Source organism: Telmatherina bonti, assembly GCF_933228915.1.
Source record: "Telmatherina bonti genome assembly, chromosome: 3".
Lineage (NCBI taxonomy): Eukaryota > Metazoa > Chordata > Actinopteri > Atheriniformes > Telmatherinidae > Telmatherina > Telmatherina bonti.
Window position 1 is genome coordinate 42,244,114 of NC_136621.1, and position 72,089 is coordinate 42,316,202.

The 72,089-nt window shown below is 49.3% G+C and overlaps 4 protein-coding genes across 4 annotated transcripts; 2 read left to right on the forward strand and 2 right to left on the reverse strand.

The window, feature by feature from the left end:
* The first annotated feature begins 7,272 nt into the window (after positions 1-7,272).
* On the forward strand, positions 7,273-39,057 carry psen2 (presenilin 2). Its single transcript, XM_079264397.1, has 10 exons — positions 7,273-7,973; positions 8,041-8,246; positions 14,944-15,085; positions 15,195-15,262; positions 17,763-17,983; positions 18,062-18,160; positions 38,102-38,161; positions 38,237-38,326; positions 38,433-38,548; positions 38,620-39,057. Exons 1-10 carry the CDS (start codon positions 7,842-7,844, stop codon positions 38,773-38,775), a joined length of 1,290 nt encoding a protein of 429 aa, XP_079120523.1. The 5' UTR covers positions 7,273-7,841; the 3' UTR covers positions 38,776-39,057.
* A 14,449-nt stretch (positions 39,058-53,506) lies between these two features.
* On the reverse strand, positions 53,507-58,686 carry dpy30 (dpy-30 histone methyltransferase complex regulatory subunit). The gene is made up of 5 exons (XM_079261176.1): positions 58,652-58,686; positions 57,963-58,003; positions 57,848-57,895; positions 57,642-57,781; positions 53,507-53,695 (listed from the first exon to the last, which is right to left on the reverse strand). The coding sequence occupies exons 1-5, from the start codon at positions 58,659-58,661 to the stop codon at positions 53,623-53,625; spliced, it is 312 nt and encodes a 103-aa protein (XP_079117302.1). The 5' UTR covers positions 58,662-58,686; the 3' UTR covers positions 53,507-53,622.
* A 2,564-nt stretch (positions 58,687-61,250) lies between these two features.
* Positions 61,251-69,122, reverse strand: srd5a2a (steroid-5-alpha-reductase, alpha polypeptide 2a). The gene is made up of 5 exons (XM_079238187.1): positions 68,818-69,122; positions 68,316-68,479; positions 66,426-66,527; positions 66,211-66,361; positions 61,251-61,601 (listed from the first exon to the last, which is right to left on the reverse strand). Exons 1-5 carry the CDS (start codon positions 69,090-69,092, stop codon positions 61,535-61,537), a joined length of 759 nt encoding a protein of 252 aa, XP_079094313.1. The 5' UTR covers positions 69,093-69,122; the 3' UTR covers positions 61,251-61,534.
* On the forward strand, positions 67,390-68,272 carry LOC306774804 (uncharacterized protein; the record flags this gene model as incomplete). The annotated part of the gene is made up of 3 exons (XM_079264977.1): positions 67,390-67,624; positions 67,829-67,996; positions 68,268-68,272. Coding segments are annotated over 3 exons (408 nt in total), but the record flags the coding sequence as incomplete, so codon positions are not given.
* Positions 69,123-72,089: the final 2,967 nt, after the last annotated feature.

Below are 72,089 nucleotides of genomic sequence, written 5' to 3' on the forward strand. Positions count from 1 at the left end.
TCACACCTGACTGGCAGGTGGAAGAAAAAGTAGTTCCTGCCATCTGGGTTTAATTTAGACCAGATCCAGACATTAGTTACATTCTGATGTTTTCCAGTTTGTGATAAACGACGTATTTATCCTCAAATAACCAAAATTTCTTTCTTGTAGGAGGAAAATCCAGTCCAGAACTTAAAGAGGTGGTATCAGAGGTATCACTGTCAGCATCTGTCCCTTTCTGCCACATGTGGCGTCATTTAAATCACATTTCAAGTTTTTATCCACACCATTTCCAGACGTCTGAAGGAATTAAACGTCACATCAGATCCGCAGATCAGAAACCAGAACACAGAACAGGGACAAGCACTGGAAACCAGTAAAATCACTTTATTTTACCAATCCTGAGCCAACAAACAGGGAAACTTACTGTCTGCTAGTTAACCTGCGTCTGACCGGGTGATTACCGTCTCCATCCAGAGACAGAATTAATCGTCCATCCTTCAGGTTTAATCCCCGAACTATTCCGGTGTGGTCACGCGCACATCTTCAGGTGCGGCAGCCCTCCCCACGCAGCATGCAGACACAATCCTGCTGTTTGCTTTTCAAGGATTTAAAGCATATTTTTAATGTCATTTCTTAGAGTCGGGATGCTGTGCACGTACACGGCAATGTTCAATACTGGAGGTCACCACCAGGGTGCAGCATTCAGCAGTAGGACTCTGAATGAGTAAAAAGCTCAGTAAGGATACGTTTCTGTGGCATTTCGGTAAACAACCAATCTGTTGCTGACGAGGCATGAGTGTTTTCTGCAACAGGGAGGAACAATCATAAAGCGTTGGTAGTTAAAAACAAGGTCAGATTCCTGCCTCTGATCTGGTGTCCATGCGCTCGTCCACATAAGCGCCTCTAGTGGACACGTTACCTCACGTCAAGGTGTGCAGTGAACACGCCAACTTTACACACGTACTTACATAAAACGTTGTTTTTAACGCACTTTAAATTCTTCTGACTCACTGACATGCATCAAACTCTCGAAAATGCTTCTTTTTTTTTTCTTTTTCTTTTAACCTGTCCTGTCCAGCATCTCAGCATACAGAACAATCTGCGTGCCATATTTTTGCCAGACAGATTTGCTCTGTCAAGGGAGACATCTCATGTAAATAGCTGCCCTTGATAATCTGAATATTTTTATTATTATGATAATTATTTATTTATTTATTTATTTATTTTCCTTTTATCATTTTGCAATCATCATCAGTCTTGATATGGCCGAGCTGGACCTGGCAGGGGAAGAGGAAAAAAGAGGAAATGAAAGGAGGAAAAAGAGAGAGAGAAAAGAAAGGCGTGTCTAAGCTGCTAAAGTTACAGTATTTGCAAAACAATATAAAGTACTGAAAAAATACAACAAGACATCAGTAGGATAGTGACAATATTCAAAAACAGACAAAAAAATGAAAGATAAAAGTAAAAAAAAGTAAATGAATGAATAAAATAACAATTCCAATCCCAACCGTTATTAAACATACCTACAGAGAGTCATCAGCAACATTTAGCAGGAAGCAGATGGGAAGATGAGTGCATGTGGGCGTGCACGTGTGAGTGTTCAAGCTGTGATCATGCAATCAAAGATCAGCTGAGTGCTTGTAGGGGAGCACGACCACGACCCGAGGTGTAGGGGAGGAAGCCAAGGCCCCCAGGGCCCGGCAAGCCCACCGCGCACAGAGCCCGGGCAGGCAAAGCAGAGAGAGCCTCCGTCCCCCGAGCCCAGAGCAGTGGAAGCCTCCAGGCAGGCGCCACCCGGCGCCACGAGGCAGGGGCACCGGGTAGCACAGGGCGACGGCAAGCCGGCCCGGCGGGTGCTGAAGCGCGGGCCGCACAGAGAGCCAGCAGCCCACAGGCCCCAGGACCACCCGTACCCCCCACCTCCTTCGCGCCCCCCTCCCCCTCCCTCTACCAACCCGCACCAAACCCCATCCCTCTACGGACACATCACAATCCCCAGGGAACCCGCCAGGTACCATAGCAGCGCGACCCCGAGGGCATGCCCCAGGCGACCAAGGCCCCCCAGGTCCAGGCCAGGCCCCCCCATCCCGGAGGGAGGCAGCCCCGAAACCCGGGGGCCCCGGCCCCCCACGCAGCCCGCACAACAGCAACCCGGCCACCCAGCCCAGGCCAGGCCCCTGACCGCTCCGAACTCCCGGCCGCCCCCCGGCCCGCCCCCAAGCGACCCCAGCCTCCGGGCCACCAGAGCTCCAAGCCGGCCAGGCGAGCAGCGCCCAAAGCAATGACCCGCCCAGACCCCCGGCCCGAGAGCCGCCCCGCCCCAAGGACCCCAAGCCCCCCCAATCCACCCCCCAGGGCTGCCAAGGTCCCAGCCCCCAGTCCTACTAAGTGATGTGATTAATTAGCAGGGTCCAGGGAGAGCGAGCATTGGCCGATTCATTTTTGATGGAAGCAGATGTGATCCGGAGACTTATGTGTTCCACCAGGAGATTTTTGTAGTGATTAATACTTAGACTTCTTTTGGACTTCCAGTTTAACAGGACAGTTTTTTTGCTATACATCGGGCCACAAGGATAGTGTGTGTGTTGTTGGGGTCCATGTTGATGTCACTAAGGTCTCCCAGTAAGCAAAGCTTGGGGCATGCAGGAATGCTGCATCTGAACCATGTTGATAATTCCCCACAAACCTTATTCCAGACATTTTGAACAGGTGGACAGAGCCATAGAGCATGTAAATAATTATCTACTGCGTTACATGTGCACTGTGTGCAGATCTCTGAGTGATTTAGACCCATCTTGAACATTCTTTGTCCTGTGTAATGTGTTCTATGAAGGATTTTGTATTGGATGAGTTGTAGATTTGAACTGTCTGTCATATTAAAAGCATTTAGACATATTTGCAGCCAAGAAGGTTGACTGAGACTGATAGATAGGTCTGCCTCCCATTTGGAAGTTGGCAAGGAATTTCAATCATCTATTTTTGACATCGACCTGTATATTTTTGAAAGTAACTTTGGGCTACAAAGTTCCATAAATTCTGCTACTGTGGGAGGAAGTTCCAAGTCTATTTGATGAAGGGGGAATTTCCTAAGTATAATGGATTTGAGTTGCTGATATTCTAGAAATCTGCTACTATTAATTCCATATTGTGATGATAGAGTGTCAAAAGATAAAATTCTTCTGTTATGGATAATGTGCTCTAAATAATTAATTCCTTTATTAATCCATTGTTTAAAGTTGATCATATTTTTGTTTAGAAGAATGTCAGGGTTGTTCCAGATAGGTGTGAGTTTACATGGGATTATTGATGAATTGTTTCCTTTAAGAAATTCCCACCAAGCTGTCAGAGAGGTGCTGATGTTGACGCTTTTGAAGCACTTTAACTTTTTTACACTGAAGCTGAAGAATGGAAGATTAGAGATTTCCACATTGTCACAGAATGTTTGTTCTAAGTCTATCCATGGTTCATCTAATGGACTCGGTTTAAGCCATTTTAAGATATATTGCAGCCTATTTGCTAAGAAATAATGTTGAAAGTTAGGCAAGTCTAAGCCTCCCTGATCTTTAGGTTTTTGTAATGTTTTTAAACTAATCCGGGGTGGTTTATTCTTCCAGAGAAATTGGGAAGTGTATGATTCTAGTGATTTGAACCAGGTGGAGGGAGGTTTCATAGGAATCATGGAGAACAGGTAGTTGATTTTGGGTAGAACCATCATTTTTATCGTAGCAACTCTCCCCAAAAGTGAAATGGGGAGTGACTTCCAGCGAGTGAGATCATCTTCTATTGTCTTCAGAAGGTTAGTGTAATTACATTTTATCAGTTCTGAGAGCCTGGGGGGAATATTTATGCCTAAGTATCCAATGTTACCTGATTGTAAATTAGTGTTGGATGGATTTCAAAACCTACAGTTAATTGGTAGGACTGTGCTCTTAGACCAATTAATAGAGTCGTCAGATAGTGATGAGAATTTATTAATTAGTGAGATTGTTTCAGATAATGATGTTTGTGAGTTTTGGAGGAATAGTAAAATATCATCGGCATAAAGGCTTATTTTATGAATTATATTTTTGGACTGGATGCCCTTTATAATTTGATTCTGTCGAATTGCAGCAGCTAGTGGTTCAATAAATACAGCAAAAAGTGAGGGAGAGAGTGGACAACCTTGTCTGGTGCCCCTTTGAAGATTAAAACTTGGAGAGGTTTGATCGTTCGTCCTGACTCTCGCATTAGGGGAGCTGTAGAAGATTTTGATCCAGTCAAGAAAGGAAGGTCCAAAGCCAAATCTATTTAAAGTAGCTAGTAAGAATTTCCAATTCACTCTATCAAAACTCTCAAAAATGCTTCTAAAGCGCGGAGAATGAACGATGTTGGTGTTTGGAGCGATGTTCAGCTTCATGAACCATATGGCTTCCTCTCTCCATCCTGTCTAGAGACGCCTACGGGAGTGTCTCATCGCAGAACTCTGGTACATCCCCAGTCTAACCCCAACACCCCTCCCCGACACACACACACACGCAAACACACACAGCTTGTCCAAACTGAAGGCAGATGAATTCAAGCGGCCACTAGGTGGCACTACTGCAGCTCCGACTTCAGGACTTGCATGATAACGTTTCCCTGACCGAGTTACCATCCAGTCTTCTGTCTTATTCCGCTTTGAGTCAACATGGATCCTGGTGTGTTTTGTTGTTTGGATGTAGCGGTTTGGGACGTTTCTGGGACCTCAGGAGCTTTTCATCATGCTGCAGACTCTGGACAGACGTCCTGCTGTCAGGAAAAATCTATGATGAAGCTTCATGGTTTTCTATTCTCATCATAACCTTGGACACCCATGAACATCATTACCTGCAACAATGAGTTTGTTCCCAACTTTATATAAACCACCTGGAAGATCTACATGGTGAGTCTCTGTGAACGGGTCCTGCTCTAACTCTGATCCAAGTCAGCAGGAATGTTCTGAAGAATTATTACTCATTGTGGGATGAATCCATTTTCAGTATATCTCCATATAATTCCACAATGAATGGTGACATTCCCAACAGGTTTTCCAAAATAATAGAGATAAACGTGGATTCCAGCAACATTCTGGATACTACCATCCAGAACAGAAACAACGTTCTGGATACTACCATTCAGAACAGGAACAACATTCTGGATACTACCATTCAGAACAGGAATAACATTCTGGATACTACCATCCAGAACAGGAACAACATTCTGGATACTACCATTCAGAACAGGAATAACATTCTGGATACTACCATCCAGAACAGGAACAACATTCTGGATACTACCATTCAGAACAGGAATAACATTCTGGATACTACCATCCAGAACGGGAACAACATTCTGGATACTACCATTCAGAACAGGAATAACATTCTGGATACCACCATCCAGAACAGAAACAACGTTCTGGATACTACCATTCAGAACAGGAATAACATTCTGGATACTACCATCCAGAACAGGAACAACATCCTGGATACTACCATTCAGAACAGGAATAACATTCTGGATACTACCATCCAGAACGGGAACAACATTCTGGATACTACCATCCAGAACAGGAACAACATCCTGGATACTACCATTCAGAACAGGAATAACATTCTGGATTCTACCATCCAGAACGGGAACAACATTCTGGATACTACCATTCAGAACAGGAATAACATTCTGGATACTACCATCCAGAACGGGAACAACATTCTGGATACTACCATTCAGAACAGGAATAACATTCTGGATACTACCATCCAGAACAGGAATAACATTCTGGATACTACCATCCAGAACAGGAACAACATTCTGGATACTACCATCCAGAACAGGAACAACATTCTGGATACTACCATCCAGAACAGGAACAACATTCTGGATACTACCATTCAGAACAGGAACAACATTCTGGATACTACCATCCAGAACAGGAACAACATTCTGGATACTACCATTCAGAACAGGAATAACATTCTGGATACTACCATCCAGAACGGGAACAACATTCTGGATACTACCATTCAGAACAGGAATAACATTCTGGATACTACCATCCAGAACAGGAATAACATTCTGGATACTACCATCCAGAACAGGAACAACACTCTGGATACTACCATTCAGAACAGGAATAACATTCTGGATACTACCATCCAGAACAGGAACAACATTCTGGATACTACCATTCAGAACAGGAATAACATTCTGGATACTACCATCCAGAACGGGAACAACATTCTGGATACTACCATTCAGAACAGGAATAACATTCTGGATACTACCATCCAGAACAGGAATAACATTCTGGATACTACCATCCAGAACAGGAACAACACTCTGGATACTACCATTCAGAACAGGAATAACATTCTGGATACTACCATCCAGAACAGGAACAACATTCTGGATGCTACCATCCAGAACAGGAACAATATTTTGGATACTACCATCCAGAACAAGAACAAGATTCTGGATACTACCATCCAGAACGGGGACAACATTCTGGATACTACCATCCAGAACAGGAATAACATTCTGGATACTACCATTCAGAACAGGAATAACATTCTGGATACTACCATCCAGAACAGGAACAACATTCTGGATACTACCATCCAGAACAGGAACAATATTTTGGATACTACCATCCAGAACAAGAACAAGATTCTGGATACTACCATCCAGAACGGGAACAACTTTCTGGATACTACCATCCAGAACAGGAACAATATTTTGGATACTACCATCCAGAACAAGAACAAGATTCTGGATACTACCATCCAGAACGGGAACAACTTTCCGGACAATACCATCCAGAAAAGGAACAAGATTCTGGATACTACCATCCAGAACAGGAAAAACATTTTAGATATTACCATCCGGAATAGGAACAACATATCATCATTGCAGGAGAACAAACATGCAACACTATAATGTCTCCAAGACACTGTGGATTCGTTCTTAATGGGTCTGGAATCTGATGGTGGATCCATATAAGATGGATGTCGGACCAGAACATCAGCTGCTGGATGGATGGTCTGAGCTTAACAAAGAGAATTCAATCTGAAATGACCAGAAACATGAAACTTTAAATTTCTCTGAGATTTGATTGAAACTAACTAACGAACGAACGAACGAACTAACTAACTGTGACTAAAAGTGCTTTTGTTTCTGTCACTGAGCGCGCGCTCACGCGTAAAGCGTTCACGCGTCCTGTCGGGGATGTCGTCATCGCAGGTCACGTGTGCGCCGGTCAGCTGATTGTAAACTTCCGGGTGTTTACTCTGATCTGAAGCTTTCCTCGAGGTGAACTCTTTATTTTTCTGCTTTCTGAAAATAAAGCATTCTAGATCCGGTTCTATTTCCGGTTCTACTGAACTCTTCCCGAACTTCAAACCAGTTGGATCCGAAAACAGGTCGCCATAAATAGAGACCGGGAGGTCTGGTGGATTCTGTCAGCCGGTGAAGAAGAGGAGGAAGAGGAGGAGGTGGAGGCGGTAGAAGGAGGTGGTGGGGGGAGAAGGAGGTCAAGAAAAGAAGGTTCAGTTGAGAAGAGCTGCGTTTTGAGTTTTGTCTTCAGGGTTTTTGTTTTCAGTCCAGTCCGGTCAGGTCCAGTCCGGTCCACCACAGTCTGGTCAGGTCCAGTCTGGTCCACCACAGTCCGGTCCAGTCCAGTCCAGTCCGGTCCACCACAGTCTGGTCCAGTCCAGTCCAGCCAAGTCCACCACAGGCCGGTCCAGTCCAGCCCAGTCCAGTCCAGTCCAGCCAAGTCCACCACAGGCCGGTCCAGTCCAGCCCAGTCCAGTCCAGTCCAGCCAAGTCCACCACAGTCCAGTTCAGTCCGGTTCAGTCCAGCCATGAACATGTCTGACAGCGATGAAGACAGCTACAATGAAAGGACAGCGTTGGTCCCGTCTGAGAATCCTCCGGTTCCGTCCTACAGACCGGACTCGGACCTCAGTCCACCTGAAGACACGCCCACTAAGACGGTAACCACCCAGTGTCCCGGTGTCAGCAGGTTCTGATGCCGCTCTGATGTCACTGATGTTTTTCCAGGCGGGCCGAAGCAGGAGGTCTCTTCCCGGTGGCGTGGATGACAGCGGGTCGGACCAGGAAGTGGACGGCGAGGAAGATGAACTGACGCTGAAGTACGGAGCGAAACATGTCATCATGCTCTTCGTCCCCGTCACCCTCTGCATGGTGGTGGTGGTCGCCACCATCAAGTCAGTCAGCTTCTACAGCGAGAAGACTGACCAGCAGCTGTAGGTCCACCTTCATCCTCACCTTCATCACTATGCTAGTACACCTTCATCTTCATCACTATCCTAGTACACCTTCATCTTCATCACTATCCTAATACACCTTCATCTTCATCACTATCCTAGTACACCTTCATCTTCATCACTATCCTAGTACACCTTCATCTTCATCACTATCCTAATACACCTTCATCTTCATCACGATCCTTCTACACCTTCATCTTCATCACTATCCTAGTACACCTTCATCCTCATCACTATCCTGGTACACCTTCATCTTCATCCCGATCCTACAACACCTTCATTCTCATCTTCATCAGTATCCTTGTACACCTTCATCTTCATCACTATCCTAGTACACCTTCATCTTCATTACTATCCTACTACACTTTCATCCTCATCTTCATCACTATCCTACTACACCTTCATCCTGATCTTCATCACGATCCTTCTACACCTTCATCTTCATCACTATCCCAATACACCTACATCCTCATCTTCATCACTATGCTACTACACCTTCATCCTCATCACTATCCTGGAACACCTTCATCTTCATCCCGATCCTACTACACCTTCATCCTCATCTTCATCAGTATCCTTGTACACCTTCATCCTCATCTTCATCACTATCTCAGTATACCCTCATCTTCATCACTGTCCTATTACACCTTCATCTTCATCACTATCCTAGTACACCTTCATCTTCATCACTATCCCGGTACACCTTCATCTTCATCACTATCCTAGTACACCTTCATCTTCATCACTATCCTAGTACACCTTCATCTTCATCACTATCCTAGTACACCTTCATCTTCATCACTATCCCGGTACACCTTCATCTTCATCACTATCCTAGTACACCTTTATCTTAATCTTCATTACTATCCTAGTACACCTTCATCTTCATCACTATCCCGGTACACCTTCATCCTCATCTTCATCACTATGCTACTACACCTTCATCCTCATCACTATCCTGGAACACCTTCATCTTCATCCCGATCCTACTACACCTTCATCCTCATCTTCATCACTATCCTTGTACACCTACATCCTCATCTTCATCACTATCCTAGTACACCTTCGTCTTCATCACTATCCTAGTACACCTTCATCTTCATCACTATCCTAGTACACCTTCATCTTCATCACCGTCCTAGTGCAACTTCATCTCCATCACTATCCTGGTACACCTTCATCTTCATCACTATCCTAGTACACCTTCATCTTCATCACCGTCCTAGTGCAACTTCATCTTCATCACTATCCTAGTACACCTTCATCTTCATCACTATCCTAGTACATCTTCATCTTCATCACTATCCTAGTACACCTTCATCCTCATCTTCATCACGATCCTTCTACACCTTCATCTTCATCACTATCCTGGTACACCTTCATCCTCATCTTCATCACTATGCTACTACACCTTCATCGTCATCACTATCCTGGAACACCTTCATCTTCATTCCGATCCTACTACACTTTCATCCTCATCTTCATCACTATCCTACTACACCTTCATCCGCATCTTCATCACTACCCTATTACACCTTCATCCTCATCTTCATCACTATCTCAGTATACCCTCAACTTCATCACTGTCCTAGTACACCTACATCCTCATCTTCATCACTATGCTACTACACCTTCATCCTCATCACTATCCTGGAACACCTTCATCTTCATCCCGATCCTACTACACCTTCATCCTCATCTTCATCAGTATCCTTGTACACCTTCATCCTCATCTTCATCACTATCTCAGTATACCCTCATCTTCATCACTGTCCTATTACACCTTCATCTTCATCACTATCCTAGTACACCTTCATCTTTATCACTATCCTACTACACCTTCATCCTCATCTTCATCAGTATCCTTGTACACCTTCATCCTCATCTTCATCACTATCTCAGTATACCCTCATCTTCATCACTGTCCTATTACACCTTCATCTTCATCACTATCCCGGTACACCTTCATCTTTATCACTATCCTAGTACACCTTCATCTTTATCACTATCCTAGTACACCTTCATCTTCATCACTATCCTAGTACACCTTCATCTTCATCACTATCCTAGTACACCTTTATCTTAATCTTCATTACTATCCTAGTACACCTTCATCTTCATCACTATCCCGGTACACCTTCATCCTCATCTTCATCACTATGCTACTACACCTTCATCCTCATCACTATCCTGGAACACCTTCATCTTCATCCCGATCCTACTACACCTTCATCCTCATCTTCATCACTATCCTTGTACACCTACATCCTCATCTTCATCACTATCCTAGTACACCTTCATCTTCATCACTATCCTAGTACACCTTCATCTTCATCACTATCCCAGTACACCTTCATCTTCATCACTATCCTAGTACACCTTCATCCTCATCACTATCCTGGTACACCTTCATCCTCATCACTTTCCTGGTGCACCTTCATCTTCATCACTATCCTAGTACACCTTCATCTTCATCACTATCCTAGTACACCTTTATCTTAATCTTCATTACTATCCTAGTACACCTTCATCTTCATCACTATCCCGGTACACCTTCATCCTCATCTTCATCACTATGCTACTACACCTTCATCCTCATCACTATCCTGGAACACCTTCATCTTCATCCCGATCCTACTACACCTTCATCCTCATCTTCATCACTATCCTTGTACACCTACATCCTCATCTTCATCACTATCCTAGTACACCTTCATCTTCATCACTATCCTAGTACACCTTCATCTTCATCACTATCCTAGTACACCTTCATCCTCATCACTATCCTGGTACACCTTCATCCTCATCACTTTCCTGGTGCACCTTCGTCTTCATCACTATCCTAGTACACCTTCATCTTCATCACCGTCCTAGTACACCTTCATCTTCATCACTATCCTAGTACACCTTCATCTTCATCACTATCCTAGTACACCATCTTCATCACCGTCCTAGTGCAACTTCATCTCCATCACTATCCTGGTACACCTTCATCTTCATCACTATCCTAGTACACCTTCATCTCCATCACTATCCTAGTACACCTTTATCTTAATCTTCATTACTATCCTAGTACACCTTCGTCTTCATCACTATCCTAGTACACCATCTTCATCACCGTCCTAGTGCAACTTCATCTCCATCACTATCCTGGTACACCTTCATCTTCATCACTATCCTAGTACACCTTCATCTTCATCACTATCCTAGTACACCTTTATCTTAATCTTCATTACTATCCTAGTACACCTTCGTCTTCATCACTATCCTAGTACACCTTCATCTTCATCACTATCCTAGTACATCTTCATCTTCATCACTATCCTAGTACACCTTCATCCTCATCTTCATCACGATCCTTCTACACCTTCATCTTCATCACTATCCTGGTACACCTTCATCCTCATCTTCATCACTATGCTACTACACCTTCATCCTCATCACTATCCTGGAACACCTTCATCTTCATTCCGATCCTACTACACCTTCATCCTCATCTTCATCAGTATCCTTGTACACCTTCATCTTCATCACTATCTCAGTATACCCTCAACTTCATGACTGTCCTAGTACACCTTCATCCTCATCTTCATCACGATCCTTTTACACCTTCATCTTCATCACTATCCCGATACACCTACATCCTCATCTTCATCACTATCCTAGTACACCTTCATCTTCATCACTATCCTAGTACACCTTCATCCTCATCTTCATCACGATCCTTCTACACCTTCATCTTCATGACTATCCTGGTACACCTTCATCCTCATCTTCATCACTATGCTACTACACCTTCATCCTCATCACTATCCTGGAACACCTTCATCTTCATCTCGATCCTACTACACCTTCATCCTCATCTTCATCAGTATCCTTGTACACCTTCATCGTCATCACTATCCTAGTACACCTTCATCTTCATTACTATCCTACTACACTTTCATCCTCATCTTCATCACTATCCTACTACACCTTCATCCGCATCTTCATCACTACCCTATTACACCTTCATCCTCATCTTCATCACTATCTCAGTATACCCTCAACTTCATCACTGTCCTAGTACACCTTCATCCTCATCTTCATCACGATCCTTTTACACCTTCATCTTCATCACTGTCCCAATACACCTACATCCTCATCTTCATCACTATCCTAGTACACCTTCATCTTCATCACTATCCTAGTACACCTTCATCTTCATCACTATCCTAGTACACCTTCATCCTCATCACTATCCTGGTACACCTTCATCCTCATCACTATCCTGGTACACCTTCATCTTCATCACTATCCTATTACACCTTCATCCTCATCTTCATCACTATCTTAGTATACCCTCATCTTCATCACTATCCTAGTACACCTTCATCCTCATCTTCATCACTATCCTAGTATACCCTCATCTTCATCACCGTCCTACTACACCTTCATCTTCATCACTATCCTATTACACCTTCATCCTCATCTTCATCACTATCTTAGTATACCCTCATCTTCATCACTATCCTAGTACACCTTCATCCTCATCTTCATCACTATCCTAGTATACCCTCATCTTCATCACCGTCCTACTACACCTTCATCTTCATCACTATCCTAGTACACCTTCATCTCCATCACTATCCTAGTACACCTTCATCTCCATCACTATCCTAGTACACCTTCATCTTCATCTTCATAACTATCTGAGTGCACCTTCATCTTCATCTTCATCACCATCCTAGTACACCTTCATCTTCATCACTATCCTAGTACACCTTCATCCTCATCACTATCCCGGTACACCTTCATCTTCATCACTATCCTAGTACCCCTTCATCTTCATCACTACCCTAGTACACCTTCATCCTCATCTTCATCACGATCCTTCTACACCTTCATCTTCATCACTATCCTACTACACCTTCATCCTCATCTTCATCACTATCCTAGTTCACCTTCATCTTCATCACTATCCTAGTACACCTTCATCCTCATCACTATCATGGTATACCTTCATCTTCATCACTATGCTAGTACACCTTTATCTTAATCTTCATTACTATCCTAGTACACCTTCATCTTCATCACTGTCCTAGTACACCTTCATCTTCATCACTATCCTAGTACACCTTCATCCTCATCACTATCATGGTATACCTTCATCTTCATCACTATGCTAGTACACCTTTATCTTAATCTTCATTACTATCCTAGTACACCTTCATCTTCATCACTATCATAGTACACCTTCACCTTCATCGCTATCATAGTACACCTTCATCCTCATCACTATCCTAGTACACCTTCATCTTCATCACTATCCGAGTGCATCTTCATCTTCATCACCATCCGAGTACACCTTCATCTTCATCACTATCCTGGTACACCTTCATCCTCATCACTATCCCGGTACACCTTCATCTTCATCACTTTCCTAGTACACCTTCATCCTCATCTTATTCACGATCCTTCTACATCTTCATCCTCATCTTCATCACTATGCTACTACACCTTCATCCTCATCACTATCCTGGAACACCTTCATCTTCATCTTGATCCTACTACACCTTCATCCTCATCTTCATCAGTATCCTTGTACACCTTCATCTTCATCACTATCCTAGTACACCTTCATCTTCATTACTATCTTACTACACCTTCATCCTCATCTTCATCACTATCCTAGTACACCTTCATCCTCATCTTCATCACGATCCTTCTACACCTTCATCTTCATCACTATCCCAGTACACCTTCATCCTCATCTTCATCACTATGCTACTACACCTTTATCTTCATCACTATCCTACCACAGCTTCATCTTCATCACTATCCTAGTACACCTTCATCTTCATCACTATCCTAGTACACCTTCATCTTCACCACTATCCTAGTAGACCTTCATCTTCATCACTATCCTAGTAGACCTTCATCTTCATCACTATCCTACTACACCTTCATCCTCATCTTCATCACTATCCTATTACACCTTCATCCTCATCTTCATCACTATCCTAGTATACCCTCATCTTCATCACTTTACTACTACACCTTCATCTTCATCACTGTCCTAGTACACCTTCATCTCCATCACTATCCTAGTACACCTTCATCTTCATCTTCATAACTATCCGAGTGCACCTTCATCTTCATCTTCATCACCATCCTAGTACATCTTCGTCTTCATCACTATCCTAGTACACCTTCATCTTCATCACTATCCGAGTGCATCTTCATCACCATCCTAGTACACCTTCATCTTCATCACTATCCTAGTACACCTTCATCCTCATCACTATCCTGGTACACCTTCATCTTCATCCCGATTCTACTACACCTTCATCCTCATCTTCATCACCATCCTAGTACACCTTCATCTTCATCACCATCCTAGTACATCTTCGTCTTCATCACTATCCTACTACACCTTCATCCTCATCACTATCCTGGTACACCTTCATCTTCATCACTATTCTAGTACACCTTCATCTTCCTCGCTATCCTAGTACACCTTCATCTGCAACACTATCCTAGTACACCTTCATCCTCATCTTCATCACTATCCTACTACACCTCCATTGTCATTTTAATCATTATCTTCAACCTTATCCTCTCCACCCTGATACGCCATCTTCATCCTGATTTTTATCCTCATCCTGTCCATCACCTCCGCTCTTCCTTTCGCCAGGATCTACACTCCTTTCAGTGAAAACACTCCGTCAGTCGGTCGCCGGCTGCTGAACTCCGTCCTCAACACCATCATCATGATCAGCGTCATCATCGTCATGACCATCTTCCTGGTCGTTCTCTACAAGTACCGGTGCTACAAGGTCAGATTCTCCTCCTCTTCCTCATTTCCACACCTGGTCTGGGTCAGATCGACCTGGTTACAGGTTTTTATCAGCTGGTCATGCGACTGCTTGTGTTTGTGTCCTTTAGTTTATCCACGGCTGGCTGATCCTGTCCTCCCTCATGCTGCTCTTCTGGTTCAGCTTCATGTACCTGGGGTGAGTCCTGTTACCGAGTCTACGATGTCCTCAAAGTCTACCATGTTCTTATAGAGTCCAGCAGGTCCTGATAGTCTACCTGGTTCTGATAGAGTGCAGCAGGTCCTGATAGTCTACCTGGTTCTGATAGAGTGCAGCAGGTCCCGATAGTCTACCTGGTTCTGATAGAGTCCAGCAGGTCCCGATAATCCACCTGGTTCTGATAGAGTCCAGCAGGTCCCAATAGTCTACCAGGTTCTGATAGAGTCCAGCAGGTCCCGATAATCCACCTGGTTCTGATAGAGTCCAGCAGGTCCCAATAGTCTACCAGGTTCTGATAGAGTCCAGCAGGTCCCGATAGTCTACCTGGTTCTGATAGAGTCCAGCAGGTCCCAATAATCCACCTAGTTCTGATAGAGTGCAGCAGGTCCCGATAGTCTACCAGGTTCTGATAGAGTGCAGCAGGTCCCGATAGTCTACCAGGTTCTGATAGAGTCCAGCAGGTCCCGATAATCCACCTGGTTCTGATAGAGTCCAGCAGGTCCCAATAGTCTACCTGGTTCTGATAGAGTCCAGCAGGTCCCGATAATCCACCAGGTTCTGATAGAGTCCAGCAGGTCCCAATAGTCTACCAGGTTCTGATAGAGTCCAGCAGGTCCCGATAATCCACCTGGTTCTGATAGAGTCCAGCAGGTCCCAATAGTCTACCAGGTTCTGATAGAGTCCAGCAGGTCCCGATAGTCTACCAGGTTCTGATAGAGTCCAGCAGGTCCCGATAATCCACCTGGTTCTGATAGAGTCCAGCAGGTCCCGATAGTCTACCAGGTTCTGATAGAGTCCAGCAGGTCCCGATAATCCACCTGGTTCTGATAGAGTCCAGCAGGTCCCGATAGTCTACCAGGTTCTGATAGAGTCCAGCAGGTCCCGATAGTCTACCAGGTTCTGATAGAGTCCAGCAGGTCCCGATAATCCACCTGGTTCTGATAGAGTCCAGCAGGTCCCGATAGTCTACCAGGTTCTGATAGAGTCCAGCAGGTCCCGATAATCCACCTGGTTCTGATAGAGTGCAGCAGGTCCCGATAGTCTACCAGGTTCTGATAGAGTCCAGCAGGTCCCGATAGTCTACCAGGTTCTGATAGAGTCCAGCAGGTCCCGATAATCCACCTGGTTCTGATAGAGTCCAGCAGGTCCCAATAGTCTACCAGGTTCTGATAGAGTCCAGCAGGTCCCGATAATCCACCAGGTTCTGATAGAGTCCAGCAGGTCCCGATAATCCACCTGGTTCTGATAGAGTCCAGCAGGTCCCGATAGTCTACCAGGTTCTGATAGAGTCCAGCAGGTCCCGATAATCCACCTGGTTCTGATAGAGTCCAGCAGGTCCCGATAGTCTACCAGGTTCTGATAGAGTCCAGCAGGTCCCGATAATCCACCTGGTTCTGATAGAGTCCAGCAGGTCCCGATAATCTACCAGGTTCTGATAGAGTCCAGCAGGTCCCGATAATCCACCTGGTTCTGATAGAGTCCAGCAGGTCCCGATAGTCTACCAGGTTCTGATAGAGTCCAGCAGGTCCCGATAATCCACCTGGTTCTGATAGAGTCCAGCAGGTCCCGATAGTCTACCAGGTTCTGATAGAGTCCAGCAGGTCCCGATAATCCACCTGGTTCTGATAGAGTCCAGCAGGTCCCGATAATCCACCTGGTTCTGATAGAGTCCAGCAGGTCCCGATAATCCACCTGGTTCTGATAGAGTCCAGCAGGTCCCGATAGTCTACCAGGTTCTGATAGAGTCCAGCAGGTCCCGATAATCCACCTGGTTCTGATAGAGTCCAGCAGGTCCCGATAATCCACCTGGTTCTGATAGAGTCCAGCAGGTCCCGATAGTCTACCAGGTTCTGATAGAGTCCAGCAGGTCCCGATAGTCTACCAGGTTCTGATAAGAGTCCCGATAGTCTACCAGGTTCTGATAGAGTCCAGCAGGTCCCGATAGTCTACCAGGTTCTGATAAGAGTCCCGATAGTCTACCAGGTTCTGATAGAGTCCAGCAGGTCCCGATAGTCTACCAGGTTCTGATAAAAGTCCCGATAGTCTACCAGGTTCTGATAGAGTCCAGCAGGTCCCGATAGTCTACCAGGTTCTGATAAGAGTCCCGATAGTCTACCAGGTTCTGATAATCTTCTGGGTTTGACAACCCACTGGAGCGGTGATCCCCAACCCTGGTCCTCGAGGACCAGTGTCCTGCAGGTTTTCCAAGTGTTCCTACTACAACACACCTGACTCAGACTCATACAAGCTCTGTACATGTCTGCTACATATACACAGATTTGATTCAGGTGTGTTGCAGCAGGGGTACTTGGAAAACTTACAGGACACCGGTCCTCGAGGACCTGGATTGGGGATAACTGGAGTATTGCATGGTAACATGTCCCGCTGAAACACAGAATATTGAACCTGAGTGGGAACGTTCTTCCAAAGTTTATCCTGTAATGGAGAACCCGAAAAAGAACCTCCGTCTCCTCTACAGTGAGGTGTTTAAGACCTACAACTTGGCGGTGGACTACCCAACAGTGGCAATGATCATCTGGAACTTCGGCGCAGTGGGAATGATTTGCATCCACTGGAAGGGCCCCTTGCAGCTCCAACAGGCCTACCTGATCCTCATCAGCGCCCTCATGGCCCTAGTCTTCATCAAGTACCTGCCCGAGTGGTCGGCTTGGGTCATCCTAGGAGCCATCTCCGTATATGGTGAGACCACCGCCGTCATGTTCACTCAGTAATCCAGTTGCTTCCTTCCCATGATGCTTTGCTCTGATTGGGTTGCAGACCTGGTGGCCGTCCTCAGTCCCAAAGGACCTCTCCGGATGTTGGTGGAAACGGCTCAGGAACGCAATGAACCCATCTTTCCCGCCCTCATCTACTCCTGTAAGATTCCCAACTTTTATCTGAGAATTAGTCAAAACCTCAATTCTGTCAACAACAGGTCTGCAGACATTGTTTAAAAATGACCCAAGCAGCACCATGATTGCCACTCGTTCCCACACATCTGACTCACTCCATGTGTCCAACTCGTTTCCATGCATCCGACTCGCTCCCACGTATACGACTCGCTCCATGTGTCCGACTCGCTCCCATGCATCCAAATCGCTCCCGTGCATCCAACTCGCTCCATGTGTCCAACTCGCTCCATGTGTCCGACTCGTTTCCATGTGTCCAACTCGTTTCCATGCATCTGACTCGCTCCCACGCATACGGCTCGCTCCATGTGTCCAACTTGTTTCCATGCATCCATACAACTCGTTTCCATGCATTCAACTCGTTCCCATGCATCTGACTCGCTCCCATGCATCTAACTTGCTCCCATGCATCCGACTCGCTCCATGTGTTCGACTTGCTTCCATGCATCCGGCTCGCTCCGTGTCCAACTCGCTCCATGCGTTCGACTCGTTTCCATGCGTTCGACTCGTTTCCATGCATCGACTCGTTTCCATGCATCGACTAGTTTCCATGCATCCGACTCGTTCAATACGTTCGACTCGTTTCCATGCGTCCGACTCGTTTCCATGCATCGACTCGTTTCCATGCATCGACTTGTTTCCATGCATCGACTCGTTTCCATGCATCCGACTCGTTCAATGCGTCTGACTCGTTTCCATGCGTCCAACTCGTTTTCATGCGTCCGACTCGCTCCCATGCATACAACTCGCTCCATGTGTCCAACTCGTTCCCATGCATTTGAACCGTTCCATGTGTCCAACTCGTTTTCATGCATCCATAAAACTCGTTTCCATGCATCTGACTTGCTCCCATGCATCTAACTCTCTCCCATGCATCCGACTCGTTCGATGTGTCCAACTTGTTTCCATGCATCCAACTCATTCCATGTGTCTAACTCGCTCCCATGCATCCGACTTGCTCCCATGCATCTGACTCGCTCCCATGCATCTGACTCGCTCCCATGCATCCGACTCACTCCCATGCATTCGACTCGCTCCAATGGATCCAACTCGCTCAATGCATCCGACTCGCTCCATGCGTCCGACTCGCTCCATGTGTCCGACTCGTTTCCATGCATCCAACTCGTTTCCATGCATCTGACTCGCTCCATGTGTCCAACTCGTTTCCATGCATCTGACTCGTTCCCATGCATCCAACTCATTCCCATGCGTCCAACTCGCTCCATGTGTCCGACTCGTATTCATTTGCCTGTGTCGTTTCCATGCATCCGACTCGCTCCCATGCATCCGACTCGCTCCCATGCATCCGACTCGCTCCCATGGATCCAACTCGTTCCCATGCATCCGACTCACTCCCATGCATCCAACTCGCTCCATGTGTCCGACTCTTTTCCATGTGTCCGATTCGTTCCCATGCATCCGACTCATTCCCATGCGTCCAACTCGCTCCATGTGTCCAACTCGTTTCCATGCATCTGACTCGTTCCCATGCATCCGACTCGTTCCCATGCATCCGACTCGGTCCATGTGTCCAACTCGTTCCCATGCATCTGACTCGTTCCCATGCATCCGACTCGCTCCATGTGTCCAACTCGTTTCCATGCATCTGACTCGTTCCCATGCATCCGACTCGTTCCCATGCGTCCAACTCGCTCCATGTGTCCAACTCGTTTCCATGCATCTGACTCGTTCCCATGCATCCGACTCGTTCCCATGCGTCCAACTCACTCCATGTGTCCGACTCGTTTTCCTTTGCCTGACTCGTTCCCATGCGTCCAACTCGCTCCATGTGTCCGACTCGTATTCATTTGCCTGTGTCGTTTCCATGCATCACACTCGCTCCCATGCATCACACTCGCACCCATGCATCCGACTCGTTCCCATGCATCCGACTCATTCCATGCATCCGACTCGCTCCTATGCATCCAACTCGCTCCCGTGCATCCAACTCGCTCCATGCATCTGAATCGCTCCATGTGTCCAACTTGTTTCCATGCATCCATACAACTCGTTTCAATGCATTCGACTCGTTCCCATGCATCTCACTCGCTCCCATGCATCTAACTCCCTCCCATGCATCCGACTCGTTTCCATGTGTCCAACTTGTTTCCATGCATCCAAATCGTTCCATGTGTCTAATTCACTCCCATGCATCCGACTCGCTTCCATGCATCCAACTCGCTCCATGTGTCCGACTCGCTCCCATTCATCCGACTCGTTCCATGTGTCTAACTCGCTCCCATACATCTGACTTGTTCCCATGCATCCGACTCGTTCCCATGCGTCCGACTCGCTCCCATGGATCCAACTCGTTCCCATGCATCCGACTCGCTCCCATGGATCCAACTCGTTCCCATGCATCCGACTCGCTCCCATGGATCCAACTCGTTCCCATGCATCCGACTCGCTCCCATGGATCCAACTCGTTCCCATGCATCTGACTTGCTCCGTGTGTCCAACTTGTGTCCATGCATCCGACTCGTTTCCATGCGTCCAACTCATTTCCATGCATCCGACTTGCTCCCACGCATACGACTCGCTCCATGTGTCCAACTTGTTTCCATGCATCCATACAACTTGTTTCCATGCATCCGACTCGTTTGATGTGTCCAACTTGTTTCCATGCATCCGACTCGTTCCATGTGTCTAACTCGCTCCCATGCGTCCGACTCGCTCCCATACATCTGACTCGCTCCGTGTGTCCAACTCGTTTTCATTTACCTGACCCGTTTCCATGCATCCAACTCGCTTCATGTGTCCGACTCGTTTCCATGCGTCCGACTCGTTTCCATGCGTCCGACTCGTTTCCATACGTCCGACTCGTTTCCATGCGTCCGACTCGTTTCCATACGTCCGACTCGCTCCCGTGCATCCGACTCGCTCCCATGCATCCGACTCGCTTCATGTGTCCGACTCGTTTCCATGTGTCCAACTCGTTTCCATGCATCCGACTCGCTCCCATGCATCCGACTCGCTCACATGCATCCGACTCGCTCCCATGCATTCGACTCGCTCACATGCATCCGACTCGCTCCCATGCGTCCGACTCGTATTCATTTGCCTGTGTCGTTTCCATGCATCACACTCGCTCCCATGCATCCGACTCGCTCCCATACATCTGACTCGCTCAGTGTGTCCAACTCGTTTTCATTTACCTGACTCGTTTCCATGCATCCAACTCGCTTCATGTGTCCGATTCGTTTCCATGCGTCTGACTCGTTTCCATACGTCCGACTCGTTTTCATACGTCAAACTCGTTTCCATGCATCTGACTCGCTCCCATGCGTTCGACTCGTTTTCATTTGCCTGACTCGGTTCCATGCATCCTGCTCGCTCCCATGCATCCGACTCGCACACATGCATTCGACTCGCTCACATGCATCCGACTCGCTCCCATGCGTCCGACTCGTATTCATTTGCCTGTGTCGTTTCCATGCATCACACTCGCTCCCATGCATCCGACTCGCTCCCATGCATCCAAATCGCTCCCGTGCATCCAACTCGCTCCATGTGTCCGACTCGCTCCATGTGTCCGACTCGTTTCCATGTGTCCAACTCGTTTCCATGCATCTGACTCGCTCCCATGCATGCGACTCGCTCCATGTGTCCAACTTGTTTCCATGCATCCATACAACATGTTTCCATGCATTCGACTCGTTCCCATGCATCTGACTCACTCCCATACATCCGACTCGTTCGATGTGTCCAACTCGTTTCCATGCGTCCAACTCGTTCCATGTGTCCGACTCGCTCCCATACATCTGACTCGCTCCGTGTGTCCAACTCGTTTTCATTTACCTGACTCGTTTCCATGCATCCAACTTGCTTCATGTGTCCGACTCGTTTCCATGCATCCGACTCGCTCCCATGCATCCGACTCGCTCCATGTGTCTGACTCGCTCCCATGCATCCGACTCGCTCCCGTGCATCCGACTCGCTCCCATGTATCCGACTTGCTCCATGTGTCCAACTCGCTTCATGTGTCCGACTCGTTTCCATGTGTCCAACTCGTTTCCATGCATGTGACTCGCTCCCATGCGTTCGACTCGTTTTCATTTGCCTGACTCGGTTCCATGCATCCTGCTCGCTCCCATGCATCCGACTCGCTCACATGCATCCGACTTGCTCCATGTGTCTGACTCGCTCCATGTGTCTGACTCGCTCCCATGCATCCGACTCGCTCCATGTGTCTGACTCCCTCCATGCGTCTGACTCGTTCCCATGCATCCGACTCGCTCCCATGTCCGACTCGTTTCCATGTGTCCAACTCGTTTCCATGCATCTGACTCGCTCCCATGCGTCCGACTCGTTTTCATTTGCCTGACTCGGGTCCATGCATCCCGCTCGCTCCCATGCATCCGACTCATTCCCATGCATCCGACTCGTTCCCATGCATCCGACTCATTCCATGCATCCGACTCGCTCCCGTGCATCCAACTCGCTCCCGTGCATCCAACTTGCTCCATGTGTCCGACTCGTTTCCATGCATCCAACTCGTTCCCATGCGTCCGACTCGCTCCCATTCATCCGACTCGTTCCATGTGTCTAACTCGTTCCCATGCATCCGACTCTCTCCCATGCATCCGACTCGCTCCCATGCATTCGACTCGCTCACATGCATCTGACTCGCTCCCATGCGTCCGACTCGTATTCATTTGCCTGTGTCGTTTCCATGCATCACACTCGCTCCCATGCATCCGACTCGCTCCCGTGCATCCAACTCGCTCCCGTGCATCCAACTCGCTCCATGTGTCCGACTCGCTCCATGTGTCCGACTCGCTCCCATGCATCCAACTCGCTCCATGTGTCTGACTCGTTCCATGTGTCTGACTCGCTCCCATGCATCCGACTCGCTCCATGTGTCTGACTCGCTCCCATGCATCCGACTCGCTCCATGTGTCTGACTCGCTCCCATGCATCCGACTCGCTCCCGTGCATCCGACTCGCTCCCATGCATCCGACTTGCTCCATGTGTCCAACTCACTTCATGTGTCCGACTCGTTTCCATGTGTCCAACTCGTTTCCATGCATCTGACTCGCTCCCATGCGTCCGACTCGTTTTCATTTGCCTGACTCGGTTCCATGCATCCCGCTCGCTCCCATGCACCCGACTCGCTCCCATGCATCCGACTTGCTCCATGTGTCCAACTCACTTCATGTGTCCGACTCGTTTCCATGTGTCCAACTCGTTTCCATGCATCTGACTCGCTCCCATGCGTCCGACTCGTTTTCATTTGCCTGACTCGGTTCCATGCATCCCGCTCGCTCCCATGCATCCGACTCGCTCCCATGCATCCAACTTGCTCCATGCATCCAACTCGCTTCATGTGTCTGACTCGCTCCCATGCATCCGACTCGCTCCATGTGTCCGACTCGCTCCATGTGTCCGACTCGTATTCATTTGCCTGTGTCGTTTCCATGCATCACACTCGCTCCCATGCATCACACTCGCACCCATGCATCACACTCGCACCCATGCATCCGAGTCGTTCCCATGCATCCGACTCATTCCATGCATCCGACTCGCTCCTATGCATCCAACTCGCTCCCGTGCATCCAACTCGCTCCATGTGTCCGACTCGCTTCATGTGTCCGACTCGTTTCCATGTGTCCAACTCGTTTCCATGCATCTGACTCGCTCCCACGCATACGGCTCGCTCCATGTGTCCAACTTGTTTCCATGCATCCATACAACATGTTTCCATGCATTCGACTCGTTCCCATGCATGCGACTCGCTCCATGTGTCCAACTTGTTTCCATGCATCCATACAACATGTTTCCATGCATTCGACTCGTTCCCATGCATCTGACTCACTCCCATACATCCGACTCGTTCGATGTGTCCAACTCGTTTCCATGCGTCCAACTCGTTCCATGTGTCCGACTCGCTCCCATACATCTGACTCGCTCCGTGTGTCCAACTCGTTTTCATTTACCTGACTCGTTTCCATGCATCCAACTTGCTTCATGTGTCCGACTCGTTTCCATGCATCCGACTCGCTCCCATGCATCCGACTCGCTCCATGTGTCTGACTCGCTCCCATGCATCCGACTCGCTCCCGTGCATCCGACTCGGTCCCATGTATCCGACTTGCTCCATGTGTCCAACTCGCTTCATGTGTCCGACTCGTTTCCATGTGTCCAACTCGTTTCCATGCATGTGACTCGCTCCCATGCGTTCGACTCGTTTTCATTTGCCTGACTCGGTTCCATGCATCCCGCTCGCTCCCATGCATCCGACTCGCTCACATACATCCGACTCGCTCCATGTGTCTGACTCGCTCCATGTGTCTGACTCGCTCCCATGCATCCGACTCGCTCCATGTGTCTGACTCCCTCCATGTGTCTGACTCGTTCCCATGCATCCGACTCGCTCCCATGTCCGACTCGTTTCCATGTGTCCAACTCGTTTCCATGCATCTGACTCGCTCCCATGCGTCCGACTCGTTTTCATTTGCCTGACTCGGGTCCATGCATCCCGCTCGCTCCCATGCATCCGACTCGTTCCCATGCATCCGACTCATTCCCATGCATCCGACTCGTTCCCATGCATCCGACTCGTTCCCATGCATCCGACTCATTCCATGCATCCGACTCGCTCCCGTGCATCCAACTCGCTCCCGTGCATCCAACTCGCTCCATGTGTCCGACTCGCTCCATGTGTCCGACTCGCTCCATGTGTCCGACTCGCTCCATGTGTCTGACTCGCTCCCATGCATCCGACTCGCTCCCGTGCATCCGACTCCCTCCCATGCATCCGACTTGCTCCATGTGTCCAACTCACTTCATGTGTCCGACTCGTTTCCATGTGTCCAACTCGTTTCCATGCATCTGACTCGCTCCCATGCGTCCGACTCGTTTTCATTTGCCTGACTCGGTTCCATGCATCCCGCTCGCTCCCATGCATCCGACTCGCTCCCATGCATCCGACTCGCTCCCATGCATCCAACTTGCTCCATGCATCCAACTCGCTTCATGTGTCCGACTCGCTCCATGTGTCCGACTCGTATTCATTTGCCTGTGTCGTTTCCATGCATCACACTCGCTCCCATGCATCACACTCGCACCCATGCATCCCACTCGCACCCATGCATCCGACTCGTTCCCATGCATCCGACTCATTCCATGCATCCGACTTGCTCCTATGCATCCAACTCGCTCCCATGCATCCAACTCGCTCCATGCATCCGACTCGCTCCTATGCATCCAACTCGCTCCCATGCATGCGACTCGCTCCATGTGTCCAACTTGTTGCCATGCATCCATACAACTTGTTTCTATGCATTCGACTCGTTCCCATGCATCTGACTCACTCCCATACATCCGACTCGTTCGATGTGTCCAACTCGTTTCCATGCATCCAACTCGCTCCATGTGTCTGACTCGCTCCATGTGTCTGACTCGCTCCATGTGTCTGACTCGCTCCATGTGTCTGACTCGCTCCATGTGTCTGACTCGCTCCATGTGTCCGACTCGCTCCCATGTGTCTGACTCGCTCCATGTGTCTGACTCGTTCCCATGCATCCGACTCGCTCCCATGTCCGACTCGTTTCCATGTGTCCAACTCGTTTCGATGCATCTGACTCGCTCCCATGCGTCCGACTCGTTTTCATTTGCCTGACTCGGTTCCATGCATCCGACTCGCTCACATGCATCCGACTCGCTCACATGCATTCGACTCGCTCCCATGCATCCAACTTGCTCCATGTGTCCGACTCGTTTCCATGCATCCAACTCGTTCCCATGCGTCCGACTCGCTCCCATTCATCCGACTCGTTCCATGTGTCTAACTCGTTCCCATGCATCCGACTCTCTCCCATGCATCCGACTCGCTCCCATGCATCTGACTCGCTCCGTGTCCAACTTGTTTCCATGCATCCATACAACTCGTTTCCATGCATCTCACTCGCTCCCATGCATCTAACTCTCCCATGCATCCGACTCGTTCGATGTGTCCAACTCGCTCCCATGCATCTGACTCGTTCCCATGCATCCGACTCGTTCCCATGCGTCCGACTCGCTCCCATGGATCCAACTCGTTCCCACGCATCCGACTCACTCCCATGCATCTGACTTGCTCCGTGTGTCCAACTTGTTTCCATGCATCCATACAACTTGTTTCCATGCATTCGACTCGTTCCCATGCATCGAACTCACTCCCATGCATCCGACTCGTTCCATGTGTCCGACTCGCTCCCATACATCTGACTCGCTCCGTGTGTCCAACTCGTTTTCATTTACCTGACTCGTTTCCATGCATCCAACTCGCTTCATGTGTCCGACTCGTTTCCATGCGTCTGACTCGTTTCCATACGTCCGACTCGTTTTCATACGTCAAACTCGTTTCCATGCATCCGACTCGCTCCCATACATCTGACTCGCTCCGTGTGTCCAACTCGTTTTCATTTACCTGACTCGTTTCCATGCATCCAACTCGCTTCATGTGTCCGACTCGTTTCCATGCATCCAACTCGTTCCATGTGTCCGACTCGCTCCCATACATCTGACTCGCTCCGTGTGTCCAACTCGTTTTCATTTACCTGACTCGTTTCCATGCATCCAACTCGCTTCATGTGTCCGACTCGTTTCCATGCATCCAACTCGTTCCATGTGTCCGACTCGCTCCCATACATCTGACTCGCTCCGTGTGTCCAACTCGTTTTCATTTACCTGACTCGTTTCCATGCATCCAACTCGCTTCATGTGTCCGACTCGTTTCCATGCGTCCGACTCGTTTCCATGCATCCGACTCACTCCCATGCATCCGACTCGCTCCATGTGTCTGACTCGCTCCCATGCATCCGACTCGCTCCCGTGCATCCGACTCGCTCCCATGCATCCGACTTGCTCCATGTGTCCAACTCGCTCCGTGCGTCCAACTCGTTTCCATGTGTCCAACCCGTTTCCATGCATCTTACTCGCTCCCATGCGTCCGACTCGTTTTCATTTGCCTGACTCAGTTCCATGCATCCCGCTCGCTCCCATGCATCCGACTCGCTCACATGCATCCGACTCGCCCCATTCATCCGACTCGCTCCCATGCATCCGACTCGCTCCATGTGTCTGACTCGCTCCCATGCATCCGACTCGCTCCCATGCATCGAACTTGCTCCCATGCATCCGACTCTCTCCCATGCATCCGACTCTCTCCCATGCATCCAACTCACTCCCATGCATCCGACTCGCCCCATTCATCCGACTCGCTCCCATGCATCCGACTCGCTCCATGTGTCTGACTCGCTCCCATGCATCCGACTCGCTCCCATGCTTCGAACTTGCTCCCATGCATCCGACTCTCTCCCATGCATCCGACTCTCTCCCATGCATCCGACTCTCTCCCATGCATCCGACTCACTCCCATGCATCTGACTCGCTCCGTGTGTCCAACTTGTTTCCATGCGTCCAACTTGTTTCCATGCATCCAACTCGCTTCCATGCACCCGACTTGCTCCCACGCATACGACTCGCTCCATGTGTCCAACTTGTTTCCATGCATCCATACAACTTGTTTCCATGCATCTCACTCGCTCCCATGAATTCAACTCGTTCCCATGCATCCGACTCGCTCTATGTGTCCAACTCGTTTTCATGCATCCACACAACTCGTTTCCATGCATCTGACTCGCTCCCATGCATCTAACTCTCTCCCATGCATCCGACTTGTTCGATGTGTCCAACTTGTTTCCATGTGTCTAACTCGCTCCCATGCGTCCGACTCGCTCCATGTGTCCGACTCGCTCTGTGTGTCCGAATCGCTCCCATGCATCTGACTCGTTCCATGTGTCTAACTCGCCCCCATGCATCTGACTCGTTCCCATGCATCCGACTCGTTCCCATGCGTCCAACTCGCTCCATGTGTCCAACGTATTCATTTGCCTGTGTCGTTTCCATGCATCACACTCGCTCCCATGCATCTGACTCGCTCCCATGGATCCAACTCGTTCCCATGCATCCGACTCACTCCCATGCATCCGACTCGCTCCCATGCGTCCGACTCGCTCCATGTGTCTGACTCGCTCCCATGCATCCGACTCGCTCCCATGCGTCCGACTCGCTCCATGTGTCTGACTCGCTCCCATGCATCCAACTCGCTCCATGTGTCCGACTCGTTTCCATGTGTCCAACTCGTTTCCATGCATCTGACTCGCTCCCATGCGTCCGACTCGTTTTCATTTGCCTGACTCGTTTCCATGCATCCAACTCGTCCCATGCATCCCACCCGCTCCCATGCATCCAACTCGCTCCCATGCATCCGACTCGCTTCGTGTGTCCAACTCGCTCCCATGCATCTGACTTGCTCCGTGTCCAACTTGTTTCCATGCATCCGACTCGTTTCCATGCGTCCAACTCGTTCCATGCGTTCGACTCGTTTCCATGCATCCGACTTGTTCAATGCGTCTGACTCGTTTCCATGCGTCCAACTCGTTTTCATGCATCCGACTCGCTCCTATGCACACAACTCGCTCCATGTGTCCAACTCGTTTTCATGCATCCATACAACTCGTTTCCATGCATCTGACCCGCTCCCATGCATCTAACTCGCTCCCATGCATCCGACTCGTTCGATGTGTCCAACTTGTTTCCATGCATCCAACTCGCTCCCATGCATCTAACTCGCTCCCATGCATCCGACTCGTTCGATGTGTCCAACTTGTTTCCATGCATCCAACTCGCTCCCATGCATCCAACTCGCTCCATGCGTCTGACTCGTATTCATTTGCCTGTGTCGTTTCCATGCATCCCACTCGCTCCCATGCATCCGACTCGCTCCCATGGATCCAACTCGTTCCCATGCATCCGACTCGTTCCGTGTGTCCGACTCGTTCCGTGCGTCCGACTCGCTCCCATACATCTGACTCGCTCCGTGTGTCCAACTCGTTTTCATTTACCTGACTCGTTTCCATGCATCCAACTCGCTTCATGTGTCCGACTCGTTTCCATGTGTCTGACTCGCTCCCATGCATCTGACTCGCTCCCGTGCATCCGACTCGCTCCCATGCATCCGACTTGCTCCATGTGTCCAACTTGCTCCATGTGTCCGACTCGTTTCTATGTGTCCAACTCGTTTCCATGCGTCCAACTCGTTTCCATGCGTCCAACTCGTTTCCATGCATCCCACTCGCTCCCATGCATCCGACTTGCTCCATGTGTCCAACTCGTTTCCATGTGTCCAACTCGTTTCCTTTTTTTTTTTTTTTTTTTTTTTTTTTTTTTTGTCTTGTCCAGCATTTAAGCAAGCAGACTGATGTTCTGGATGCTGTGTTCTGCTGAGCAAATTTATTTTGCCAAGGGGAACTTTTGTAGATGTAATGATCCCCTTGTATTTCTTGATTCTTATTTTATTTTCCAATTTGTTTTGGATAATAGCTTGTATTACAGAGTTTATGCTGCTGGACCCGACCGGAAAGGACAGGAAAGGGGCAGAAAGAGAACAGAAAAGAGAACATAAAAAAACAAAAAAAAAACAAAAGAAAGAGATCAATGCATACATGTATATGCACATACATACCCACCTACATATATATGTATATACACTCGCACATACATTATATATATACATATATACATACATACATACATACATATACACATACATACACATGCATACACACACATGTACACATACATGCATACATAAAGATAGATATACATACATACATATACACATACATACACATGCATACACACACATGTACACATACATGCATACATAAAGATAGATATACATACATACATATACACATACATACACACACACATATATATATATATATATATATATATATATATATATATATATATATATATATATATATATATATATATATATATATATACATATATACACATATACATACTCATACATACACATACATATACACATACACATACACACACATACACATACACTCACACATATGCATACATATATACATATCCATACACATACATACATACACATACACATAAGTACACACACATACCCACCCACACACATAAATATATACACCCACACAAGCCAACTCTAGATTCGTGGAGAACAAAACCGTTGACAATCAGGAGGACCAGAAACTAGCAAGTTAAGTCAGAAAGACAGAAAGAGAGCTTCCTGCTGTTAGTGAATAAACTTGCTGGATGACTCAGTGACTGTGATACATGCAGAACATTCATGCAGAACATTTAGAGTGGAACGTGTTTAGAGAAGAGTGATCATGCCAATGTGACCCCGCCCGCCTAGGGCTAGAGGAAGGCCAGGAGAACCCAGAGACCCGGGTAACCGACAGTCACCCCCAGGTACAGATCCCAACCCCCCCACTCCAGAGCCAGCCATGCATCCGCCCAGGAGGTGGCGAAGGAGGTCCCCAACCAGAGTCCCCCGCAGTCAGGGGGAACAGGCCCCAGCAGGCCCAGGCCGGCAAGGGCCGATCCCGCCGGGCACCGGCCCCCCAGGGCAGACAGAGCGCAGGCCCCAGGGCCCCAAGAGCCCGAGAGCAGCCCCCCACCCCCGCAGGCAGAGGGCCCAGCCCACACCGACGGAGGACCAGGATCCCCAGACCGCCACCCAGCGGCAGCCAGGTCGCACCCCAGCGCACCAGCCGCGCCCCCGGGTACAGGACACCACCCCCCCACCACCAAACCACACACACATATACATGCATACCCCGCCCCCCCCCCCCAACACGCACTCCCCTCACACATATACATGTATACCCCCCCCCCCCCCCAAACACGCACTCCCCTCTCAACCCCCATCCACACAACCCTCTGCAATCCATGCACATCATCCATCACATATACAACCCCACCCCACCTCTACTCACTCACCCATACCAAGTCACACGAACCCCAATCGCCCCCGCCCCCACACACGCTCACCCCCCCCCCACACACGCTCACACCCCGCCACCCCATCCCTCTACTTCTACCCAACCACACATGCCCCACCAAACACCCCTCCACCACCCACAGCCCCCCTCCAAACTTCACCCTCACTCACACATCCCATTCCGCATATACACCCCCCCTACACACACACACACACACACACACACACACACACCCCCTCACTCCTCCAACACAGGCACACCCCAATACAACCCACGCGCCAACATACCCCTCCACACATACATCTACTCATCCTCACACATCCCTATCCCCTACCCACCTATATCCCCAACCCTAATCCCCCCCAGCCATCCCACCATCCATCTGTAACCCCATACACCCACTCCCACACATCCTCACCTCACCCCTCCATCATGTCACATGTGAGATACCTCAGAGGGGGCAGAGGACAGGATGGCCCCGATCAGGGCCCCCATAATTACCGCCCACCACTCCCAGCGTCCCCCCCACCACCCCACAGATGCAGCCGACCCAGCACCCCCCCAGGGCCGGCGACAACCCTCCTACAGCCAGGCCAGCCCAGACTTAGGCCTAATGGACGGCACTCTTCCCCCCCCCCCCCCCCCCCCAGTAAAGCCCCGAGAGCAGGGGCATGAGAAGACCCTATCGTCCCTGCCTCCCCCCCGCTTATGACTGATTGTGAAGTATGTATTAGTTGCAATTAAAACTGAGGGAAGTGCCACGCGGTGTTGGGAGAGGGACCACCTAAGCAGCCCCGCCCACCATACACCGCATGCCCCCCCCCCTAATCATGTGAGTCGTCAGTGTTTTGGTGTTTGGTGTCTAAGTGTAATTAAAACTGGGAGGTGAGCCGAGGCTGGGTGCAGCGATCAAGACCACCTTGATGGCCTTTCTCACCACCCAGCGCCACGTGCACACCTCCCAATACCCTGCCTGTGTGTGATGGGGAGCGGGGAGGAAGAGGGGTTGAGGGATTTAAGTCTGGAGGAAAGTGAGCTTCCCTCCAGAAGGTGAGCCGCCCGCGGCACTGGGCATGCCCCCTACTCCCAGGGCCCCCCAAGGACCAGGACAAGCCGGGGACAGCCATCCCCGTAACCAGAGCCTTCGGCGACTAACCAGAGAGTCATCACCGACCCAAGAGGGGACCAACTCACCACATGCAGAAGGGGGGCACGAGGACAAAGAGGAGGCGGGGCGGCAGAAGGGGAATCCCAGACCGATTGTCCACCGCCCCCTCACTCACAGAGGACACCCCCACCTGGGGACATGAAGTCCCCCCTTGTCCACACATCGGCACTTCACACTGTCTCAGCACACACCTACAGCCACACACACACACACTTCCGGACACATTCAGGTCCACCCAGCCACCCGTTCAGCCCACCCTTAAAACCATCCTCCTGACCCCCCCGTCACATCCAAATCCTCCCCCCCCCCATCCATCATATCTACACTTATCCACCAACCTACCACACACATGCACCACCCACTCCCCCATACATACACCCCTGCCCCCCCCCCCACACACACACACAGACAGCACGCCCCCCCTCCCCCCTCCTCCCCCCCCCCCCCACACACACCCGTATACATGCACCACCGCCACTCCCCACATACACGCATCACCCCACTCCCCTACACACACGGCACTACCCCCCCCCCACAGACACCACGACACCCCCCCCACACACACATCATCACACTTCCCCACCCACACACATCCACATACCTATGTACCGCCACCAGTCCTCAACGCACACCCCCTACACACATCCTTCCATACACACTCACATCCCATCCACACTATCAAACACCCCCCACTCAACAAGTCCCAGGGTCGCAACCAGGCACCAGAGCACGTACCTGCCCGCCGCCGCAGCGGCAGGTCCAGGTCAGCCCAGCCCCCCCCCCGGCACAAGCCGACCCCCCACCCCCAAGAGACAGGGGACAACCCCGGGCACCGGAGCCCGGGACCCCGCCCAGCCCACCCCACGGCGGCACAGGCGCCCGTTACGGAGTCACGCCCGCCAACCCATCCCCCGCCAGCGACCCCGCCCCGCCGCTGCGCGGCAACTCCAGCCGCCGGCCCATCCAGGTCCACAGTAGGGCTAGAAACCTAGCCACTCCAGCAATGGAGCAGTCAAAATCCCCCCCCAGGAGCCCACCACAGACCCACAGCCCCCAGAGAACCCCAACCGGCCACCAACCCCGAGCGCAATAAGGTCACATTCTCCCCCCATACTAAGTGATGGAGCTGATCACAGGGGACCAGAGGGAATAAAGTTCAGCCGACTGATCTCTTGAGGAGGCAGACATCATCTCGACACTGATGTGATCTAATAAGAGATTTCTGAACTGCTGGATACACAGACTTTGTTTGCTTTTCCAGTTTAGAAGGATAGTTTTCTTTGCGATACATAAACTGGTGAGGATTAAGTTTGCAGAATTAAATTCTATGTTAATTTCACCCAAGTGACCCAGTAGGCCCAGTTTGGGGTTTGTAGGGATGTTACATTTGAAGCAATTTGACAGATCTTTACATACCTGAAACCAGAATTCCTGGACAGGTGGGCAAGACCACAAAGCATGGTAGTAGCTGTCAATTGTGTTGCCAGTGCAGTGTGGACAGATGTTTGATTGTGACAGACCCATCCTGAACATCCTGTGTCCTGTATAATGACTTCTATGCAGAATTTTAAATTGTATTAGTTGCATGTTTGAATTCTTAGTCATTGTAAATGTATTTGAACAGATTTGTGACCATTCATTTTGGTCAAAGTTACTGGATAAGTCTGCTTCCCATTTAGAAGTTGGGAGACATATGGAATCGTCTAGCTTTGATAGTAATCTATATATTTTGGATAACAGTTTCGGGGCATTGAGATTTAAGAATTCTGCAGCCCTGATAGGTAGCTGCAAGTTTAATTGATCAGGGGTGTATTTCTTACCTATAATAGATTTAAGTTGGTGGTATTCTAAGAATTTTGTGCTGCTGATTTCATATTGTGAAGTAATTGTATCAAAAGGGAGAAAGTTCCCGTTTTCTATTAAATGTTCTAACTGTTTTATTCCTTTATTCTTCCACTGAGGGAAGTTTATCATTTTCCGGTTTTGCTGGATGTCGGGATTGTTCCAAATAGGTGTAAGTTTGCATGGAATAAGCAAGGATTTGGTTAGTTTAAGAAATTCCCACCAGGCCATTAGTGAGGAGCTGATATTAATGCTTTTAAAGCATTTTTGGCGTTTGACAGCTGTGCTGATAAATGGCAGGTCTGAAATTGCCATATCCTCACACATAGCTTCTTCTATATTAAGCCATGGTTCATCTAGATAGCTAGGTTTAAGCCATTTAGAGATGTATTGTAGTCTATTGCTTATAAAGTAATTTTGGAAATTAGGCAAGTCTAAGCCACCGCTATCTTTAGTCTTCTGGAGTGTTTTTAGACTAATCCGTGGTGGTTTGTCTTTCCAGAGAAATCTAGTAACATTAGAGTCCAGTGATTTAAACCAGGTGGAGGGAGGTTTAATGGGGATCATTGAAAACAGATAATTGATTTTAGGTAGAATCATCATTTTTATAGTTGCAACTCTTCCCATTAGTGATATGGGTAAAGATTTCCACCGTGTGAGATCGTCCTCAACTCTTTTTAGTAGAGGGACATAATTTAGCTTTGTAAGGTCTGACAGTCTGGGTGAGATGTTTATTCCCAAGTATCTAATATCTCCTGACTGTAAAGCAGTGTCAGGAGTATTATGGAAGGAACAGTTGATGGGTAGAACGGTGGTTTTAGACCAATTAATGGAATATTCAGAAATTGATGAGAATTTATTGATGAGTGTGATTGTCTGACAGATGGATGATTGTGAATTTTGAAGGAAAAGTAATGCATCATCAGCATAAAGACTGGTCTTATGCTCCATATTTCTACAGTTAATGCCTTTAATGTCTTTGTTTTGTCTAATGCTAGCTGCTAAGGGTTCAATAAAGATTGCAAAAAGTGAGGGGGAGAGTGGACAGCCTTGTCTGGTGCCTCTCTGCAATCTGAAGCTGTGAGAAGTTTGATCATTTGTCCTGACGCATGCATTTGGATTGCTATACAGTATCTTTATCCAGTCGATAAACGATGAGCCAAACCCAAATTTTCTTAATGTTGCAAATAAGAATTTCCAGTTCACCCTGTCAAATGCTTTTTCAGCATCTAGAGAGATTATTGTAGTTTCCAGGTTATGTATGGTGGCATAATCAATTAGATTTATTAGTCTGCGCGTATTAGTGGTGGAATGTCGTCCCTTGATAAATCCTGTTTGATCAGGATGTATGATAAGTGGAGTTATTTTTTCTAGTCTTGTAGCAAGCACTTTACTGATTATTTTAAGATCTACGTTCATTAGTGATATTGGACGATAACTAGATGGGAGTTTGGGGTCTTTTCCTGGTTTTAGTATTACTGTAATACTAGCCAAATTCATGTTTTGAGATATTCGACCTTTTTCCTTAATTTCTGAAGCCATTTTATAAAAAGTGGGTGCTAGTATAGACCAAAATTCTTTATAATATTCAACTGGAAAAGCGTCTGGTCCTGGAGCTTTATTGCTGGGCATGTGTTTTAAAGCTTCATGTAGTTCCCCTACTGAAATGGGTGCGTCCAAAACCATTTCCTGGTCCTGTTGTAACTTTGGAAGATTGAGGTAGCTGAGAAATTCCTCAATGCTGTTGTCTGATGGATCTGTTTCTGAGGAATATAATGTTTTATAGAAATCCCTAAATGTGTCATTTATTCCATCAAGATCATGGAGGATATTTCCTCTTGAATCTTTAACAGAGGAGATGTTTGTTTTCTCCTTGTTTGCTTTTAACTGATTTGCGAGAAATCCTCCAGATTTGTTGCTATGTTCAAAATTCTCTAAGCGAAGTCTTTGTAGCAAAAACTTGTTTTTTTGGTTAATTATTTCATTCAGCTCTAGTTTAGCCTTTCTTATGTGATTCAGAACTTGCTCTTCTGGAGAAGCCTTGTAGGCATCTTCTAGTGATTTTATTTTAAGCTCTAGTTCAGATATTTTTGAACTCTCCTTCTTTTTCTTATGTGATGAAAATGAAACTATTTTCCCTCTCATTACTGCTTTTCCTGCCTCCCAAAGAACACATGCTGATGTTCCTGGTATGTCATTGTTTTCTATATACAAAGACCACTCCCGTTTGAAGTAACTGATAAAATCAGGATCTTTAAGTAATGATGTATTAAGTCTCCATTTGCTATAAGATGGTTTAGTTTTCTTATTCATTAGGGTAAATGATACTGGTGCGTGATCACTGATAGTGATGGAATGGATTTTAGTTTCTGAGATATTGTACATCATAGAGCTGTTAGTGAGGAAGTCGTCTATTCTGGAGTATGAGTGGTGGACAGATGAAAAGTAAGTGTACTCTCTAGCAGTGAGGTGTTGTGAGCGCCAGACATCACAAAGACCAAAATCCTCCATATATTGTTTAACAACTCTTGCTGACCAACTCGTTTCCATGCATCCCACTCGCTCCCATGGATCCAACTCGCTCCCATGGATCCAACTCGTTCCCATGCATCCGACTCGTTCCGTGTGTCCGACTCGTTCCGTGCGTCCGACTCGCTCCCATACATCTGACTCGCTCCGTGTGTCCAACTCGTTTTCATTTGCCTGACTCGTTTCCATGCATCCAACTCGCTTCATGTGTCCGACTCGTTTCCATGTGTCTGACTCGCTCCCATGCATCTGACTCGCTCCCATGCATCCGACTCGCTCCCATGCATCCGACTTGCTCCATGTGTCCAACTCGCTCCATGTGTCCAACTCGTTCCCATGCATCCGACTCGCTCCGTGTGTCCAACTTGCTCCCATGCATCTGACTTGCTCCGTGTGTCCAACTTGTTTCCATGCATCCGACTCGTTTCCATGCATCCGACTCGTTTCCATGCATCCGACTCGTTTCCATGCATCCGACTTGCTCCCACGCATACGACTCGCTCCATGTGTCCAACTTGTTTCCATGCATCCATACAATTTGTTTCCATGCATCCGACTCGTTCGATGTGTCCCACTTGTTTCCATGCATCCGACTCGTTCCCATGCATCTGACTCGCTCCGTGTGTCCAACTCGTTTTCATTTACCTGACTCGTTTCCATGCATCCAACTCGCTTCATGTGTCCGACTCGTTTCCATGCATCCAACTCGTTCCATGTGTCCGACTCGCTCCCATACATCTGACTCGCTCCGTGTGTCCAACTCGTTTTCATTTACCTGACTCGTTTCCATGCATCCAACTCGCTTCATGTGTCCGACTCGTTTCCATGCATCCAACTCGTTCCATGTGTCCGACTCGCTCCCATACATCTGACTCGCTCCGTGTGTCCAACTCGTTTTCATTTACCTGACTCGTTTCCATGCATCCAACTCGCTTCATGTCTCCGACTCGTTTCCATGCGTCTGACTCGTTTCCATGCGTCCGACTCGCTCCATGTGTCTGACTCGCTCCCATTCATCCAACTCACTCCATGCGTCCGACTCGTTTTCATTTGCCTGACTCGTTTTCATGCATCCCGCTCGCTCCCATGCATCCAACTCGCTCCCATGCATCCCGCTCGCTCCCATGCATCCAGCTCGCTCCCATGCATCCAACTCGCTCCGTGTGTCCAACTCGTTTCCATGCATCCGTCTCGCTCCTATGCATCCAACTCATTTCCATGCATCCGACTCGTTCCCATGAATCCGACTCTTTTCCATGAATCTGAGTCCTTCCCATGTATCTATTCCCATGGGATTCAGAAGTTCCTCGGTCTGACTGGGAAAATTGTAGCAGGTTTTCCAGATGATGGAATCAGACATAATTATCACAGAAGACATTTGTTCGGAGCTGAGAGGATTCCCAGAATTCTCATGGAGTCAGTGATACAAAGACAACGAACGAGATCAGAACCTATTTCTCTTTATATAAAGGAATGATTTATAATTTTGAGCCTCAGATAGAGCCAGTGACAGGTCCGATGATGTCATCTTTCTGTTTGCAGCCGCCATGATGTGGACGGTCGGGATGGCGAACCCGTTGGATTCCCAGCGTTCTGAGACAGGTCTGCCATCACTCCGAATGTTCATGTTTGTCTCCGAGCTTGTTGCCATGACTATGCTGCTTCACCTCCATTTAGTTTCAGATGAAGAGGCGGAGCAGAGCGATGTGAGGGCTGAGCCTCAGATCAGACGGTCAAGACCGCCGGTGGAAGATGAGCTGGAGGACAGTAAGTTGGGAATGTTTGTCGTCTGGGATCACCGCCGTCTGTTGGTGCGTTTATGCGCGTTGGTGTGTGTGTAATGTGTGTGTGTGTAATGTGCGTGTGTGTGCAGGGGGCGTGAAGCTCGGCCTCGGTGACTTCATCTTCTACAGCGTTCTGGTGGGGAAGGCGGCGGCGACCGGAGGAGACTGGAACACCACGCTGGCCTGCTTCGTTGCTATTCTCATCGTAAGTCGGTCCACTGTGCCCTGAAGCTGAACCCGAGCCTCACCTGTCTGAACTCACCTGTGTCCCCTCAGGGTCTCTGTCTCACCCTGCTGCTGCTCGCCATCTTTAAGAAGGCCCTGCCGGCGCTCCCCATCTCCATCACCTTTGGCCTCGTCTTCTACTTCTCCACTGACTTCTTGGTCCAGCCCTTCATGGACAACCTGGCCGCTCACCAGTTCTACATCTGAATACCCCCCCCCCCCCCCCCCCCCCCCCCCACTTTGAGGTGGGTGGAGCTACAACATGGCGGGGTGGTGGGAGGAGCTACTTCAGAAACTCCCAGGTCGTTGTCAGGTGTTTCTCTGTAAATACTACATTTCCCATAATCCTCGGCTGCGAAGCGTCCCATTGATCTGAGCTGAAATCAACTTCCTGTTGAAGCGTTTTGTAACAGAACTGAATGGTCTGGTTTCAGGTTCTAATCAACCGTATTGATAACCTATCACAAGGTGAAAGATTGAATTCACAAATTAAACGTACAAGTGGAAGTATTTGGAAATATGAACATAAAACCTTGTTTGCATGTTTTTATTTCTGTTGAGTGATTATTGGTCTGTTGGCGAGTTCTGCATCCGTGTGAAGCGTTTCGGTTTCAACCGTTTCTCTCTGAAACGCCATCAGCAGGATGGTTCAGGCTTTGCTAGGTTGTTCATGGTGAGAAGGGAAATACGCCATCTACAGGCGCGATGCTGTTACTGCGCCATACAACACCTGTCCTCCACGCGAGACAGACGGCGGTGAGACGAAGGTGTGTTGGTGGGCATATGAGCAACTCGAGCGCAGGGAAACAAACTACATCAAGGTTTGTTTTATTTATTAATCCAGTAAAATATATTTTTAAAAAATCAGCTAATTTAAGTGATTAACACAGTTTGCTAACCTGTGTGTAGCAAGTTTGCACCCGTCAGGCCATCATACTTTTTTGTGCGAATGTTTCTGCATTTCTATTTATTTTTAAATGAAGTTTAAAATGTTTTAGATTTAATTTGGTTTGATGCCGCTTGGCAACGCTAAAATGCATTAAATACTTATTTTCAGTTTAAATTCATTAAGTGAGGAAATTATGTTTTTCTTTCATTTGTGTTAAAAAATAACCAATATATCAATTAATCGCGGCCGTCATTAATCCGCCTGGTTCCAGATGGAGGCTCTGAAAGTTCTGGTTCTGGGATGACGTCAGCTGAAAGTGGATCTGCGGTGCTTCTTCTCTGGGATGAAACTGGAGCTACGATGGAAAAACAGGAAAAACTTTCCAGAGCGCACCTGTTCGCCTATCGATCAGGATCAGCTCCAAGACCCGGATCTACTGAAGGTTTGCGTGTACAAACTCACAGCACACACACAAAAGTCCAAACTGGTGTTGGAACACATACTGAGGGTTTCACCTGCCAGAGCTGTAAAACATCACATCTGCCACAATGAATACGCAATACGAGGCAGAAAATATATTCATTTCACTAATGGCAGACGTGCTGTGCACGCCCTAAACGCCATGTGGCACCGACAGTCGCAGTCATTACGTCTCCACTCTGCAGTTATTCACTGAAACTAAACATATTTGTCTTCAGCAGCTGGATTTCTGAGAGTAACAGGTACAAATGACTGCAGCCATGTGCAGAATGGTCAGTGCACGTGGCTTTTATTTTGAAAAACAGTCTTCTGTTCTCCGAGCCGGTGAGTTTTCAGACGTCGGGTTTGTTGGGGGGTCAGTTTATAAAACCCTCAGGTTAAATAAATAAAACCAGAAACGAGACTGTGTGTCATTTCCACCCTACAGACCATCCACACTACCGACCATCCACACTACAGACCGTCCACCCTACAGACCATCCATACTACAGACCGTCCACCCTACAGACCATCCATACTACCGACCATCCATACTACCGACCGTCCACCCTACAGACCATCCATACTACAGACCGTCCACCCTACAGACCATCCACCCTACAGACCATCCATACTACCGACCATCCACACTACCGACCATCCACACTACAGACCGTCCACCCTACAGACCATCCACCCTACAGACCGTCCACCCTACAGACCATCCACCCTACAGACCATCCACACTACCGACCATCCACACTACAGACCATCCATACTACAGACCGTCCACCCTACAGACCATCGACCCTACAGACCATCCACCCTACAGACCATCCATACTACCGACCATCCACACTACCGACCATCCACACTACAGACCGTCCACCCTACAGACCATCCACCCTACAGACCATCCATACTACAGACCGTCCACCCTACAGACCATCCACACTACAGACCATCCACACTACCGACCATCCACACTACAGACCGTCCACCCTACAGACCATCCATACTACAGACCATCCACACTACAGACCATCCACACTACCGACCATCCATACTACAGACCATCCACCCTACAGACCATCCATACTACAGACCGTCCACCCTACAGACCATCCATACTACCGACCATCCATACTACCGACCGTCCACCCTACAGACCATCCATACTACAGACCGTCCACCCTACAGACCATCCACCCTACAGACCATCCATACTACCGACCATCCACACTACCGACCATCCACACTACAGACCGTCCACCCTACAGACCGTCCATACTATAGACCGTCCACCCTACAGACCATCCACACTACAGACCATCCACACTACCGACCATCCACACTACAGACCGTCCACCCTACAGACCATCCATACTACAGACCATCCACACTACAGGCCATCCATACTACAGACCATCCACCCTACAGACCATCCATACTACAGACCGTCCACCCTACAGACCATCCATACTACCGACCATCCATACTACCGACCGTCCACCCTACAGACCATCCATACTACAGACCGTCCACCCTACAGACCATCCATACTACCGACCATCGACACTACCGACCATCCACACTACAGACCGTCCACCCTACAGACCAGCCATACTACAGACCGTCCACCCTACAGACCATCCACACTACAGACCATCCACACTACAGACCGTCCACCCTACAGACCGTCCACACTACAGACCATCCACACTACCGACCATCCACACTACAGACCGTCCACCCTACAGACCATCCATACTACAGACCGTCCACCCTACAGACCATCCATACTACCGACCATCCATACTACCGACCGTCCACACTACAGACCATCCATACTACAGACCGTCCACCCTACAGACCATCCATACTACAGACCGTCCACCCTACAGACCATCCATACTACAGACCGTCCACCCTACAGACCGTCCACCCTACAGACCTTCCATACTACCGACCATCCATACTACCGACCGTCCACCCTACAGACCATCCACACTACCGACCATCCACACTACAGACCGTCCACCCTACAGACCATCCATACTACAGACCGTCCACCCTACAGACCATCCACACTACAGACCATCCACACTACCGACCATCCACACTACAGACCATCCACACTACCGACCATCCATACTACAGACCGTCCACCCTACAGACCGTCCACCCTACAGACCGTCCACACTACAGACTGTCCACACTACCGACTGTCCACCCTACCGACCATCCATACTACCGACCGTCCATACTACAGACCGTCCACCCTACAGACCGTCCACACTACCGACCATCCACACTACCGACCGTCCACCCTACAGACCATCCACACTACCGACCGTCCACCCTACAGACCATCCACACTACCGACCGTCCACCCTACAGACCATCCACACTACCGACCGTCCACCCTACAGACCATCCACACTACCGACCGTCCACCCTACAGACCATCCACACTACCGACCGTCCACCCTACAGACCATCCACACTACCGACCGTCCACCCTACAGACCATCCACACTACCGACCGTCCACCCTACAGACCATCCACACTACCGACCGTCCACCCTACAGACCATCCACACTACCGACCGTCCACCCTACAGACCATCCACACTACCGACCGTCCACCCTACAGACCATCCACACTACCGACCGTCCACCCTACAGACCATCCACACTACCGACCGTCCACCCTACAGACCATCCACACTACCGACCGTCCACCCTACAGACCATCCACACTACCGACCGTCCACCCTACAGACCATCCACACTACCGACCGTCCACCCTACAGACCATCCACACTACCGACCGTCCACCCTACAGACCATCCACACTACCGACCGTCCACACTACAGACCATCCACACTACCGACCATCCACACTACAGACCGTCCACCCTACAGACCATCCATACTACAGACCGTCCACCCTACAGACCGTCCATACTACCGACCATCCATACTACCGACCGTCCACACTACAGACCGTCCATACTACAGACCGTCCACCCTACAGACCATCCACACTACTGACCATCCACACTACAGACCATCCACCCTACAGACCGTCCACACTACAGACCGTCCACACTACAGACCGTCCACCCTACAGACCGTCCACCCTACAGACCATCCACACTACCGACCGTCCACCCTAAAGACCATCCACACTACAGACCGTCCATACTACAGACCGTCCACCCTACAGACCATCCACACTACTGACCATCCACACTACAGACCATCCACACTACAGACCGTCCACACTACAGACCGTCCACCCTACAGACCGTCCACCCTACCGACCGTCCACCCTACCGACCGTCCACACTACAGACCGTCCACCCTACAGACCATCCACCCTACAGACCGTCCACCCTACAGACCGTCCACACTACAGACCGTCCACCCTACAGACCGTCCACCCTACAGACCTTCCATACTACCGACCATCCATACTACCGACCGTCCACCCTACAGACCATCCACACTACCGACCATCCACACTACAGACCGTCCACCCTACAGACCATCCATACTACAGACCGTCCACCCTACAGACCATCCACACTACAGACCATCCACACTACAGACCATCCACACTACCGACCATCCACACTACAGACCGTCCACCCTACAGACCATCCATACTACAGACCGTCCACCCTACAGACCATCCATACTACAGACCGTCCACCCTACAGACCATCCATACTACCGACCGTCCACCCTACAGACCATCCATACTACCGACCATCCATACTACCGACCATCCATACTACCGACCATCCATACTACCGACTGTCCACCCTACAGACCGTCCACCCTACAGACCATCCATACTACCGACCATCCACCCTACAGACCGTCCATACTACAGACCGTCCACCCTACAGACCGTCCACACTACAGACCGTCCACACTACAGACCGTCCACCCTACAGACCGTCCACACTACCGACTGTCCACACTACCGACTGTCCACCCTACCGACCATCCATACTACCGACCGTCCATACTACAGACCGTCCACCCTACAGACCGTCCACACTACCGACCATCCACACTACCGACCGTCCACCCTACAGACCATCCACACTACCGACCGTCCACCCTACAGACCATCCACACTACCGACCGTCCACCCTACAGACCATCCACACTACCGACCGTCCACCCTACAGACCATCCACACTACCGACCGTCCACCCTACAGACCATCCACACTACCGACCGTCCACCCTACAGACCATCCACACTACCGACCGTCCACCCTACAGACCATCCACACTACCGACCGTCCACCCTACAGACCATCCACACTACCGACCGTCCACCCTACAGACCATCCACACTACCGACCGTCCACCCTACAGACCATCCATACTACCGACCGTCCTACTACAGACCGTCCACCCTACAGACCATCCATACTACAGACCATCCACACTACCGACCGTCCACCCTACAGACTATCCACACTACCGACCGTCCACCCTACAGACTATCCACACTACCGACCGTCCACCCTACAGACCATCCACACTACCGACCGTCCACCCTACAGACCATCCACACTACCGACCGTCCATACTACAGACCGTCCACCCTACAGACCATCCACACTACCGACCGTCCATACTACAGACCGTCCACCCTACAGACCATCCATACTACAGACCGTCCATACTACCGACCATCCTACTACAGACCGTCCACCCTACAGACCATCCATACTACAGACCATCCATACTACCGACCGTCCACCCTACAGACCATCCATACTACAGACCGTCCACCCTACAGACCATCCATACTACCGACCATCCATACTACCGACCATCCATACTACCGACTGTCCACCCTACAGACCATCCACCCTACAGACCATCCATACTACCGACCGTCCACCCTACAGACCATCCACCCTACAGACCGTCCTTACTACAGACCGTCCACCCTACAGACCATCCATACTACCGACCATCCATACTACCGACCGTCCACCCTACAGACCATCCATACTACAGACCGTCCACCCTACAGACCATCCACACTAAAGACCATCCACACTACCGACCATCCACACTACAGACCGTCCACCCTACAGACCATCCACACTACAGACCATCCACACTACCGACCATCCACACTACAGACCATCCATACTACAGACCGTCCACCCTACAGACCGTCCATACTACCGACCATCCATACTACCGACCGTCCACACTACAGACCATCCACACTACAGACCGTCCACCCTACAGACCATCCATACTACAGACCGTCCACCCTACAGACCATCCATACTACAGACCGTCCACCCTACAGACCATCCACCCTACAGACCATCCACACTACCGACCATCCATACTACCGACCGTCCACCCTACAGACCATCCATACTACCGACCATCCATACTACCGACCGTCCACCCTACAGACCGTCCACCCTACAGACCATCCACACTACAGACCGTCCACCCTACAGACCATCCACACTACAGACCATCCACACTACCGACCATCCACACTACAGACCGTCCACCCTACAGACCATCCATACTACAGACCGTCCACCCTACAGACCATCCACACTACCGACCATCCACACTACCGACCGTCCACCCTACAGACCATCCATACTACAGACCGTCCACCCTACAGACCATCCATACTACCGACCATCCATACTACCGACCATCCATACTACCGACCATCCATACTACCGACCGTCCACCCTACAGACCGTCCACCCTACAGACCGTCCACCCTACAGACCGTCCACCCTACAGACCATCCACCCTACAGACCGTCCACACTACAGACCGTCCACCCTACAGACCATCCACACTACCGACCGTCCACCCTACAGACCATCCACACTACAGACCATCCACCCTACAGACCGTCCACCCTACAGACCGTCCACACTACCGACCGTCCACCCTAAAGACCATCCACACTACAGACCGTCCACCCTACAGACCATCCACACTACTGACCATCCACACTACAGACCATCCACACTACAGACCATCCACCCTACAGACCGTCCACACTACAGACCGTCCACACTACAGACCGTCCACCCTACAGACCGTCCACCCTACAGACCATCCACACTACCGACCGTCCACCCTAAAGACCATCCACACTACAGACCGTCCATACTACAGACCGTCCACCCTACAGACCATCCACACTACTGACCATCCACACTACAGACCATCCACACTACAGACCGTCCACCCTACAGACCGTCCACCCTACAGACCGTCCACCCTACCGACCGTCCACCCTACCGACCGTCCACACTACCGACCGTCCACCCTACAGACCATCCACCCTACAGACCATCCACCCTACAGACCATCCACACTACCGACCGTCCACCCTACAGACCGTCCACCCTACAGACCATCCACACTACCGACCGTCCACCCTACAGACCGTCCACACTACAGACCGTCCACCCTACAGACCGTCCACCCTACAGACCGTCCACCCTACAGACCGTCCACCCTACAGACCATCCACCCTACAGACCGTCCATACTACCGACCATCCATACTACCGACCGTCCACCCTACAGACCATCCACACTACCGACCGTCCACCCTACAGACCATCCACACTACCGACCGTCCACCCTACAGACCATCCATACTACCGACCATCCATACTACCGACCGTCCACCCTACAGACCATCCACACTACCGACCATCCACACTACAGACCGTCCACCCTAAAGACCGTCCATACTACCGACCGTCCACCCTAAAGACCGTCCATACTACCGACCGTCCACCCTACAGACCATCCACACTACCGACCATCCACACTACAGACCGTCCACCCTAAAGACCGTCCATACTACCGACCGTCCACCCTAAAGACCGTCCATACTACCGACCGTCCACCCTACAGACCATCCACACTACCGACCGTCCACCCTACAGACCATCCACACTACCGACCGTCCACCCTACAGACCATCCATACTACCGACCGTCCACCCTACAGACCGTCCATACTACCGACCATCCATACTACAGACCGTCCACCCTACAGACCATCCATACTACAGACCGTCCACCCTACAGACCATCCATACTACAGACCGTCCATACTACCGACCATCCTACTACAGACCGTCCACCCCACAGACCATCCACACTACAGACCGTCCATACTACCGACCATCCTACTACAGACCGTCCACCCTACAGACCATCCACACTACAGACCATCCACCCTACAGACCGTCCACCCTACAGACCATCCATACTACCGACCGTCCATACTACCGACCATCCACACTACCGACCGTCCACCCTACAGACCATCCATACTACCGACCATCCATACTACCGACCGTCCACCCTACAGACCATCCATACTACCGACCATCCACCCTACAGACCATCCATACTACCGACCATCCATACTACCGACCGTCCACCCTACAGACCATCCATACTACCGACCATCCACCCTACAGACCATCCATACTACCGACCATCCATACTACAGACCGTCCACCCTACAGACCATCCATACTACAGACCGTCCATACTACCGACCATCCTACTACAGACCGTCCACCCTACAGACCATCCATACTACAGACCGTCCATACTACCGACCATCCTACTACAGACCGTCCACCCTACAGACCATCCACACTACAGACCATCCACCCTACAGACCATCCATACTACAGACCGTCCACCCTACAGACCATCCATACTACCGACCGTCCATACTACCGACCATCCACCCTACAGACCATCCATACTACCGACCGTCCACCCTACAGACCATCCATACTACCGACCATCCATACTACCGACCGTCCACCCTACAGACCATCCATACTACCGACCATCCACCCTACAGACCATCCATACTACCGACCATCCACACTACAGAGCGTCCACCCTACAGACCATCCACACTACAGACCATCCACCCTACAGACCATCCATACTACCGACCGTCCACCCTACAGACCATCCATACTACCGACCATCCATACTACCGACCGTCCACCCTACAGACCATCCATACTACAGACCGTCCACCCTACCGACCATCCATACTACAGACCATCCACACTACCGACCATCCACACTACAGACCGTCCACCCTACAGACCATCCATACTACCGACCATCCATACTACCGACCATCCACCCTACAGACCGTCCATACTACAGACCGTCCATACTACAGACCGTCCACCCTACAGACCGTCCATACTACCGACCATCCATACTACCGACCGTCCACCCTACAGACCATCCACACTACCGACCGTCCACCCTACAGACCATCCACACTACCGACCGTCCACCCTACAGACCATCCATACTACCGACCATCCATACTACCGACCGTCCACCCTACAGACCATCCACACTACCGACCGTCCACACTACAGACCGTCCACCCTAAAGACCGTCCATACTACCGACCGTCCACCCTAAAGACCGTCCATACTACCGACCGTCCACCCTACAGACCATCCACACTACCGACCGTCCACCCTACAGACCATCCATACTACCGACCGTCCACCCTACAGACCGTCCATACTACCGACCATCCATACTACAGACCGTCCACCCTACAGACCATCCATACTACAGACCGTCCACCCTACAGACCATCCACACTACAGACCGTCCATACTACCGACCATCCTACTACAGACCGTCCACCCTACAGACCATCCACACTACAGACCATCCACCCTACAGACCATCCATACTACAGACCGTCCACCCTACAGACCATCCACCCTACAGACCATCCATACTACAGACCGTCCACCCTACAGACCATCCATACTACCGACCGTCCACCCTACAGACCATCCATACTACCGACCATCCATACTACCGACCGTCCACCCTACAGACCATCCATACTACCGACCGTCCACCCTACAGACCATCCATACTACCGACCATCCATACTACAGACCGTCCACCCTACAGACCATCCATACTACCGACCATCCACACTACAGACCATCCACCCTACAGACCATCCATACTACAGACCGTCCACCCTACAGACCGTCCACCCTACAGACCATCCATACTACCGACCATCCATACTACCGACCGTCCACCCTACAGACCATCCATACTACAGACCGTCCACCCTACAGACCATCCATACTACAGACCGTCCACCCTACAGACCATCCATACTACAGACCATCCACACTACCGACCATCCACACTACAGACCGTCCACCCTACAGACCATCCATACTACCGACCATCCATACTACCGACCATCCACCCTACAGACCGTCCATACTACAGACCGTCCACCCTACAGACCGTCCACCCTACAGACCGTCCATACTACCGACCGTCCACCCTACAGACCATCCATACTACAGACCGTCCATACTACCGACCGTCCACCCTACAGACCATCCACACTACCGACCATCCATACTACCGACCGTCCACCCTACAGACCATCCACACTACCGACCATCCACCCTACAGACCATCCATACTACAGACCGTCCACCCTACAGACCATCCATACTACCGACCATCCATACTACCGACCATCCATACTACAGACCGTCCACCCTACAGACCATCCATACTACAGACCGTCCATACTACCGACCGTCCACCCTACAGACCATCCACACTACCGACCGTCCACACTACCGACCGTCCACCCTACAGACCATCCACACTACCGACCATCCACCCTACAGACCATCCATACTACAGACCGTCCACCCTACAGACCATCCATACTACCGACCATCCATACTACCGACCATCCATACTACAGACCGTCCACCCTACAGACCATCCACACTACCGACCGCCCACCCTACAGACCATCCATACTACCGACCATCCATACTACCGACCGTCCACCCTACAGACCATCCATACTACCGACCGTCCACCCTACAGACCGTCCACCCTACAGACCATCCATACTACAGACCATCCACCCTACAGACCATCCATACTACAGACCATCCACACTACAGACCATCCACACTACAGACCATCCATACTACAGACCGTCCACCCTACAGACCATCCATACTACAGACCGTCCATACTACCGACCATCCACACTACAGACCATCCACCCTACAGACCATCCATACTACAGACCGTCCATACTACCGACCATCCTACTACAGACCATCCACCCTACAGACCATCCATACTACAGACCATCCTACTACAGACCGTCCACCCTACAGACCATCCATACTACAGACCGTCCATACTACTGACCGTCCACCCTACAGACCATCCATACTACCGACCATCCTACTACAGACCATCCACCCTACAGACCATCCATACTACAGACCATCCATACTACAGACCATCCTACTACAGACCGTCCACCCTACAGACCATCCATACTACAGACCATCCACACTACAGACCATCCATACTACAGACCGTCCATACTACCGACCGTCCACCCTACAGACCATCCATACTACCGACCGTCCACCCTACAGACCATCCACACTACAGACCGTCCACCCTACAGACCATCCACACTACAGACCGTCCACCCTACAGACCATCCATACTACCGACCGTCCATACTACAGACCGTCCATACTACAGACCGTCCACCCTACAGACCGTCCATACTACCGACCATCCATACTACCGACCGTCCACCCTACAGACCATCCACACTACCGACCATCCATACTACCGACCGTCCACCCTACAGACCATCCACACTACCGACCGTCCACACTACAGACCGTCCACCCTAAAGACCGTCCATACTACCGACCGTCCACCCTAAAGACCGTCCATACTACCGACCGTCCACCCTACAGACCATCCACACTACCGACCGTCCACCCTACAGACCATCCATACTACCGACCGTCCACCCTACAGACCGTCCATACTACCGACCATCCATACTACAGACCGTCCACCCTACAGACCATCCATACTACAGACCGTCCACCCTACAGACCATCCACACTACAGACCGTCCACCCTACAGACCATCCACACTACAGACCGTCCATACTACCGACCATCCTACTACAGACCGTCCACCCTACAGACCATCCACACTACAGACCATCCACCCTACAGACCATCCACCCTACAGACCGTCCACCCTACAGACCATCCACCCTACAGACCGTCCACCCTACAGACCATCCATACTACCGACCGTCCACCCTACAGACCATCCATACTACCGACCATCCATACTACCGACCGTCCACCCTACAGACCATCCATACTACCGACCGTCCACCCTACAGACCATCCATACTACCGACCATCCATACTACAGACCGTCCACCCTACAGACCATCCATACTACCGACCATCCACACTACAGACCATCCACCCTACAGACCATCCATACTACAGACCGTCCACCCTACAGACCGTCCACCCTACAGACCATCCATACTACCGACCATCCATACTACCGACCGTCCACCCTACAGACCATCCATACTACAGACCGTCCACCCTACAGACCATCCATACTACAGACCGTCCACCCTACAGACCATCCATACTACAGACCATCCACACTACCGACCATCCACACTACAGACCGTCCACCCTACAGACCATCCATACTACCGACCATCCATACTACCGACCATCCACCCTACAGACCGTCCATACTACAGACCGTCCACCCTACAGACCGTCCATACTACCGACCGTCCACCCTACAGACCATCCATACTACAGACCGTCCATACTACCGACCGTCCACCCTACAGACCATCCACACTACCGACCATCCATACTACCGACCGTCCACCCTACAGACCATCCACACTACCGACCATCCACCCTACAGACCATCCATACTACAGACCGTCCACCCTACAGACCATCCATACTACCGACCATCCATACTACCGACCATCCATACTACAGACCGTCCACCCTACAGACCATCCATACTACAGACCGTCCATACTACCGACCGTCCACCCTACAGACCATCCACACTACCGACCGTCCACACTACCGACCGTCCACCCTACAGACCATCCACACTACCGACCATCCACCCTACAGACCATCCATACTACAGACCGTCCACCCTACAGACCATCCATACTACCGACCATCCATACTACCGACCATCCATACTACAGACCGTCCACCCTACAGACCGTCCACCCTACAGACCATCCACACTACCGACCGCCCACCCTACAGACCGTCCACCCTACAGACCATCCATACTACCGACCGTCCACCCTACAGACCATCCATACTACCGACCGTCCACCCTACAGACCGTCCACCCTACAGACCATCCACACTACAGACCATCCACACTACAGACCATCCACACTACAGACCATCCATACTACAGACCATCCACACTACAGACCATCCACACTACAGACCATCCATACTACAGACCGTCCACCCTACAGACCATCCATACTACAGACCGTCCATACTACCGACCATCCACACTACAGACCATCCACCCTACAGACCATCCATACTACAGACCGTCCATACTACCGACCATCCTACTACAGACCATCCACCCTACAGACCATCCATACTACAGACCATCCTACTACAGACCGTCCACCCTACAGACCATCCATACTACAGACCGTCCATACTACTGACCGTCCACCCTACAGACCATCCATACTACCGACCATCCTACTACAGACCATCCACCCTACAGACCATCCATACTACAGACCATCCATACTACAGACCATCCTACTACAGACCGTCCACCCTACAGACCATCCATACTACAGACCATCCACACTACAGACCATCCATACTACAGACCGTCCATACTACCGACCGTCCACCCTACAGACCATCCATACTACCGACCGTCCACCCTACAGACCATCCATACTACCGACCGTCCACCCTACAGACCGTCCATACTACCGACCGTCCACCCTACAGACCGTCCACCCTACAGACCATCCATACTACCGACCGCCCACCCTACAGACCGTCCACCCTACAGACCATCCACCCTACAGACCATCCACACTACAGACCGTCCACCCTACAGACCGTCCATACTACACCTGGTTTTATCTTTTCCTCACCTTCTAATGTGGTTAAACGTCTCTTCATCCTCTGCTTCCATGCAGCGTTTATTCAGTAATTTTTCTCTGCTGTCGGTCATTTCCCCTCCAAACTCACCGGGGTGCAAACCAGGAAACATGCAAAATGGCGTCTCGGTAGGATTGATCATCTTATTGATCAGCTGTGTAAACATATTTAGTTGGTGGACGCCATGGCGTGACATGACGCTGCTGCATCAGATCGCAGAACGTTGGACTGATGAAAAACTGTGTGTGGGGGGGCCACTGGTCTGGGTGTCTGGTTCCGTCTCCGCCTGTAGGTTGGGGTGGAGAGGCGCTGAGTTTGTTCACAGTCGGCAATAAAGTTTGAATATTTTTTACAGAAAGTATCAGATCATTTTTTTCCTCTGAATTTAAAGTTTTTCAGCCTCAAAGGATTTGAACCAAATTTTTCCACCAAAATAAAAAGAAGGAACTTTATTGTGAAAATTGTGCGGCAGCACTGCTGTTCCGCCGCGAGCCGGCAGTCGGCGCTGCAGTTCCGCCACGAGCCGGCAGGAGGCGCCATCTTCAACTCCTCTCCTCAAACTGGGATTTGTTCTTCAGCAGGAACGCCGCCAGGTACTCAATGGGGTTCGGAGGTCTGTGGGAGGAGAATGCCATCAGGGAATGGTTGTCATGGTGAGAAAGGGTTTTGACCATAGACTGTATTTGAAAGATGGGCGGAGCCTCCATGACGTCACCCGTAGGTTTCTGAAGAGCTGAATTGAAGCTCGGTGGGCGGTTCCTACCATCACCGCCTTGGCAGGGGCATGTGTGTCATCTCACCCGGAAAATACAAATATGGGCAAAGAGGTGGAGCTGAGAGGGGGGCTGTGGTGGATGATTGACATCGAGCGAACTCCGAGCTTTCTGTAGCTAAGAGCTAACCGAGCTAACCTGGAAATAACAGGAGCTAACCAGCTAACGGAGGTAAGCGGGCTAAAGCGAAGTCACGTTGTTAATCGGCTAAAAACCGCGGTTCTACGTTCTTCTGACTTGAAGCGGGAGATCAGGTACCTGTTCAATCAAAAGGATACGCCCCAAATGAGATTAAATTACTTTTAAACGGGCGAGTTAGAAAAAAATTCACTCTCCCCACAGTTGTCATGAAGGTAAACCTGACCTATTAAACCTAAAATGGATTTTTGTACCAGGCTGTAGACATGTTTATTTCCGCAGTAAGCGTGTTTATTTCCGCCGTAAATGTGTTTATTCCTGCCGTAAATGTGTTTATTCCTGCCGTAAACGTGTTTATTCCTGCCGTAAATGTGTTTATTTCCGCCGTAAACGTGTTTATTCCCGCCGCAATCGTGTTTATTCCCGCCATAAACGTGTTTATTCCTGCCGTAAACGTGTTTATTTCCGCCGCAATCGTGTTTATTTCAGTTTTTATTTCCGCCGTAAACGTGTTTATGTCCGTGTTTATTTCCGTTTTTATTTCCGCAGTAAGCGCGTTTATTTCCGCCGTAAATGTGTTTATTCCCGCCGCAATCGTGTTTATTTCCGCCGTAAACGTGTTTATGTCCGTGTTTATTTCCGTTTTTATTTCCGCAGTAAGCGTGTTTATTTCCGCCGTAAATGTGTTTATTCCCGCCGCAATCGTGTTTATTTCCGCCGTAAACGTGTTTATTTCCATGTTTAATTCCGCCGTAAACGTGTTTATTTCCGTCGTAAACGTGTTTATTCCTACCGTAAACGTGTTTATTTCCGCCGTAAATGTGTTTATTTCCGCCGTAAACGTGTTTATTTCCGCCGTAAACGTGTTTATTCCCACCGCAATCGTGTTTATTTCTGCCGTAAATGTGTTTATTTCCGCCGTAAACGTGTTTATTTCCGCCGTAAACGTGTTTATTCCCGCCGCAATCGTGTTTTATTTCCGCCGTAAACGTGTTAATGTCCGTTTTTATTTCCACAGTAAGCGTGTTTATTTCCGTTTTTATTTCCGCAGTAAGCGCGTTCATTTCCGCCGCAATCGTGTTTATTTCCGCCGTAAACGTGTTTATTTCCGCCGTAAACGTGTTTATTCCCGCCGCAATCGTGTTTTATTTCCGCCGTAAACGTGTTAATGTCCGTTTTTATTTCCACAGTAAGCGTGTTTATTTCCGTTTTTATTTCCGCAGTAAGCGCGTTCATTTCCGCCGCAATCGTGTTTATTTCCGCCGTAAACGTGTTTATTTCCGCCGTAAACGTGTTTATTTCCGCCGTAAACGTGTTTATTTCCGCCGCAATCGTGTTTATTTCCGCCGTAAACGTGTTTATTCCCGCCGCAATCGTGTTTATTCCCGCCGCAATCGTGTTTATTTCCGCCGTAAACGTGTTTATTTCCATGTTTATTTCCACAGTAAGCGTGTTTATTCCTACCGTAAATGTGTTTATTCCCGCCGCAATCGTGTTTATTTCCGCCGTAAACGTGTTTATTTCCATGTTTATTTCCGCCGTAAACGTGTTTATTCCTACCGTAAATGTGTTTATTTCCGCCGTAAACGTGTTTATTTCCGCCGTAAACGTGTTTATGTCCGCCGTAAACGTGTTTATGTCCGCCGTAAACGTGTTTATTCCCGCCGCAATCGTGTTTTATTTCCGCCGTAAACGTGTTAATGTCCGTTTTTATTTCCGCAGTAAGCGTGTTTATTTCCGTTTTTATTTCCGCAGTAAGCGCGTTTATTTCCGCCGTAAACGTGTTTATTTCCGCCGCAATCGTGTTTATTTCCGCCGTAAACGTGTTTATTCCCGCCGCAATCGTGTTTATTTCCGCCGTAAACGTGTTAATGTCCGTTTTTATTTCCACAGTAAGCGTGTTTATTTCCGTTTTTATTTCCGCAGTAAGCGCGTTTATTTCCGCCGCAATCGTGTTTATTTCCGCCGTAAACGTGTTTATTTCCGCCGCAATCGTGTTTATTTCCGCCGTAAACGTGTTTATTCCCGCCGCAATCGTGTTTATTCCCGCCGCAATCGTGTTTATTCCCGCCGTAAACGTGTTTATTCCCGCCGCAATCGTGTTTATTTCCGCCGTAAACGTGTTTATTTCCGCCGCAATCGTTTATTTGTTTTTATTTCCGCCGTAAATGTGTTTATTCCCGCCGCAATCGTGTTTATTTCCGCCGTAAACGTGTTTATTTCCGCCGCAATCGTGTTTATTCCCGCCGTAAACGTGTTTATTCCCGCCGCAATCGTGTTTATTTCCGCCGTAAACGTGTTTATTTCCGCCGCAATCGTTTATTTGTTTTTATTTCCGCCGTAAATGTGTTTATTCCCGCCGCAATCGTGTTTATTTCTGCCGTAAACGTGTTTATTTCCATGTTTATTTCCGCCGTAAACGTGTTTATTCCTACCGTAAATGTGTTTATTTCCGCCGCAATCGTGTTTATTTCCGCCGTAAACGTGTTTATTCCCGCCGCAATCGTGTTTATTTCCGCCGTAAACGTGTTTATTTCCGCCGTAAACGTGTTTATTCCTACCGTAAATGTGTTTATTTCCGCCGTAAACGTGTTTATTTCCGCCGTAAACGTGTTTATTCCCGCCGTAAACGTGTTTATTCCCGCCGCAATCGTGTTTATTTCCGCCGCAAACGTGTTTATTTCCGCCGCAAACGTGTTTATTTCCGCCGCAAACGTGTTTATTCCCGCCGCAATCGTGTTTATTTCCGCCGTAAACGTGTTTATTTCCGCCGTAAACGTGTTTATTTCCGCCGTAAACGTGTTTATTCCCGCCGCAATCGTGTTTATTTCCGCCGTAAACGTGTTTATTTCCGCCGTAAACGTGTTTATTTCCGCCGTAAACGTGTTTATTTCCGCCGTAAACGTGTTTATTCCCGCCGCAATCGTGTTTATTTCCGCCGTAAATCGTGTTTATTTCCGCCGTAAATCGTGTTTATTTCCGCCGTAAACGTGTTTATTTCCGCCGTAAACGTGTTTTATTTCCGCCGTAATCGTGTTTATTTCCGCCGTAAACGTGTTTATTCCCGCCGCAATCGTGTTTTATTTCCGCCGTAAACGTGTTTATGTCCGTTTTTATTTCCACAGTAAGCGTGTTTATTTCAGTTTTTATTTCCGCAGTAAGCGTGTTTATTTCAGTTTTTATTTCCACAGTAAGCGTGTTTATTTCAGTTTTTATTTCCGCAGTAAGCGCGTTTATTTCCGCCGTAAACGTGTTTATTTCCGCCGCAATCATGTTTATTTCCGCCGTAAATGTGTTTATTTCCGCCGTAAACGTGTTTATTTCCGCCGTAAACGTGTTTATTTCCGCCGCAATCGTGTTTATTTCCGCCGTAAACGTGTTTATTTCTGCTGTAAACATGTTTATTCCTGCTGTAAACATGTTTATTTCTGCTGTAAACATGTTTATTTATGCAGTAAACATGTTTATTCCTGTTGTGAAGTTGGTTTTTTTAACATGGGAGTCTATGGGGATTTGCTCTGTTTTGCAGCCCCTAGTGGATGAAGGGGGAACTGCAGTCTCATGCACTTCCACATCAGCTTCACTTTTAACCGCCGGAGGCTCCGCCCATCTCTATAAACAGTCTGTGGTTCTGACCCGAGCGGACCCACCTCTCCTTGGCCAGAACCGACAGGCCCTGCAGCAGGATGGGAACCACGGTCTGGTCCAGGTAGGCCCGGGTCGGCAGCGCCTGCAGATCCACCTTCTGCTTCAGCTTCTCGGCACTCGCCTTCTCGCTCTCCGCTGACCTCTGAGGAGCAAAGCATGCTGGGAGTGGTGCTCCAGAGGCTGTGCAGCGCAGGTGAGTGGGACTTACCTGGAGGTTGTCCGTCAGACCGAACTCCGCGTGCGGGTTTTCAGAGACCTGCAGGAGGATTCGGGTCAGAAACAGCTGGTTTCTGATTGGCTGAGAGTCCAGGTGGGATACTTACAGGTGTGTGTCCTTCCATCGATGGCTCCGCCTCCGCGTGGTCTGAAACACAACGATGACGTCATTCAGGTGGAAACCATGGCGACAGGCAGCTGATGATGTCACCTATTCATTATTCACCTGCAGTGGACCGGGTCTGAGACCGGGGTTCTGTCCGAACCGGACCGGTCTTAGATCGGGGTTCTGCCTAAACCGGACCGGGTCTGAGACCGGGGTTCTGCCCGAACCGGACCGGATCTGAGACCAAGGTTCTGTCCGAACCGGACCGGGTCTGAGACCAAGGTTCTGTCCGAACCGGACCGGGTCTGAGAACAGGGTTTTGCTTCGTTATTTACGGTTTCCACATCTTTCTTGTCTGGATCGTTAACTATCCGGTCCGGAACCGGTTCTTTTGTTCCTAGCAGCTCAGGTTCCGGTGCAAAACGTACCCATGTGTGTTGTAACGTGTGTCTGGGTCCAGAACCGTGCCGGAACCGGTTTAAACCCAACATGTCGGTGAAAGGCGGTAAATTCGCTCTGCGTCACGTTGCTGCGTCGTTTCCATGAAAAAACTTCGCTGACGACAGAAAACAGACTCTGACGTCAAAGGTTAAATTATTACCTTCAAACTAAACACGAAGCGCGCGAAAAATACGAAAATTTTCATTATAAAACATCTGAAGAAGAACAAATGATGAAGAATGGACTCACCGTCCGCCATGTTTGTTTTGGGTGTTTACGTGAGACCACTGACGTAAATACGTAGACCTCTGACGTAAGTACGTAGCGTTTCACAGAAACATACGTCATACGGGACAGCCATATTGGCCCTGGCAAGTCACCAGTTTTCAGCTTGACTGAACGGAGGAAAGAAGCCTGTTTGTTCTGCAGTTTAGGTCTGAATAAACCGAAACAATCTTCCAACGTGCTCACCTGGAACTACTTTTAAATATCCCATCATGTATTTAACTTCATTTAATTCAAATAAAATCTATTGATAGTACGGTGGCCGGGAAGTGCAAAACAAATTTACATCTTGTGAAACACTTTTACATTTTCACAATACAAGTTTACAATTTTACCAAAACACTTTTACAAAGTTTTGCCCCGGAAATTATATCGTGGTGGGGTGGGACAAGACCGTGTAAACAGGAAAAAAACTGGTCGCAGAATTGAAGCACAGATGTTTTACCCGTGTTGTGGAGTTTTTTTTCAAGTATTAGGGCAGTTTTGTGGTGATTGTGGTCACAGCTTGGGTTGTCTCAGTGATTTGGAGGGAGAAGAGGTTATTTTAATGGACTGTCTTGTTAAGTATTTCAATGAAGGCCACACCTACAGCGTGATTGCTGACATTATGGAAAGGCTGTACAATGTCCGCTTTTCTTTGCGTACTGTGAAACTTATATTAAATGATGCCCGATTCTATTGCAGAAAAAGTTTTTCATCTTTATTTGAGAGAAGAAACGCCATCCGATTGGAACTTTGTGGACCAGGACATCTGTTTGGCTACAGGACAATGACCCTTTATACTACTGCTGAGACGAGGTCATGACTATTCTGTGGGAACTTAACCATCGAGGTTGTGAAAGGAGGGCTAGAAGAAGATTTGTTAGATGAACATATCACTCCTTGGGACCGAACTACATGTGGCGCGCGGACGGCTATGATAAGCTGAAGTCGTTTGGTCTTGCCATTTCAGGCTGCATTGATGGTTTTTCCAGGAAAGTGTTATGGCTCCACTGTGGATCCTCAAATAACAACCCGGCAGTCATCACTTACAATTTCCTGGAATGTGTGCAAAAACTGGGTGTTGTTCCAATGAGACTATGAGCGTATGCACCTTGTTGCTCAGTCCAGCTGTCTCCTTGTCAGCTTTATTCAGGACATGGAGGGAGCGTCCACAAAACTCACAGAAAGGGTTCGTTCTCTTCAGCGAACTGCCACAGAACGGACAATACATGCCTGTTTGATTCCTGCAGATTAATGTCAGTTGAGGAGTTTCCTGTTGGCGCTCTAAACGTAGCCCCCCCCCCCCCCGTGTTTTGCACTTCCCGGCCACCGTATGATAGTCTGTCAGTGATCATTGATTTAAACTTAAGCGACGTTTTTCCACCGTTACACAAACATTTATGGTTTTTCCCAGAGAAATAATAAACAAGGCTGCACGGTGGCATAGAGGCCAAACTGTACCAGATGCTCGCTGGTTGTTGACTCGTGTCCGGGTGAAGAGCTGGTGACTGCTCTGCTGTTTATCAGATTTAACTGCAACATGTGACAGAACAATAAAGACAAACAGTTGATCTGTTCTGAGCTGACGGACCTCAAATTAAACTATGCGAGACATTCAAGCGATGGATCGGCTGTGGGACACTTAATGTCTTCATTAAATCTGCTGAAGCTTCTTCTTCTTCTGTGGTGCAGAAAACACCAGAATGTGTTTTACAGAGTAGGAACAGGGCTCCCCAGAACCAGCGTTTATACTGGGCTCGATGGTTGATGGATGAAATTCTGTAAGTTCTCTGATTGGTTCATCGGGGGTGTCACATGATTCAAAGATGAGGAGAGGAGGGTGGGTCAGACCTGGACGGACTCAGAACAAGTTGGGAAGGAAACAAATGATATGAAGATGTCGGAGAAATCAGGAGTAAAGGTGGAGAGGTGGATGGAAGGAGGGAAGACTTGGTTCCAGAGAATGAGACATGAAACAGGGTAGAAAAGCTGATTGGAGGTGGAGGCGTGGCCTCGACATGAAGGCGTGGTCTCTGAGTAGAAGCAGGGTCCGTTGGTGGGGGCGTGGTCTATTCATGTGGGCGTGGCCTCTGAACTAACACGCCGGAATCACGACTGAATCGCTGTTCTGACGTCATCCGGTTCCGCCTGGTGAGGAGACGTTCATTTCATTCAGGTGTTGGAGAAGTTAATTTATCCTTCACTTGTTCTACTCCGCCTTTTTTTCTTTGTTTTAAACCATCAGAACAACTTTAGTCTAAAATCTAGTTTAATGGATTGATCCCAGTGAAACAAAACCCAAAGGAAACAGAAAAATCCAGTTTTCTTCTTTATTAAGTGTTGCTCCCAGTGGAATTAAACAGTCCGGAGTGGTTTTTATTTGTTCAGCCGTTAAACCATCATAAACCAACGTAAGAGCTAAACGACACAAGCACAAACAATACAAGCGACACATTTCTGACATAACTTCAGACACATACATTAACATATAGCCTTGAACTTTAGTTTCATATACATTTCCAATTTCTCATATTCCAGAAGATAATGACTTAATGTACTTTGCTGCCACATTCGACCGGTGCTGATGCTGGTACTGTCCCCTTTATTTTACTTGAAACTGTTTTTTTCTTCTGTGTCTTTCACTAAACCCTTTTGCCATTTCTTTCGTTGCTGTTAGTTACCGTTAGTTACCGTTAGCTACCGTTATCAATCACTGTTAAAACCCTCTCAGAATTAAACAGTTCTACATTTACAGGAACAATGGTGTGATTAATACATTCATATTTAAAGGTGAAACTAAAAATATAAACTCCTGTCAACAATCTTTACATTCAGTTTGTTAAGCCCAACCAGGAGGCGCGAGGGTCACAGAAGGAAGGGAATGATGGCTTTCCTGGCGTGAGGATAGTCCTGGAACCTCCGTTGGTAGTCTCTGTAAAACACAGCAGGGACACGCTGAACATCCGACACCGCCTCAGTCTGGAATAAACCAGGAAAACAAACTAGATATTCTGCTTTTATTCTACATTTTATTCAGGATCAGAGAAGAAGAAATGTACATGTGGTCATCGTAGCTAAGAATGGAGCTTTAACACGTAAAAGATCTTCATTCTGCTTCAGGAATCGTTTCCTCACGACGGCCACTAGGGGGCACCAAAAGTCAACACGAGGAATTAAAGTCAGCAGATTTTATTTCTCTTAAGCTTAAAAATAAATCGTAAGAGACTTAAATACACAGTAAATAAAAAAATGAATGACTTATGCAGAATGATTGACACCTGTCAATCATTCCCATTTGAGGTGACATGGAGGACAAACAGAATGCGGAAAGTTTTCTTGTTTTCTTTCAGTTGGACGTTTCCACAACTGCTCACTTTACGTCGGTTAAAGGTTGATTTTCATCTTTTTCACAGTTTCCTCATGAAACCTGGCGGCATATCAGGTAGGCGCATGGAGTCGTTTGCACGAAGAGGATTTTCAGGGCGAGGATTTGCACTTTCCGTCAGCCAGTTTGGTGACTGAACTGTCAGACTGACGTTGTGAAAATAATGAAGATAAGAACAAAAGACTGATAGGAAATAACAGAGTGTTTCAGCTTCTATGGCCATGAAACAGGATATTTTTATTTTTCTATGGTTTAATTTCAGATGAAGTCTGTCCAACTTTTCTTTTAAAGTTCGACGACACCTACGCCAGCCTTCCGTCTTTAATTTCCTTGAGGACGATCTCTGCCTAGCCCGGCCCAGACTGACCTCAAACTCGTTCCACTAACTCATTTCTGTTTTATTTCAGCCTCCAGACAAGATAAACTCAAATCATCAATAGACTCACCAGAGCACCGGCATCTCTGGATCAGCTGAGATCTCGTCAACCAGACGGGATCTCAGCCAGACTGTTAGCTAGCTGCTAACGTTTATGCTCAAAATGGCTCCGCTCACCTCTCCACCCCACACAGGTTGTGTCGGTTCTTTATGCCTGGCTGAAAAAAATAGATGAACTGGAGTCACGGATATCATTCTGCATCGGATCCAAGAAGCTGAGATCCTGATGGACACCATCGTCATCCGCGATCCAGAACCGGATGTCTCTGCGCCCTGCCGGCCAGCTGTGGATGCCGGAGCAGCGTTCCCCGATGAGGCTCATATTGACGGCTATTCCGCCGCTGGAACCCTTCCACAGTTCACCGATCCAGAGACCTGGTTGCATCTCGGAGCTAAACCAAAGATCCCGGTCAGCTCCACACCGAGCCAACAGGAGCCCGGTTCCTTCCATGAGGAAGGTGTCACTCCAGCGCACCTCCACCAAACGACATCCCCTGTTACAACAGGTTCAACATTCTCAGCTTTGGGGATATTCCTCCCTAAGCAACGATTCTCAGTCCAGCAGCTCACCGGCACCACGGTGCTTCCCTGCCCCGTGACGGAGTTCCGCAGCAAGGCTTGCAGGTCCGTGCCGTCCTTTACCCCGGCTCCGGAACGGACCTCCTGTCGCTGCCCGCCCCGCTACATCACCGCCACCACCTCAGGTAAAGCCTCCGTCACACTCCCCTCCAACGACTCTGATAATTGGACTCAGTTGTCAGAAATGTAAGATTTCGCTCCATAGTTAGAATCGTGGCGATAGATACTCCAGGGATCGTAGTCAGATGCACTCCAGGTTCCAGAGCAGGCCACATTGAATCTCACTTAAAACTACTGGCTAAAGATAAACATAAATACAAGAAGATTATTATTCATGTTGGGGTGAATGACACCCGGTTACACCAATCAGAGATCACCAAAGTAAATGTTGCCTCAGTGTGTGACTTTACTAAAACCATGTCAGACTCTGTAGTTTCTCCGGACCCCTGCCAGACCTGACCAGCGATGACATGTTTAGCTGTTTGTCATCCTTTAACCGCTGTCTAGGTGGTGCCCAGAACAAAATGTGGGCTTTATAGATAACTGGAAAAGCTTCTGGGGAAAACCTGGTCTTATTAGGAGAGACGGGATTCATCCCACAGTGGATGGGGTCAGTTAAACCCATGACTGTTCAGGACTGAGACTAGGAAGCAGAGTTGTAGTCTCACATGCTTTTCTGTAATCTCACCGCTGTCACCGCCCTCCCCAAAACCCATAATGATTGTATCTGCCCCCCCACCACCCAGAAAGAATAAAATAGATAGCACGGGTGGAGTAAATCATGAATTAATAGTGTATAAAAAGCCTTGTGTGTGGCTAGAACAGCTTATTATTCATCATTGATAGAGGAGAAGAAGAACGACCCCAGGTTTCTCTTCAGCACTGGAACCAGACTGACTAAGAGCCATAGTGCCGTTGAGCCATCTATTCCTTTCAACCTCAGCTGTGACGACTTTATGAGTTTCTTTGGAAACAAAATAGTTTCTATCAGGAAGGAAATCAGTAATAACCTGAACACTACTAATGTTATTTCATCTGCAGCAGCCTTAGAGACGTCTTTAGAAGCTGATTGTCATTTGGACCGTTTCTTGCCTGTACAGCTCTCCGAGTTAACCAACATAATAGCTTCATCTAAACCTTCAACCTGTGTTTTAGACCCCATCCCAACCAGATTATTCAAATAAATAAGTTTCTGAATCAATACATCTGTACTGGACCTGATCAATACATCTCTATTAACAGGATATGTAAGTCAATATTTTAACACAGCTGTAATTAAACCGTTGCTTAAAACCAACTCTGGATCCAGGAGTTTTAGCTAATTATAGACAAATATCTAATCTCCCCTTCTGGTCTAAAGTTCTGGAGAAAACAGTTTCAACCCAACTATGTTCCTATCTGAGCAGAAACAATCTGAAGAGTTCCAGTCAGGATTTAGAGCTCATCATAGCACAGAGACAGCACTGGTGAAAGTCTAATGATCTTCTCATGGCCTCAGATAAAGGACTTCTGTCTGGACTCATTCTTTTAGATCTCAGTGCTGCATTCGACACTATTGATCACAATATTCTGCTACAGAGGCTGGAACATGTTATTGGGATTAAAGGGACCGCATTAGACTGGTTCCAGTCATATTTATCTGATAGATTTCAGTTTGTAAATGTAAATGATGAGTCTTCCCCACACACCAGGGTAAGTCATGGAGTTCCTCAGGGTTCTGTACTTGGACCAATAATTTTCACATTATACATGCTTCCCTTAGGAAATATCACCAGGCAGCATGGTATAAATGTTCATTGCTATGCGGATGACACTCAGATCTACCTCTCCATGAAGCCAGATGAAACCAATCAGTTTCTTAGATTACAAAGATGTCTTACAGACATCAAGACCTGGATGACTCTGAATTTTCTCCTTTTAAACTCAGACAAGACAGAGGTCGTTATCTTCGGGCTGAAAAACTTAGAACATTATCCAGTTATATAATTAATCTGGATGGCATTAATCTGGCCTCCAGTACCACTGTGAGAAATCTTGGAGTCATTATTGACCAGGACTTGTCCTTTAGCTCACATGTAAAACAGGTTTCTAGAACCGCCTTCTTCCACCTGCGTAATATTGCAAAAATTAGGAGCATCTTGTCTCAGAAAGATGCAGAAAAATGAGTCCATGCCTTTATTACTTCCAGACTGGATTACTGCAATTCCTTATTTATGGGTTGTCCCAAATATGCCCTGAAAAGTCTCCATCTGATCCAAAATGCTGCAGCGAGGGTTCTGATGAGGACTAGCAGGAGAGATCATATTTCACCAGTCACAATGCCTCACATGTGTTTTATGAAACCAGTCTGGTCCAAATGGGGCGTTTCTGGCAGCTTTTCCTCAAGACGTTTGGCGAAAATGACCACAAGTGGATCAGTAACTGGAACCTTCCTGCTTGTCCTTTCCCCCTAGTAGGATTGGAGATGAACTGGGAGTTTCAGCCCCCAGTTCAATGTTTTCTGCAGCAGTGGGATGAGCAGCTTCCTGCAGGGTTCCGTGTGGTTTCAGCCGTCAAAGCCACGTTCTGCTGCCGCTGAGTTTTGGTTCTCCAGAAACCGTTGCATCTGCTTCGTTCTCTCGTCATCTCGTATGTGGGTCTCTAACTTTTAGCCTGCTGGTTTTTCATTGGGCAGCACGGTGGCGTAGTGGTTAGCATTAAGACCTCACAGCAAGAAGTTTACTGGTTCGAGTTCCAGCAGCAGACTTTCTGTGTTGAGTCTGCATGTTCTCCCATATGGGTTCTCCGGCTTCCTCCCACCATCCAAAAACATGATGTTGGGTTACCTGGTTACTCCAAATCCTCCCTAAGAGTGTGTGTGTGTGTTTGTCTCTCTGTGTGTCCCTGTGATGGACTGGTTACCTGTCCAGGTGTCCCTGCCTCTTCCTGATGGGCTCTAGCTTCCTGCAATCCTGACCAGGACTAACACACACACACACACACTTCACAATATCTTTGTTTTGTAAACAATATTTTTTTCTGAATGCAGAAACGGAGCTCCGCCGTTGCAGAAGATGAACAGATGGATAAAAACTTTCTATGTTGAGTAAAACAGGGGCTGAATGGTTAAACTGGGACGACTGGTTCCAGAGTATCCAGTACCTGTGGTGCTGGTAAGCTCTGGGTCCGATGGAGCAGACGGTGAAGAAGGCCAGAGCCGAGGCCGGTAAGGACCACGCTGCCACGGCGTAACCGCACCACTCCACCATCTCTCCCAGGAAGTTGGCTCCAGACACCAACTCAAACATTCCCCCTGAAAACACAAGCAGGTTCAGCAGCCGGTCAGCAGGACCATGCAGAACCAGGATCTACTGTACCACGGGGGATCCTGTAGACCAGTTCTCCAGGTTTCCTCAGGTTATGCAGGATGTTGTCACTGTGGATGTTGATAATCAGACCGACCATGAAGACCAGAACCCCTTCACAAGATCCAGACAGGAAGAGACAGTTACTCCCCCATCTAGTCCAGGATCAGGTCCAACATCTCGTCCACCATCAAGTCTATCAGGTCAATAATCTTGTACACCATCAGGTCTACCATCAGGTCCTCCATCAGGTCTACCATCAGGTCCTCCATCAGGTCTACCATCAGGTCCTCCATCAGGTCTACCATCAGGTCCACCATCAGGTCCTCCATCAGGTCTACCATCAGGTCCACCATCAAGTCTACCATCAGGTCCACCATCAGGTCTACCATCAGGTCCACCATCAAGTCTACCATCAGATCCACCATCAAGTCCACCATCAGGTCTACCATCAGGTCCACCATCAGGTCCACCATCAGGTCTACCATCAAGTCTACCATCAGGTCCACCATTAAGTGTACGATCAGGTCTACCATCAGGTCTACCATCAGGTCCACCATCAAGTCTACCATCAGGTCTACCATCAGATCCACCATCAAGTCCACCATCAGGTCTACCATCAGGTCCACCATCAGGTCCACCATCAGGTCCACCATCAAGTCTACCATCAAGTCTACCATCAGGTCCACCATTAAGTGTACGATCAGGTCTACCATCAGGTCTACCATCAGGTCCACCATCAAGTCTACCATCAGGTCCACCATCAGGTCTACCATCAGGTCTACCATCAAGTCTACCATCAGGTCTACCATCAGGTCTACCATCAAGTCTACCATCAGGTCCACCATCAAGTCTACCATCAGGTCCACCATCAGGTCTACCATCAGGTCCACCATCAAGTCTACCATCAGGTCCACCATCAAGTCTACCATCAGGTCCACCATCAGGTCTACCATCAGGTCTACAATCAGGTCCACCATCAAGTCTACCATCAAGTCTACCATCAGGTCCTCCATCAGGTCCACCATCAGGTCTACCATCAGGTCCACCATCAGGTCCACCATCAGGTCCACCATCAGGTCCACCATCAAGTCTACCATCAGGTCTACCATCAAGTCTACCATCAGGTCTACCATCAGGTCCACCATCAGGTCCACCATCAGGTCCACCATCAGGTCTACCATCAAGTCTACCATCAGGTCCACCATCAAGTCTACCATCAGGTCCACCATCAGGTCTACCATCAAGTCTACCATCAAGTCTACCATCAGGTCCACCATCAAGTCTACCATCAGGTCCACCATCAGGTCTACCATCAGGTCCACCATCAAGTCTACCATCAGGTCTACCATCAGGTCCACCATCAAGTCTACCATCAGGTCCACCATCAGGTCTACCATCAGGTCTACAATCAGGTCCACCATCAAGTCTACCATCAGGTCCTCCATCAGGTCTACCATCAGGTCCACCATCAGGTCCACCATCAGGTCTACCATCAGGTCTACCATCAGGTCCACCATCAGGTCCACCATCAGGTCTACCATCAGGTCCACCATCAGGTCTACCATCAGGTCCACCATCAAGTCTACCATCAGGTCTACCATCAAGTCTACCATCAGGTCTACCATCAAGTCTACCATCAGGTCTACCATCAGGTCCACCATCAGGTCTACCATCAGGTCCACCATCAGGTCTACCATCAGGTCTACCATCAAGTCCACCATCAGGTCTACCATCAAGTCTACCATCAAGTCTACCATCAGGTCCACCATCAGGTCTACAATCAGGTCCACCATCAAGTCTACCATTCATTTGGAAGCAGATAATAGTCTGATGTTAGCTCACCTGGACTAGGCTGAGTCAGAACCAGAGAAGAACCAGGAGGAGGTTTACAAGACTCACCTGCTGTCAGACGAGTCTTGGTCCACCAGGTGTCCTCAAAGCGGGCGCAGTGCAGCAGATGGTGTCCCTGCAGGAAGCCGGAGACGGAGCAGAAGATGGCGGAGTAGAGGACGATGCGCAGAGGGATCGGTCGTCCTCTGGTCCGGAAGGAGAAGATCAAACTCCTGCAGAGCAGATTGAAGTCATTAGTTCTGGTCTGACGGGAAGTCGGTCGTCTGGAAAGTCCGGAACGTCGCGACTCAAACTGCAGGAACGGGGAGGAGGAAGCTGTGTGTCCCGAGTCCAACAGGACCAACGGCGTGATGCCGCCGTTTGAACTGCGGGAGTATTTTCACAGCAGAGAACCTTAGGAATAAAAAACGTGAACCCCAGAAACCAGAACTTCTTTCTGAGCCAGAATCTAAAACTGGACCCAAACGCATGGTGCGGTACCGGTCTGGACTCTGCTCCCGTCACTCAAAAGAACCAGAACCCATCCAGTCCTCACTGGAACCGGACTGACCTGTAGAAGTAGTGCAACATAAAGGTGCAGACCAGCAGTGTCCTCCCGGTCCCGGTTCCGGTCTGTCCGGAGCCCAGCAGCATCAGCAGCAGCGGTACCAGCAGAGACGGAACCTCCTGCAGGAACCAGCCCAGTCTGGCCGGACAGCAGCGCCATCCCGCCGGCGTGTAGCGGCCGTACGGCGCGCAGCTGCGGGTCTGGCGCAGCAGGTAGAGCGGAGCCAGAACCAGGAAGGTCCAGCTCAGGCTGGAGACGGCGGCGTGCCGGCACTCCATCAGCCCGCTGGCTCTGGACCATAGACTGGTCTGGACTGGTTCCTGTTCGGTTCTACACCGAGAAATGACTCAACTGTGGAAGCGCGAAGAGATAAAGTAGTTCCTGCAGTTTAACAGAGTCTTCTTCCTGTTTCAGCCTTTTCTTCTCCTCCAGTGGAACCAGTTTGATGGAGTCTCTGCTGGAGGCGGTTCCTCCTTATTCTTATTAACATAACATTAAATAAAATTAGTTATTTTCCATAAATACACAGAGGGCATTTTATTTACACAGCTTTTGTTTCAGAAAGCAAAAATGGCGTTTCTTTTTTTTTTTCGGACCAGCGAGGACCGGCCCCCCAGGGAGACAGAGCGCGGGCCCCACGGCCCCAAGAGCCCGGAAGCAACCCCCCACCCCCGCAGGCAGAGGGCCCAGCCCACACCGACGGAGGGCCGGGATCCCCAGACCGCCACCGAGCGGCAGCCAGGCCGCACCCCGAGCACCAAGACCCTCCACGCACCCACGCACATACACGCATATACATACACACACGCACGCGCGCGCACACACATACGCACACACACATGCCCCCCCCCCCCCCCCCCCCCCCCCCACACACACACCCTATCCACCCATTCTCTGACACACGCTCAAACTCACACTCTCCTACCCCCGTTCTTTATACACACACACCCCCTCACACACACACACTCCCCACTCTACACACACACACCCCCTCACACACACACACACCCCACTCTACACACACACACACACACCTCCCTACACCCCTCTATCCACATTCACACTCCTCATTGTACACCCACCCCATCACTTCCCTGTACCACCAACATAACCCCACATACGCACCCCCACCCATCTGCATACACCCCCCCTTCCTCCTATCCCAGCGGCCATCCACTTTCCTAAATTCTTTCACCCTGATCCCCCCCCCCTCCACCCTAACATTCATTCACCACTTCATCCATTGGCTCATGCACGCCCTCACCTTTCTTTCCCAACGTGTCCCCTGTGAGATACCCCCGGGGGAGCAGGGGATAGGAGGGCCCCGATCAGGGCCCCACAACTACCCCCCACCCCTGTCAACGCCCCCCCACCACTCCACACATGCAGCCGATCCAGCACCACCCAGGGTCAGCAGCAGTCCCACCCCCGCCAGGCCAGCCCAGACCCAGGTCCCCTGAACAGCACCACTCCCCCGCCCAAACCCCCCCGGCACAGCCCCGGAAATAGGGGCGTGGCAGGACCCCAGAAGGCACCAACGAACCACATGCAAAAGTGGGGGGGGGGGGGGGGGGGGGGGGGCAAGGAAGAGGAGGGGCGGCAGAAGGAGAGACAGACCAAGGGCCCACCGCCCCCACACCCCAAGGAGACGCCCCCACCCAGAGACACGTTGCATTCCCTCCTCCTTTACACACCAACACATTCACACCCCCTCACCATCAGCCTGGTATACACACACATCTACACACACACACACCTACACACACACACATCTACACACACACACACACCTACAGACCAACACATCTACACACACACACATCTACACACACACACATACATCTATACACATACACACCCATTCTAACAGATACACGGCCAAAAGATTAGTCCACCTCCAAAACCCTACATCCCACTCACCTCCCTGCCCACCACAAAACACCCCTTCTCATTCTACCTACCCTAGAACAAACCACCACAACTCCCCACTTCTCTCACTGAAGTCCTCCCCCCTTCATAATCATGACCCTTCACCCCCCTATACACCTACATATACATGCACCCCCCATCCTCAACTATCTTGGGCCCGGGTCCCTCTGCCGGGCACCAGGGCACGGACCCGCCCCCACTGCAGCGGCAGGTCCAGGTCAGCCCAACCCCCCCACGGCAGGGCCGACCCCCGATCCCCGAGAAGCAGGGGACAGCCCCGGGCACCGGAGCCCAGGACCCGCACCCCGCCCCCCCCCGCAGCGGCACGGCCACCCGTCACGGAGCCAATACCCGCCGATCCAGCCCCCGCCAGCGACCTCGCCCCCCCGCCGCAAGGCAACTCCAACCATTGATCAACCCAAGGCCTCCCGCCAGGTCTGGAAACCTAGCCCCCCCAGTAATGAAGCAGCCAAGATCCCCGTCCAGGGGTCCACCCCAGACCCATAGCCACCTGAGCCACCCAGCCACTCCCCAGCCCCGAGCAGGATGAGGTCACACCCCCCCCCCCCTACACTAAGTGATGGAGCTGATCACAGGAGACCAGAGAGAGTGAAATCCATCTGACTGATCCTTTGAGGAGGCAGACATCATTTCCATGCTGATGTAATCTAATAACAGATTTCTAAACTGCTGGATACACAGATTCTGTTTGCTTTTCCAGTTCACAAGGATAGTTTTCTTTGCAATGCACAGGCTGCTGAGGATTGGTTTTGCTAAATTAAACCCTGTTATTTTCACCTAAGTGACTCAAGAGGCCCAGTTTGGGGTTTGCAGGGATATTACATTTAAACCAGTCTGACAGATCTTTACATACCTGGAGCCAGAATCTCTGGACAGGTGGACAAGACCATAAGGCATGGTAGTAGCTGTCAATCATGTTGTCAGTACAGTGTGGACAGATATGTGAGTGTAACAGACCCATCCTGAACATCCTGTGTCCCGTATAATGAGTTCTGTGGAGAATTTTGAATTGTATTAATTGCATGCTTGAATTCTTAGTCATTCTGAATGTGTTTGAGCAGATTTGTGACCATTCATTTTGATTGAAGTTACTGGATAAGTCTGCTTCCCATTTAGAAGTTGGGAGAGAGATGGAATCTTCTAGCTTCAATAGTAATCTGTATATTTTGGATAGTAGCTTCGGGGCCTTAAGATTTAAGAATTCTGCAACCCTGATAGGTAACTGTAAGTTTAGTTGATCAGTGGTGTATTTCTTACCTATGATAAATTTAAGTTGGTGGTATTCTAAGAATTTGGTGCTGCTGAATTCATACCGTGAAGAAATT

Excerpts from the sequence above, each read along its gene's own strand:
- psen2 (XM_079264397.1), top strand. The coding sequence starts at position 7,842 with ATGAACATGTCTGACAGCGATGAAGACAGCTACAATGAAAGGACAGCG. Across the intron at positions 7,974-8,040 it reads AAGACACGCCCACTAAGACG|GCGGGCCGAAGCAGGAGGTC; the intron begins GTAACCACCCAG and ends ATGTTTTTCCAG. Across the intron at positions 17,984-18,061 it reads AGGAGCCATCTCCGTATATG|ACCTGGTGGCCGTCCTCAGT; the intron begins GTGAGACCACCG and ends ATTGGGTTGCAG.
- dpy30 (XM_079261176.1), bottom strand. Across the intron at positions 57,896-57,962 it reads CGATGGAAGGACACACACCT|GTCTCTGAAAACCCGCACGC; the intron begins GTAAGTATCCCA and ends ATCCTCCTGCAG. Across the intron at positions 53,696-57,641 it reads TCGGTTCTGGCCAAGGAGAG|ACCTCCGAACCCCATTGAGT; the intron begins GTGGGTCCGCTC and ends CTCCTCCCACAG.
- srd5a2a (XM_079238187.1), bottom strand. The coding sequence starts at position 69,092 with ATGGAGTGCCGGCACGCCGCCGTCTCCAGCCTGAGCTGGACCTTCCTG. Across the intron at positions 66,528-68,315 it reads CAAGACTCGTCTGACAGCAG|GGGTTCTGGTCTTCATGGTC; the intron begins GTGAGTCTTGTA and ends GATCTTGTGAAG. Across the intron at positions 66,362-66,425 it reads GGTCTACAGGATCCCCCGTG|GGGGAATGTTTGAGTTGGTG; the intron begins GTACAGTAGATC and ends TTGTGTTTTCAG.